The sequence below is a fragment of the Salvia miltiorrhiza genome, chromosome 8, assembly GCF_028751815.1.
Source record: "Salvia miltiorrhiza cultivar Shanhuang (shh) chromosome 8, IMPLAD_Smil_shh, whole genome shotgun sequence".
In the NCBI taxonomy this organism is placed as follows: domain Eukaryota; kingdom Viridiplantae; phylum Streptophyta; class Magnoliopsida; order Lamiales; family Lamiaceae; genus Salvia; species Salvia miltiorrhiza.
In genome coordinates this window covers 16958909-17022605 of record NC_080394.1, presented here as the reverse complement: position 1 = coordinate 17022605, position 63697 = coordinate 16958909, and the positions used below count along the sequence as shown (strand labels likewise).

General features: G+C 35.1%; 2 protein-coding genes and 3 long non-coding RNA genes across 7 annotated transcripts in view; 1 reads left to right on the top strand and 4 right to left on the bottom strand.

Annotated features, from left to right (window-relative positions):
- The first annotated feature begins 2602 nt into the window (after nucleotides 1–2602).
- LOC131001478 (classical arabinogalactan protein 4-like) lies at nucleotides 2603–3508 on the top strand. Its single transcript, XM_057927866.1, has one exon. It carries the CDS (start codon nucleotides 2839–2841, stop codon nucleotides 3211–3213), a length of 375 nt encoding a protein of 124 aa, XP_057783849.1. The 5' UTR covers nucleotides 2603–2838; the 3' UTR covers nucleotides 3214–3508.
- A 17373-nt stretch (nucleotides 3509–20881) lies between these two features.
- On the bottom strand, nucleotides 20882–21826 carry LOC131001477 (protein MIZU-KUSSEI 1). Its single transcript, XM_057927865.1, has one exon. It carries the CDS (start codon nucleotides 21649–21651, stop codon nucleotides 21037–21039), a length of 615 nt encoding a protein of 204 aa, XP_057783848.1. The 5' UTR covers nucleotides 21652–21826; the 3' UTR covers nucleotides 20882–21036.
- Nucleotides 21827–28983: 7157 nt separating this feature from the next.
- Nucleotides 28984–30060, bottom strand: LOC131001475 (uncharacterized). Its single transcript, XR_009093948.1, has 2 exons — nucleotides 29846–30060; nucleotides 28984–29248 (listed from the first exon to the last, which is right to left on the bottom strand). It is a non-coding gene; the product is annotated as an uncharacterized LOC131001475 (long non-coding RNA).
- A 3380-nt stretch (nucleotides 30061–33440) lies between these two features.
- Nucleotides 33441–34517, bottom strand: LOC131001476 (uncharacterized). Its single transcript, XR_009093949.1, has 2 exons — nucleotides 34303–34517; nucleotides 33441–33705 (listed from the first exon to the last, which is right to left on the bottom strand). It is a non-coding gene; the product is annotated as an uncharacterized LOC131001476 (long non-coding RNA).
- Nucleotides 34518–63035: 28518 nt separating this feature from the next.
- LOC131001474 (uncharacterized) overlaps nucleotides 63036–63697 on the bottom strand; it is a 2869-nt gene continuing 2207 nt past the window's right edge. For 2 of the 3 annotated variants that reach the window (XR_009093946.1, XR_009093945.1), the window contains 3 exons: nucleotides 63623–63697; nucleotides 63464–63544; nucleotides 63036–63254 (listed from right to left, as the gene is read on the bottom strand). The exon at nucleotides 63623–63697 is cut by the window's right edge and continues 11 nt beyond it. This is a non-coding gene — a long non-coding RNA (uncharacterized LOC131001474). The remainder of the gene's footprint in view (nucleotides 63255–63463; nucleotides 63545–63622) is intronic. The other variant, XR_009093947.1, reaches the window with a different exon arrangement.

Genomic DNA, 63697 nt, shown 5'->3' with positions numbered 1-63697 from the left:
TATGTTCATGCATAAGGTTATATACTCAACACACTCACTCTAAAACACTTAGGTGACGTTTACTTTGCATGATTGAGCATTTTTATCCTTAAAAGTAGGATTTCTCAAATCCCACATTTACAATGGGATGAGAATCAAACAAAACTAGCTTAAATGATCAAAGCAATGAAGGGCCTTGGAAACTCTAAAGTTTCAATCCATCAAAATAAACAAAGGATTAACCATATTATTTTTATCTATAAAGACTAATTTTTCAAAGTAAACATCCGCTTAATTTTCTCTAATTTTCTCTTTGAAAACCTTCACCACAAAATCTTGAAGCATCGGAGTGTGTTCCCGAAGAACTCCTTCGAACTTGTTTTGCATATCGTTGCGAGAAACTTGATGATCCTTGAAAATTGTTTGCCGATTCTCATTCGTTCACTCAACTTGCATCAATCTTCGACCTATTTCTTTAAAGATAGTTTGTCAGAAATCGTTGTGAAATCTTATCATGCATTTCGAAATTTCATTTGATCTATTAATAAATGATTAACCATTGTGCGACTTTGTTTCTCTAGAGAAATCACATAACGATGAAAATTATTTCCATATAAAATGTAACCGATTTATGCGTAACAACTAACAAAATATTGAAATAATAAGTAATATTAGTCGCATGGTATGTAGTGGTTGGCCATCATCTCACGGGAGAGCGTATCAAAAGCTTGAGGCTTCCAGACTGTCATCCGCTGTCCCAACCACCGCATATACATACACTATCTTGTTTTTATTTTTGAAAACACTATTAAACATTACACATTATACAAAATACTCGTGTCACATCATAATACAACTATGTTGTATGCTACAAATTACCGAGATAGTATCTCATCGTAAAAAACATGTCAGAGTTTGAATCAAAATTTAAAATTTCAATGGCACAGTATTCATAATTTATTAATGGTTTTATAAATTAATATGAATTGAAATTCAAATTTTGAAGACAAGATTAAGATTGAATTACCCTCCTTTAATTAGATGATAAGGACGTGATACCCACCAACAAAATACCAAAGGAAATAACCGCAAATTTTAGAATTTCTAGGCCTACAGAGTTTGGAATTTTTGAAATTTGTTCAACTAACTTAGGAAAAATAGCAAGAGATGCGATCAAATTTCCGAAGAAGCTTCAAGGAAATTGTGACACAGCACCAACTCAAAGTGGGCAAAGTTGCAACCCTTTTGACAAAGTTACAGCTCATTATTCATCAATTATTTTATTTTATTTTTCTTTTGCCTACTTTTTTAGATGCCTTTGGTATTTTGGGGGGGTTCATATTCTTATGATTACACGTGTTGTGCGTGTGTATGTAACGAGGGGTCTTGTAGTAAAACTGAAGACATGGAATATTACACGAAATTGAATTTAATTTTTGTGATTTTATTGATAGATTCAAGTTAGTATGTCAATTTTTCTTGATGAGACACTCTCCCGTGCAATCGATTGCACCGTGCAATTAATTTTTGAATGACACTAATATTAATTTATATGAAATGAAATAATGTCATAAGGACAGAGGTGTAAGTTGTGAGTGGACATGATTTTATTTTTAGGAGAGTGGACATGATTATTGGAATTGATTGACGATGTATTAATTAGACCTAAGTAATTATAAGAACTTAAATTTAAATTTATACATGGAAGATTTTGATTTATTGGAATTATGCGAGAATTTGGACAGCCTAATTTTGAAAGGTAAGATTTTTCTAGTCCTTTTTCGTCTCTTTTCTTTTGAATAATTTATTAAAAGTTAATTTAATATTAGAACTCGTGATTTTTTGGTCGGAAGCTAGATCTCTGTGATTTTTTCTACGATGTAAATTAAATTATACTAGTAGAATGTTTTCTAGGCAAGGCGAGTCATTTATGTGGTTTCTGAAACCTTACATAAGTATTATTGTTTCTATATGCATATATTCATATATTTATTGCAATACAAAGTTGTGCCCACTCGCGACAATAGTTCACTATATATTATAGAAGTTTCTGATAATAGTTCATAATTACTTTTCCAGCGTATTAAATTTAGGGACTATTTTGCTCCTTATATCTAATAATGAAAATTCACTATTAATAACGACTTCTTCTTCATGCGCTATGTATAAATTCTTTAATGATTTCTCAAGTCACTCTTTAGGTTTTGTTTGTTCCTTCTTTTTCTTGCAGAATTTGTCTGTATATATAGCTTATGTTTATTTTTATCTTTTTCTATGTTAATTGCAATTTTGCATTCATCCATTATTAAAACTTTCAACTTATGTGAAGTTTATGGAAACATGATTCCCCCCTCATATAACAACTACTATTGAATATGTAAACCAAGTAAGATGTATTCAACAAATGGTATGAAGCGTCGTTGAGGATTTCTAAAGACGTGCAATTGAACACATATCACCTTGATCAAGTCAATAATTCAATATATTAACCAAGTCGGCCAAAATAGTGAGTTGCTTAGCACTAAACGGTGAGCAATAGTTTTGATACTAACATGCAAACATCTTAACAAACACTAATTTAAATTACATTATATACAACCAATAAAAAATAAAAAAGAAGAAGACTTCTGGTCATTAATTTCACAGAGTGGAAACAGAGCTACACTACACATGCAATGCCTGTCCAAACTTAATTATTTAATACCTCTTCACGGAATCTCATCATTATTTTCCCACTAATCTCTCTCCCTCCTTTTTATATATATCTTCACTTTACAATATCCCTTTGTCCATCTTCAAACTTCACATAATCTCTCTCTCTAAAACACTCTTTCTCTCTCTAGCAAGTAGCAAACAGCAATGGCTTCATCAACAGGGTTCAAGCTTTTCCTAGTGATGGCACTGTTGGCCACTTCATGCATGGCCCAATCACCGGCAGGCGCACCAACGGTCTCCCCCACCGCAGCACCGATGGCGCCGCCCACCGCCACTCCTTCCCCGGCTCCAGCGACCCCCGCCCCCACCCCAGGACCGGCGGCCGGCCCCACCGCCGGGGGAGAGTCCCCCGCCCCCGCCCCGGGCACCCCCGCACCAGCCTCACCCAGCCCCGCCGGCCCCACCGCCGGCCCATCTGCCGACCAACCGCCCGCCGACGGCAGCAGCGGCTTCGTCAGCAGGGCTACCTTTGGCGGCGCCGCTCTCGCGGCGGTGCTTGTGGCGGTGGCTTTGGTTTAGATCCTCCACGTGGACGGCGTAGATCTGTTTTTGGATGAGGGATTGTTTTGTCCTTTTGTTGGGGGCTTAGTGGTCATTTTACTCCTTGTTTAATTTTCTCTTCTATTTTTGGTTATATTTGTTTGTGGTTTGTTTATTTGATTTGTAGTGGGATCATTTGTTTGATTGTTATTATTATTTGGGTGATTACACATGACTCTTGGATTATAGCTCGTGGACATATTTATTATCTAGGGGAGTCACATGTACATGATGATCATATCCATCAATAATAAAATTTCTTACTATTCTTTTATGTCATTTTTTGTTCTGTTTTTCTTCAATTTATTCTATTTGGTTTATTAATTTAAATCTATGCTGTGCAACACAGTTAACTAACAACATTGTAAGTTTTACTAAATAAAAACAAAATATATATATGTTAGATTATTATAATTGAACATTAAACGGTCTTGTAGGGACTAGGGCGTCAAAAATTACTAGACTTGAAAATTGCAAATGCAATTGAGATTCCCTTTTGTGGAGAAATATTCCTTGGAGTAAGTGGCTAAAAATTGGTAACTAAGTCAATATTTCGCGACTTCGTGAGAAGCGTTCATAAATGTAGTAAAATTATTTTTTGTGCATACAGTAATTGAACTTGAAAATTAAAGTAGTACAGTACATATAATAATAATAATAATAATAATAATAATAATAATAATAATAATAATAATAATAATAATAATAATAATAATAATAATCGTGATGTTGCACTTTCGATTTGTACATGATGATGGTACTTTCTTTTTTATTTGACCTGACGTACTTGTACTTTCTAACTAATGTTAATTATGATTGGGAGTGACTATTAAATTTTTTCTAATATTTGATTACTTAGTTTTGCGGTCGAGCTATGCGTCGTCACCTACGTCGTCCATCTCAACATTTGAGAATTGAGATGGTTTTGATATTAGAAGCAACTTACAATTTGAAAGTAATTTAGCATATAATTTTCTAATTAGGAGATCATGTTCAAGCTTGATTTCAAATTAGCAATTAAGATTTTGGTAATGTATGCAACTTGGGAAGAGAAGGAGTCTAAAAGTGTACTCCCTCCGTCCCACGAATCTTGACACGTTTGGTTTTCGCTACGGGAATTAAGGAGTTGTAGATTAGTATTTTAAGTGTGTAGTTAATAAAGTATAAAAGTGATAAAGTAGGAGAAAGAATGTAATAAAAATGATAAAGTAGAAGAAAAAATGTAATAATTTATTATCTTATTTAAAAATATGTCAAGATTCATGGGACGGTATAAAAAAAAATATGTGTCAAGATTCGTGGAACGTATGATTTTGATGTCATATCAACATCAAATATCTATTGTGTTATGATTTCCATCCAACGCCTAAGGAAACAAGTGAAAATTGTGCATTTTCCACTATTTTATCATTTATATCTCGTACTAGAGTAGTTACACTAACTATACCATAAACAAATCAATACACCCCTAACACATACAAACCAAAATCATGTACTCTCTCCGTCCCGCGAAACTTGAGCAATTTCTTTTCAGCACAGAGTTTAAAAAGTTACTCCCTCCGTCCACCAAAAATATGCCACAATTTCCTTTTTCGTCCGTCCACAAAAAATATGCCACATCTATTTTTAGTAGTAGAGTCCACACTATTCCACTCACATTTAAAGTGGGACCTACTTCACTATCAATTTCACTTGCATTTTATTAAAATCCGTGCCGAAAGTAAAGTGGCATATTTTTGATGGACGGAGGGAGTAGTATTTTGTGTGTTAAGTGTGGTAGGTGAAAAAGTAAAAAGGTGAATAAAGAGAAAAAAAATTGCCATATAAAAGAAATGCTCAAATTTCGCGGGATAACCTAAAAAAAAATACTGTTCAACCTTCACGGGACGAAAAAAGTAATATACTCTATCGCCCATCGACATTAAAACTCGTATCACTCCATCTTAAAACTATTTTTTCATAACAAAAGGAGTTTAATTCTTCAACATTTAAGAGATTAGATAAAATAGAGTTCTTTAAAGAAAGATGGACAAACCATAATACGGTTTTGTAGATTGAATCCATTTAAGAAAGATGGAAAAACCATAATACGCTCTTGTAGAATCCATTTAAAATTACTGCCAGTTTGTTAAAGATTTTGGTGATCTGCCAGAAACCCCAGCTGACAACAATCAATATTCTCTTAAATCCAATACAACGAGCTCCTATTTTTTAATAAATTAAATTTTACATATTCACTAACAATAAAAACACTTGATCATATACTGAAGATAGTTTTGTACATCGTGCTCCCTACTTTTCACGAGTCGGTTAATTACTTTCTTTTGTTAAATTTGATTGAATAAATACTTTTCTGAACTGACAGTATTATATGTTTATCTTAAATATCACGATATTAACAAATTACACAGCCCAATATCTTTGAAAATACCTAAAATTAGGGAACAATCACTATCAAAAACTAAATTCCATTATTGAATTTTAAATTGAAACTAGGATTTTTCTGATGAAATTGTGAATGTAACTTTGATCAAGCACCGACTTTTTATATAGTATGCTATTTACAAAAAAGAATGTAACGTAAAATGTTAGAAAAAGTAAATTATAATTTACTTCTTTTAAAAAAATGACTTGTCTTTAACTTTGTCGAAAAAGTTGATTTTATTTATTTGTTTATTTAATTAATTTTGTAGCGTACCAACATCGGATACCAATCAAGAAATAGTTCGGTGGTCCACTATCTCGAAACAATTATTTACCAAAATGCCATGTACTGCACTTTAAATATCAAAGCAAAATTTAGCTAATTGAAAAAAAAAATTACAATAATTTTGCGAAACATTATTTATGATAATTGAATTGGTGAGGGGTGACGTCAGCCATCAGTAGAATCTAGCACATGAGCAACCGACTATTCCGCCGCTCAAAAAGATTAATTAAGAAAAGGGGCGTAAAGAAAAAGCGCGTCTTTCGCCTTAGTTTTTTGCGACTTTTATATTCGAATATAAAAATCGTGTAACGTTCACAAAATTGGACAGCTGAATTCCTATCAACCATATAATTCAAAATTTTCTTTTTCTGGAAATAAATAATTCTACATTTCACATGGACCACTAGCTAGAAAAGAAAATTCGTAATTGATTTTGCATTTCTATAGATTTAATGGGTAGATATTGAAATGACCGTTTTACGATTTAAATATATTAAGATGAACTTAGATCGAGATTAGTTCACGTATCTGATAATTTTTACCGTTATCCAACTTCACATTTTATTTTTTATTTCTCATTGTTAGGTAGATGGATAGAAACAGAAAAAATAAAGGTGAGTTTGTTTTTTATCCCTCTAAATGGAGGGATAACAAAAATTTATGGCTTTAAATATTTATTTTTTTATTCCACATTTTACACAAACACCATTTTTTTTCCTTCCTTATTTTCACTTCAAGGAGGGATAATATTAACCCTCCATTTTTGGTGTGATAATATTATTCCTCCTTGAAGTGAAAATAAAGAAGGAAAAATGTTGTTTGTGTAAAATATAGAATAAAAATATAAATATTTAAAAGCATAAATTTTTATTATTCCTCCATTTAGAGGGATAAAAAGCAAACACACCCTAAAATTATAATCAAATTTTACCATCATCAAACGGGTATATATTGCACTTTCCCCAATTTAAATTTTAAATGATACCCTAGGACATATGTAAGTCTTGGACGAATCTTCATGCTTGGAATTAGTGCTGACACAGCTAAAATTTGATACTCCCTCCGTTCCACCATTTTAGTCCCCTCCCACTTTTCACACATATTAAGAAAATGCATTAAATTTTTATATTTTTATCTTTTATACTCTTATTTATTATTTTCACACATCCTTTTCACATTTAAGTGAAGCATTAAATAAGGTTAATTTAGTAAAAACAATATTTTTATATAGTATTTTTTATGAAAAGTGGACTATCTTTTTGGGACATCTCAAAATAGAATAAGGGACTAAAATGGTGGGACGGAGGGAGTATTAACATTCCTATATATACGGAAAGGATGGATCATAGAGTAAGTTTACCATTCTTAATATATATATATATATGGATGAAAATAAGAGGGCGATGATGGAGGTTGTGGTAGTTTCGGGCAGTTGAATTTGGCCAAATCTATATAATATATAAAACATCAGTTTTACAACTAATATTTTACCGCCAAATTAGTGTTAAATTTGTAATTATAATAATAAAATAAGGGCAATTTATAAATAAATAATTATACAGTTTTCTATCACATGCCCACTAACTCACCCACTACTAAATACTTATTTTTTAATTGTTATATAATACTAAAATATTATTAAAACAAAATTATGGCTCACGTTTCTTAATTTAAGAAGATAGCATACTATTATCTAATATTAAATGGTATATTATACTTTATTTATACATAATATATATAAAAAAAATAAGTGTAACCTTTTCCATTTAATTTCTCTTTCTTTAATTTCTTATCCTTTTTATCTCTCTTCTATTCTTTTTATTTTTTTTTAAATCTTTCCTTAAAATCATTAAATTTAATACATAAAAAATATTCAATATGCATTTTAAATTAAAGATCATAACAAGATCAAGTAAAAAAAGATATTAACATCTTTAATTTAGTGTGAAAAATACTATAAATACTTTTAAAATAAATAAGTTATAATTATTTAAAATTTTAAAATAAAATTTTCTTCTATTCCTCTCTCCTATCTTCTTAAAGTTGGAGTACATTACTTTTTCTTTTATTTATTTTTTCTATATTTATTTTATTTTATTTTCTACTCTTTTGCTAAAAATATGTTTTTGTATTTTTTATTTATAAATAGATTTTAATTTAATTAAGGAGAAAAAAAATATTGGTTAAAAATATAATTTTAATTTTAATACAATTAAGGGGAAGTAAAATATATTGGTTAAATTATATTTAATATTTATATGTAATTACTAAAAAATAGTATCAATTGATTTTATAATTATCGTGCATCGCACGAGTCGGGTGGGGTATACTAGTTTTAAGTAAGAATTAAGAGTAAGAGATTGACACAATTAGAAAAGCGCTTTGTGCATACTGGATAAGAGAGATATATATATCCGTCTATGAAAAAAAATGCAAACATTGAAATAGAAAATTGCATGATCTTATTTGAAACCTGCATAAACTAATAAAATTGCATGTAGATTTACAACATCCTACCAGCCCCGTTCCGGACTTTTCATGGGCCCTAGGTAGAATGAGAAAAAAAAGACCCCTTTAACTGCATACAATTGTGTGTTTGTGGGCCATTTTTTTCAAAGGAATAAGATTAGAGTCTTTGGGCTTGTACTGCAAATTTTTTATTGATTGGGGCCCAATATATGACTAAAAAGTCTTATTTATATAAACTAATAACAATAAAAAAAATGGGGCCCCATTTGGCCCTGGGCCCTAGGCGGTCGCACCCCTCGCCTATGCCCAGGGCGGGCCCTGCATCCTACTTGCTTTTAAGTATATACTTGTATTTGTACCATTTGCAATGTTATGTGAAATATTTTTATATTTTTATATTTATATAAAATCGATACTAACTTAATTATCATATTTATAAATATAATAAAAATTAATTTTAATTGATATATTTGAGTTGAATATTGAAAAAATAAAAAATAAAAAATAATTCACAATAATAAAAATTGATATTATGAAAAGGAAAACAAATAAGTTAAAAAATGAAAATAAAAAAATTAAAAAAAACTTGAACAAATAGATTTTATTCAAAAAAAGATAAGAGAGTAGAGAGAATTTTTAAAAATTTTAATCTAAAATAGATATGACTTTTACATTTTAAATCGAATATTTACGTAAAGAATACCAAATTAAAGCTCTTACCAAAATATGCATATAAGAAGCCGAATTTCACAATTTTAGAAAAAAAAGAGGATACAGAAAAAGAAAAAAATATAATTTATAAGTAAATCTTCAATTTTATTATAATTATAAAATTTTCACTTAATTTTAAAATCAATTTGAAATTGATTCCAAATCTTGACTTTCTAATATAAGAACACAAATATTTATGAAATAAAATAATGAAATATGCACTTTTTGTGATACTATGTGATAATATCCCTATCAAATTTAAAAAGAAAAACAAAAAAAAAATACATAATCAACGTGAAATGCATCTAGATAGTCCAAAATTTCACTATCAATAATCAAGTTTAAGTACTATATGTACTATCTTTAATAAATAAAAAAGTTTCAAATTACCATATGGCCCTAGTAATGTTGAGAAGTGGCTGAACAAGTAACTCAAATCCACACATGTATCTCTTTCTCATTTTTTTTGGTTTCATATCATCACTTTTAATTAATTTTTTTTATAGGGTAATTTTTTGTAGTGGATTTTTTATAGGGTAATTTTTTGTAGTGACTTATAAAAATATAAAATTTGAGATTAAATGTAGAATCCTTTACAAACACATTCATTATTTATTTTTGTATCTTGAATTCTCTATGATTTTTTTATATAATAGCTTGTGTGTTTGAACTTTTTCACATATTCAATTTTTATTATTGTGTGATTATTAAAATATTACTTGTTAATATAATTTAATTAGATATTCCCACCTCATATTTTATTTGTAACAACTTATTACTAAACATTTTTTTATGCGAATATTAGTACGTGTTGGGTAAATGAATCAAGTTTTATTAAATATTTATAATTTTAAACATGTAAGTTATTAGGACGTGTGATAGTCATATATAAATATTTCAAAAATTATTATAATATTTATTATAAATTTTAATTAAATAATTAATCATAATTAAAATTATTATAAATTGTCCCCCCCCCCCCCCCCCCCCAATAAAATCCTGGCTACGTCCTAGTTGAAAAGTTTATGGCTAATATTATGAGCTTTGCCCAAAATGGTCCAACCACTGAACCACACAGGGCAAGCGATTTGAAAGCTATGATAAACCATTTGGATTCATATTTGTTGGGCTAAACAATATCTAAGCCCAAAACACCAATATTTTCCACATGTTTTGCTCGCTTTATTATAAAAGGCCGTGATAAATTGGGCCAGATGTTTTAAATTAAAAGTCAACAAGAAATAAATGAGAACTAATTACACGATGATAACTTACAAAGCAAATACTGGACAACTTGAAATTATGAGTTAGAAACTTGAACATATTTTAACACACACACACACACACACACAAAATCATTATTTTATCATCAGATAAAATGACAGCGTATTTTGGCGTTGTACTTTCAAGTATTCTCATGAGTTGAGCTCTTTGCACTTCTAAAAATCAATTAATAGAATATTGAAAAAAATAGTAAAAATTGAGTCAACGCACTTTCATTTTTTAGGATCTATTTTACCCAAAAAAAAACAAAACAAGAGCTGGTCTTGGGTACAATCGGTTGTACCGTATTGATTAGATTGCACCCTAATCCGCATCCTGATTCGAACCTGCATCTTGACCCAAACCATGTAAATGATACTATTTGATTATACAAATGACATTGTCTGTAATTAACTCTATTCGGTTATACAAATGACACTGCGATACTATAACATTGTAAATGACATATGTATTATCGACACTATTCGATTATACAAATAATACTAACCGTGTAAATGACAATATTCGGTTATACAAATGACACAGCCTATAATTGACACTATTCGGTTATACAAATGATAATGTCATTTGTATAACTGAATAATGTCATTTATACGCAGTGTCATTTGTAAAACCGAATAGTGTTAATTATACACAGTGTCATTTGTATAACTGAATAGTGTCAATTATAGATTGTGTCATTTGTATAAACTAGTACGTTCTCCCGTGCGATGCACGGGGTCATGGAAACTTTTTAAATCTAACTGATCATTTCATGATCAGTTAGATTAATTAATATTGTAAGAATAGTTTTTGTTGATTAAATTATTTAAATTGTTTGAGTAATGTATTATACCAATATCTATTTTAAATATTTTTACTTGGAAAATGTATGTTAACACTATTTTCATAAAATATGAATAGATGAAAATATTACTTTAATTCATATTTCTTGTTAATTAATGTGATGCATGGTATGGTCATAGTATAATAAAATAGTGACAAATAAATCACAAAAATTAAAATGTGTAGTAGTAAAATATTTGATTTTGAGATACTCCATTTTATATAACATTCATATTGGTAAAATTATAGAAAAATGACTGAATCAATTTTGTTCATTTTCCATTAGTTCAAAAAAAGGAAAATGCTTATTTATTTGTATCATAAAGAGCATAAATATTGTTTAAAAACATGTATTTCCAAGATTACTATTATTTCATAAATTTTCATGCACCCATCGTTTCTTAAATCAATATTCACATCAAGTATTTTTACACAAATATTAATGAAGCAAGAAAAGTTTCATTCCTCAATTCCAAGCATAAATATGATTCTCATGAGAATGTAAAAGACCTAATATTTATTTGTTCTTACAGAAATGATAATCTCAATTCAAGATTTTTTTGTCAAATTTCACCACCGTTTTTGAAACTTCTCTAGAAAAGAGATTTCTAAGTTGAATCATATAGGAACCTTTATGCCATATCGATATATCATATTATTTTTCTTCTTATTAAATTGGCAAAATTGTTAAAAATACCTTTGTTCCTTACGAACCAAATTAAAGACGATATGATACAGAGAATGTAAGAAAAGGGAAAGAAAGAAACAAAGATAAAATTGAAAAAAAAAATCAAGAAACTACCTCAACAAAAACATAAGTAAACTTCTAGACTATGAAAGAACATATCATAAAAGGCAACCGAGTAACATATACACATCAAGAATATGAGATTGGACTTAAGTATTACATTCATGTTAATTTGCACCTGTGAAGCTTCAAACTGGTGATCAGTGTTTCTTAGTGCCTTACTCGTTTCATGTCAAGATTCAAGATCAATCGAAATTACTTTTAAATAAATTGAAGTTTACCAATCATCATCATACAAGCATATTATTTACATATATTGCACATTTCAAAGTAAGCAACCAAGATAGAGAACCAACATTATGAGATCATTTGATAATTCAATGAGAACGAGTGTTGCCCCCTCTTATATGTGCGAGTGTTACCTCACGGTTTATGTTAGTTCTAGATTGATCACAAATGTTAGTTTTAAAATGAATCACCATTCAAATCCCGAATGTAAACTGTCGGGATCTTACCTTCATCTTATTGCATTTGGTGACGTCATTGAAAACTTGAAGCTTGTCAATAGGCAACTCTGTTTTTCTGTCATATCGTTGGTGGAAATAGATTCTTCTCAAACTAAATTTCTTATGTGTACATTTCAAACATTTTGTTGTCTGACAAATAGCATTCAAGACAGTAGTATTTTGTGATTCTAACTTTGAATAATTACATAGGTAGTAATAAAGCATACCTGGGGAAAAGGCAGACTTGATTAGATCACCACACCAACAATATGACCACTTCATCGGAATATAGAGATCCATGTTTTACTTGTGTCCCTCCTCATTATATATGCATATTTGCTGTGTGTTTTAAGCACTCCCACAAGTACTACCAGAACACCAAGAAAAGAATCACATGGCTTTCTCTTCGCTTTTGATTCACCTCCTATTACCCATGATTTTGAGTGTGTCTTATGAAATTCCTTCTAGCTATTACTATGCATTTTCGTATGCAGTTTACACAGATTGGGAGTGGACGTGTATATGAGAGGGAGAGAGACAGAAAATGCTACTCTGTAACAAAGTTATAAGAAATAATGTGTTGAACGTGGGTTTGAGGCTTTGAGCCATTGGTGGAGCTACAACGTGATCAATAAACTGTTTTTTCAAATATAACTATCAATTTTGGCTGGAAAAGAAAACTGCTAAAAACTGTGTTTTAATATAATATATAGATGAATAGTATTGTCATTTACACGGTTCGGATCAGGATGCAAGTTCGGATCAAAATGTGGATCAAGGTGCCACCCGATTGTATGGTATAATCAATTGTACCCAAATTTTTGTGAAAAAATAAAGACTTGTGTACTCAAATGAAAATACAAAGACTAAGTCTTGACAAATGAACGATCAAGAGCCCACTTTGATATTCTCAAAAAAGAAAAAATCCCAATTTGATAAGAATACAAAAGTATAAGTATTAAGGTGGTACATTTTCTTTGGTTGTAAATTTATCATGGAAAAATGAGGCATAAACAAAATTTCACTCTTTAAATCTTTCATTTCTTTTCCCTCATTTCCTACAAAATAGAATTTGACTCTTCTTTTTCACTACAAAGGAGGGATAATATTATCCCTTTATTTTTGGTGTGATAATATTATCATTCATTTGTAGTGAAAATGAAGGATCAAATTCTATTTTGTAGAAATGAGAGGAAAGAAAGGAAGAATTTAAAAGGTGAAATATTTTTGTTTATCCCTATTTTTTCCATGATAAATTTACAACAAAAGAAAACGCACCCTTAACGTTCACTAGTAAACTAAAAAGTGCAAAAACCCAATTGAAAGAAGAAGATTTAACATGTATTTTTTTTAAAGCTAGGGACTTTATCATGTCCTATTCTTACAAGAGCATCCCCAACGCTCATCTGGAGAGCCGCATCGAGACGAGAAAATGGTGTGCCACGCACGATGGGGAGCCGCAGCGGCACGACCTCAGTTTGATGGGGAGAGTCGTGGCACGGGGAGGAGAGAGAGAAACGTGTGAATATCACGCATTGATTAAAAAAAAGTTGGAAGTTGCATAAATGGGGGAAGAAGAAGAGAAAAAGAAAAAAGGTGAGGCGCGTGGGGGAGAAAAGAGGAGAAAAAGAAGAGAGGGTTTTTGGGACGCCGGTTTGGGCCAGGGGTTTGGGTAGGGTTTTTTTATTTTTATATTTGAATTTTGATTTTTGATTTTTTTTATTATTTAAAATTCTATTTTTTTAATTCTTTTAGTTTTTTACCTAATTTTTAATTATTGTAATATTTTTAATTTTAAAATTTTATATTTTATTTTAATTATTGTAATATTGAATTTTATTTTTATTAATATAAAATAGAATAGTAGAAATAAGAGTAAATGAAAATGAGGATTTAAGGGCCTTTTATAGAGTCTTTGCATTGTTGATGAGAGGTGCTAAGATGAGGACCATCTTATAAATAGCACGTCCCACTGAAGATGCTCTAAGATTCGGTAAAAGAATTGTAATGTGATTTCTTAAAAAGAGGAAAGGAAAGAAAGAGAAAAACCCAAACAAATACAAACAAAATCGACCGGTTACATTATTTTCCTTCGGATTTCATGTCTGAATTGAAGCGACAGAATAATAGGTTTTCCAAAAATCATAATGCAAGCTGATCAATTTTACAAAATATCTAATTTAAAGTGTATTAAACTGTTTTCCCTTCGATTATTTCAAGTACTTGCATTTATTTCAAAAACAAAAGTGTGTATTTAAATATTGTTTAATTAGCCTTTGTGATGAAAAAACTGTAGTGCTCTAGCATTTAATTGATTAGCTTGCCAATAAATTAATTTAGCTACAAAAGTAGACCAAAAAAGGGAAAAGTGAGTTTTTCTTTTTGATTCTTTTTTCCTATTTTAAATAATTAATTGGGAAGTGAGATTGTGGATTTCAATCATAACACAAGTCGGTAAATTCTACCACAAACTCTAAGGGACCAAAAATATTGTATGATGCAACTCTTTATTTTATTATTTCTAAAAGTATCCAACTATTCTCAAACAAAAGCCTTTTCCTTGCAAGTTACGACGACAGAAGGAATCAACAGCTCATGCAACAAATTAATACACAATGATTCTAACATATAATACGAAAAAGTAACACCTGCTGTACATCATCAGTAGCTTCTGGCTCTCCTAGATTTTGTTCTACAATTTATTATTAATTTCTGCTAAAAATATTGTTGCTACTTGCTCATGAGGTAGTTGAGTTAGTTGATTTTGAGATATATATATATATATATATAGAGGTTAGGTTTTATCGAAAAAATTAATATTTTGTAAAATTTATAATCATTGAACATATCAATAATTTGATGAATAAGTCAAAAATTTGAATGAACAAATATTTTGGTTTGGAGTTCGAATCCTAGACTGACGAGATTTTCAACATATTAAATAAAATACGACTATTAATCAAAATTATTGATATGTTCAACGTTTCGCAAATTCGCAAAATATATATAGAAATGAATAAATTCAGAATAAATAAAAATCGTAGTATCAATCAATGTAAATGACCGAGATTTTTTCTTAATTCCCTAGATATTTTTATTTCTCTACAGATCTTTTTCATATATATATATATAGTGTATATATATATATATATAGTGGTGAGATCCTATAGTATCCACTCCCCTCATAGTACATAGGTCCAAATTAATTTGGACCACACAATAGGGCTATGTGGCTCACTAAGAGCACGCCACGTGACAGCAGCATTCAAAGACCTTCCAAAGCTTTCTATAATGCAAAAAACACGGAGGAGTAACACTACAAGAAAATGCGGCTCTAACGACCGAAATTTCGGTCGTTAAAACCCAAAAATCGGTCGTTAATATTTTTAACGACCGATTTAACGACCGTTTTTTTCGGTCGTTGTTTGCATCGTCGCTCGAGTTTTAACGACCGTTTTTTCGGTCTTTAAATTTAACGACCGATTTTTTATTTTTAACGACCGAAATTTCGGTCGTTAAAAAGAAAATAAAAAATAAAAAATATAAATAAAAAAATTATTTTTTTTTTAATTTTTTTTAAATAACGACCGAAATTTTATTTTTAACGACCGAAAATTCGGTCATTAAAAAATTAATAAAAAAAATATTTTTTTTTTCGAAAAAAATAATTTTTTTTTTTATATATCTTTGTATCCCACAAGTAATTTTAGTGTATTTCTAATGTATTTTGACCTTAATTGCATACCATTTGACGAACTTCCCAGTAGGTCACCCATCTTACTTGTGCTCTAAGTCAAGCACGCTTAACCTTGAAGTTCTTTTCGAGTAGTCACCAATAAAGAACACTCGTATTATTGATATATATAGTACCTATTAATTCATTTAAACTCTAATTCAATATAAAATATCATTAATCATTCATAACCTTATAATATGTCGAGATATTAACTAAGATTTGTAGTGTCGGCGAAACATTGACGATAAATATACGATCGAATTTAAAATAATAAAAAATTAATATTATCGTAATTAAAAAAAGAAAAGAAAATATGAGTATGAAAAATAACAATCAAATATACAACAAAATCAATATTAAATCAAATAATCAATATTAATAAAATTAATATTTGAAAAATAATTTTATTATTTTAAAATAATAAAATTATTAATATTTTGAAAATAATGAATCTAATAATTTAGAAAATCTAATAAGACTAATAATTTATTATAATAAGTCTAATAATTTATTATAATAAATCTAATAATTTATTATTATTTGCAAATAATATCACATTTTTATTAATAATCAATATTATCTATTTTTATAGAATAATATTATGAAAATAACAATCATTTTCAAAATATTCTCTATAATTTGAAAATAATAATTAAATAGAAAATTAATAAAAATAATTAAATATTTATATATATATTTATATATAATCAAAAAATAAAAATAAATAAAAATAAAAACGAAATTTAAAATTTTTAAAATTGAAAAAATAAAATTAACGACCGATTATTCGGTCGTTAATAAATAAAATAAATAAATAAAAATAAATAAAAAATAAAGAAAAAATAAATAAAAAAATAAAAAATAAATAAAAATAATTTTAACGACCGAAAAATTCGGTCTTTAAAAAAATAAAAAAAAAATATTTTTTTATTTAAAAAATATTAAAAAAATTAAAAAAAATTAAAAAATAATATTAACGACCGAATAATTCGGTCGTTAAAAAAAATTAATTTTTTAAAAAAAAAAAATATTTTTTTTTCAAAAAAAATAAAATTTTAATAAAAAAAAAATAAAAAATATATATATTAACGACCGAATTTTCGGTCGTTAAAATTAAAAAAATAATTAAAATATAAAAAAATAATTTTTACGACCGAAAATTCGGTCGTTAAGAAAAATTAAATATTAAAATATTAAAAAAATAATTAACGACCGAATTTTCGGTCGTTAAAAAATAAAAATAAATAAAAAATAAAATCGATCGTTAAACGGTCGTAAATCGGTCGTTAAGGCCGCAAAATTAACGACCGAAAATTTCGGTCGTTAATTTCGGTCGTTAAACGCGTGTTTTCTTGTAGTGTAAAATAGTCATTTCAAAAATTATAATTTTTTTAAATATTTTTTTTCCTGAAAATTTATTTTTTTCGCGGTCGTCGTCAAAATTATGCATATAATTGAACTCCAATATGCATAAACATAAATCCAAATATGCATAACGCATAACGTTGGATAAAAATATGCATGTGAAAGTATCAGTATGCAAACTCTTTGGTGCCTTTCGCTGTCGAATAATGCTATTCATATTTGTATTTTTCTTTATGCATATTCATGTTGAACTATATGCATAGTACTATGCGACACCGTCAGGTAACTCTCGCGCTGGTTACTTGACGGATCATACTTTTCCAGATGAGTCACGACGGATCATACTTTTCCAGATGAGCCACATACTGATACTTTCTCATGCATATTTCTATACAGTGTCATGCATATATATATATATATATATATATATATATATTTTAATTTTCAAAAATTTTATTCTTATTTACTCTTGTGTGTATTTTGTCTTGGAGACTCTTGAAAGGCATGCATCTGTCACGTGTTACTGTCCTAGCGTGCCACATACATAAATAATGTGGTTCTTAGTTAGGATTTATATATTATAAGGATGGGATCTACATGATCCATTCCCTGTAGATGTACATATCGAGAGAGAGAGGGGGGGGGGGAGGAGAGGGGAAAGAGAATACAATTTTCACTAATTAATAACCATTTTCATCTTTTTTGACAGGTTTTCTTTCTTGAAAAATCACATTATACTCTACTCCTATTTAAATTCACATTCACGTATATGTACATTACAATTTAACTTTTTTAAATAATCGTACCAAAAAAAAGTTAAGTCAACGGGGATGGAGGGAATATCTTTTAAACTTATAGTTATATATGTTCATTTACATCCCGTAGATTGCATGTATTAAAAAAAAAAAAAAAAGAAATACGATAGCTAGTTCTACGTGTTCAATTTCTGCAGTAAAATAAAAGAACAGTTCGGTTAAGCTTGTACTAGAGACATACTCCCTCCGTCCCATTTGTATTGACCCCCTTGTCATTTTGGGTTGTCTCAATTGTATTGGACTCTTTCTTAAAATAGCAAAAATAAAGGTTTCTAAGTGGACAAAAGTAAAGCACTCCCCAAAAGTAAGGGGTCAATACAAATAGGACGGACGGAGTAATAATTAATAACTACTAATTTAGTAACATTAGAATTAATACAATGAAATGAATCGGAACATTTAAGGATACACAAAATCTCTGATGCCGACATCTCAATGGTACAAATCATACACAGACTCTAACAGGGCGCTTACGAAGTGTCTCGTTAAAGTATGTAATAGGACACTTATAAAATATCCTATTAAAATCTAGGGTTAATGGTGTTTTTTACCCTATTTGAAAAAGGAAACATAAAATGTACCCACCCAAAATTAAACATATAAAATGTACCCATTTTGAGGTTGAAAGGACTAAGATACCCTTAAAACAAAAAGTAAATACCAAACAAATTCCCTCCCCAAAAAAAATAAAAAATCGCAGCCTCTTCCCCCCTAAAAAATTGCAGCCTCTCCCCATCTCTCTCTCTCTCAGCGCGCCTCCGCCGCCCTCCTGCGCGCCTCCGCATCCGCCGCCCTGGCGCCGTCGCCGTGGCCGCCCGGATCTGCCTCCGTCGGGCGCCATCGTTTTTCTCTCCAGCGCGCTTTCGGCGCGCCTCCGGCGCCTCCACGCATGCCTCCGCCGCAGCCTCCCGCCTCTCCTCCGCCTCTGCCTCGCAGCGACTCTTCCCCAAATCGCAGGCGCATCCTTCTTCTTCTTCTTCTTCTTCTTCTTCTTCTTCTTCTTCTTCTTCTTCTTCTTCTCTCTACCGATTCCCCCACCTGCATGATTTCCGATCTGAAGTCGCACGATTTCCGATCTGAAGTTTGATTTTTGAAATTGTGCCAAGATCTGAAGTTTGATTTTTGAAATTGTGCTAAGATCTGAAGTTTGATTTTTGAATTTGTGCCAAAAATGTTCAGTGCTCGACGGTTCACATTGCTCGACACTCAGTGCTCGACACTGAATGTCGAGCAATAGTTCAATTTGAACTATTGCTCGTCTTGCTCGACATTTAACTATTGCTCGACATGCTCGACAGTTCTTAATTGCTCGACGCTCGATGCTCGATGCTCGAGGTGTCGAGCAATAGTTCAATTTGAACTATTGCTCGACATGCTCGATGCTCGACAGTTCAATGCTCGACGCTTCAGTGTCGAGCAATGCGAGCAATGCGCGAATTACACATAGGGGTAAAAATGTCCTAAGTGGGTAGATTTTATTGTTTTAAAAAAAGTGGGTATATTTTATGTTTCATCTTTTAAAAAGGGTATATCTCATTTTGCCTCTAAAATCTATGTGTAGTTCATATTATGCGGACGTTCGCATCAGAAACCTCCTCTTAAGGATAAATTGTGCTACCGTTTACCTAATTTTTTTTTAATAAATTATATAAATAAATTTAAAGACCGCGCGACGAATGACTCGAACCTATGACCGCAGCTCTTGGACATTAACTTCCTACCGCTAGATCAACACATGAACACGCGCTTACCCTAATTAATTTGCTATTCTGTTTGAAGGTGTCAAGTTTAAACGTTCATACTATTACACCATACTTTACTTAAATATTTTCAACCTAGTTTTTGTACCCTCAATCATCATCATTTTACTAATGAACGTACAGCTTGTATTACTGAAAAATTGGGACTTGTGACTGCTGTAATTATAGAAAATTTAAAAATGGTGCATGTTTGCAGTGACAAAATTTTCAAAAAATAAGTGAACTTAGCAAATTTTAAGGGTAAAAAATGTGTTATTTTCAGCAATTAAATTTTGGATATTATAGGCCGTGTCTATATATTACTCCATTTATCTTTCATTTGATTTTTTTGAGGTATTCGTAGCGTACTTACGAAACAGATGTGGATAGTTTAGAAAAATTTTGAAACGTTGGTTATAGTTTATTGGTTGAACTGGCATCGAATTAAAACAATTTGTTGAAAAAGAAAGCATTTTTAAAGTTTTCGATGAGCATTACGCAGAGTTCCATTCATTACAGAACCATCTTTGTATATATCTTAGTATTTAATTAATTAGAACTCAAAATTAGTTAGATTCGTTCTCTTATTGTAAATAGTCCTTCACCCTAATAGTAAATGTATGCATAGTGAAAAACTTAGCTTGCCACCGCCTCCACACATCGTGACAAATTGGATAAGCTATATCCGTTTCATTTTTTAAAATATTATTCTGTCTTATCCGTAGCTCACACGAACTAATGAAAATTAAAGTCGAACCACATGATGTATAAAACGAAAAAAAGAAAAGAAAAAAGAGACATCATCCAACCCACAAGACAAGAGCATAAGCCAAAGCCATGCAATCATGCACGGCTCAAAAAGTGGGTGCCCCAAAAACAAAATATTACAATGAATCAACAATATGATCGAAGAAAATAAAAACTTAGCTCCTGGGCTGCATCAGGATCAATCAAGTGAAACGAGTCGGAATTGGCAGAGGCATGAAATCTGTGAAACATGCCTCGCAGATACATGACGTCGTCGTCCACGCCGGCGCCAACGACGACGTTTTGCATCTTCTGCAGAAGCTCCACGTCAGCCCTGGAAGGCTTCCTCTTCACCGCAAACCCTAGTTTCCTTCCGTTGCAGTACATTGTCCATGCAGGCATGGACAACAGGGGACCCGAACCCGGATCCGTTTTGCACTCGAAGGCGAACCGGATCGACCCGCCTTTCATTTCCTTGGCTAGAACGTTTGTGGGGATGGCCAGCTCCAGAAGGAGGATCGGAGATGTTGAATCAGGGTTTGTTTGGATGCAGAGGCTCACTTTGCCGCGCCGCTGCCCGTAGATCGTGCCGGAGACCGTCGACGAGGAGGATCGCTTGTGGCGGAACTCGTTTTCTTGTGTTATCATGCAGTTGCACGTGGGGAGGAGCAGCTCCGCCACGGAGCGGAGGAGCCGCCACGACCGGACTTGTTTCTCGCAGTCCACGGCGGTGCGGCCGCCAACCGGGTAGGACATGATCATGGTAGGGTTGTGCTGAGAGAGAATGTGAATATGGTAGGGTTAGTGTACACTACATGGTGTTATTTATATTGATAGAATTATTTTTGAAATCAGAGATATATAATTAAATTGGTGGGAGATTAAAATACCGCGTGTTTATGCACTTAAGCATGCGGACAAGGAAGTATAAAGTGGGAAAAAATTGATGCGACTAATAATTGTATAGCCTTTTGGGCTGGAAAAAGGGCAAAAAGATAGATAAAACAATAATGGTGGGAGCATAATGTCAATACTTGTTTCTTTTTTAATACTGAATAATTCCCAAACTGTAATTTCGAGTAAGTTTATCCTCCTCTACGACCCATAATAGAATAAATCGTTGTGTATAATGGCCATTAATTAGTTAATTTGACTTCTAATTAATTATTAGAATGATATTATATATAGTATAAAATGTAATGCATTTTCTCTTATATATGTGAAAAGTTTTGCATTGAAATGTCATTAGATAAGGAGAGAGGACGAAGAAAATGAAATGAAAAGATCAAGCATTTATTTTCTAACTTGTATCCACGAAATTAAATATGTCTACTTGTGTTAATTAATATGTACGAATACTACGAAATAGGACGTCAATCTGAATTATATATATTAAAAGTAGCAGAACTTAATATATATAGTTTAATTACACGTGGCGAGTAATTAATTAGTCAAACGTTATAAAAAGAGACAAATATTATTGGGATGGAGAAGAGAATTCCTCTCAAAACAACCAACTAAACCTCCATAGTTTTGTCTATTATGGATAATACTTTGCTTCGTCATCATGTCCCTAAACAACTCCAAATTACAACTATTCAATTAATAATATATATATATATATATATATATATATATATATATATATAGAGTGGGGCTATAATAAAAACACATCTTTTTGTAAAAACTAAAAACGGCTGAATTCTATGTAGAACACGTATGAATTAGCTGTGTAACTGTATGAATTGCGAAAGGTCCTGAGTTCGACTGAATTCTATGTAGAACACGTATGAATTTCGCAATTCATACAGTTACACAGCTAATTCATACGTGTTCTACATAGAATTCATACATTTTAGCCGTTTTTAGTTTTTACAAAAAGATGTGTTTTCACCCTAGCCCAACCCTATATATATATATTAATCCCATCTTCTTTTGCCCCGCGGGCAAAATGATAATAATGTGATGATCTGTTAATTTCTTATTTTCCGATGAATTATGAGTAAATTATAATTTTGCTATATTTAAACACCCAATTACTCATTCATTAGTCATTTTTATTTTTTATTTTGAGAACGAAAGGATGCTATTATTAACACGAATCGGAAATAGCAATAGTTAGAAGCTAAGTAGGAAAACCTGACTTTGACATCATTAGTCAATAACTCATTGATTTTTCTAATTTTTTTCTCCTGTGACAACAAGATCACTGGATTATATATATAATAATTTAACTTCATTTCAGTGCACTAATACACCTCAAATCATAGGGTGTAAATTTGAAAAAACGATAAAGCATATAATTCCAACTGAAATGACGTGAGTATTTTTCGTTTCTTTTCCCTTTTTCTTTTCCTGTATATATATGTGCGTTTTTTCTGTACTAAATTTGAGGCAAAGATTGAGTTTTGGACAGAGAAAAAATAACAAGAGAGTAAATGTGTTGTATGGCCTGGATTCGCATTTCCTGCTCTCCGCCTTTTTCTTTTTTGGTGTGTCTACTTTTGTACTAAACGACGATGCAATCAAACAATTTCTTTAGTGTGATATTTTAAACATGATGATTTTGTCGTTTTTAAGAATTAAGTCAGGTGCAGTTTATGAAACTCTTGAAGCACCTCCAGTGGGCGACTCTAGCGCCGAATCCAGCCGTGTGGCTATAGCCGTTCAAGGGCTGGCACATCGGAACGGTTTGAAGAGGGCGCGGAGCTTAGCACTCGACTTTAGCAATATTAAATAAGGCGCGTGTAGTGCACGCGCTGTAAAAATATATATAAATAAAATATCTAATTTTAAATGGCGACAACGGCTTTTTCGAAAAAAATAAATAAATAAGTCTTTCTAGAAGAGCCGACTTTTTTCTTTTTTATTCTTCTTTTCTTATATAAATACCACTCTTCCTACAAAATGTCATCATCTTCCCATTCTTTCTTCGACTCAAGCTTTGATGATGGAGGTGCTATCCAATTCATGCAACTTGTTTATGAATTTTTAGAAATCTCAAGCGCAGTTGGTCCGTCGAAAAGCCCTCGGCGGCGAAAGCGATAGACGAAGAAAGCTTACATTCGTCGGGATCGTGAAGTCGGTGCTCAACGACTTTACAAGGATTTGCTCGAAATCCTGTCTACCTCGATTCCTTGTTCGACTCCGTTTCCATATGCACCGCCTCTTATTTTTGCACATAATCAATGTCGTGCAGAATAATCCTTACTTCCAACAACGAGAGGGCGTACGTGGCAGACAAGCTTCTCACCCTTACAGAAATGCATAGTTACTATTCGACAACTCGAAAATGGAAGTGCGGTTGACCAATATGATGAGTACTTGCGGGTTGCAAAGTCTACATCGTTGGAGTGCTTTACCAAATTTTGTCGAGTCATCGTCCAACTCTTCGGCTCAGAATACTTGAGGAGGCTGATGTTTGCCAACTGTCAAAGGCTTCTTGCACTGCATGAGGCAAAGCACAAGTTCCTCGGGATGCTAGGGAGTCTGGATTGCATCCCGTAAAATACACGAAAAATATTTTTATACCTTTATATTTATATAAAATTGATATCAACTCATTTACTAAATTTATAAATATAATAAAGAAAATAATAATTTTAACTGAATATATTTGAGGTGAATATTTAAAAAATAAAAATAAAGAAGAATTCGCAATAATAAAAATTTATATTGTGAAAGGCCAAAAAAAAGTTAAAAAGGAAAATAAAAATAAAACTAAAATTAACTAAAAATAGATTTATACAAATAAATATAACTTTTACATTTTAAATCAAATATTTATATAAAATATATTAAATTAAAACTTTTATTGTAATTTTTAATTTGATATGCATATTAAATATTTTATAATTAGTTGAATTTCACAATTTTAAATGAAAATAAAATGAAACAATAAGAAGATAAAGAAAAAGAGAATATAATTTACAAATAAATTTTTAATTTATTATAACTACAAGATTGTTATTCGATTTTAAAATCAATTTGAAATTAATTTTTTTTTTTTTTAATATATAGATTTGACTCAACTATGCCACAAGAAATGGAGATGGAATGTGGTCATTTGCAACTTCTGTCTACTCTAAATATAGCCTTAAATTAACAACATATTTCTATATAAATTTTCTTAAGCGGAAAAATATGATACGTGGGCCTCTAAAGAATACAGAGGAAAGTAAAAGGATAAATTGGATCCTTAGTTGAATCCAGTATCATTGGGCCGGAAATTAATGGCTTATATTTCTTAGTATTATATATTTGGAGGCTCCCTCACCAACGGTTTGGACTTTGGAGTTTGGAGGGAAGATCTTTCACCAATGACAGAACTAATCAATCAAGTATCAATCACTAGCACTTAAATATTTATTTCCAATTATAGAGAGTATATAAAGAAAAATATAGAACAATAGTGGGTAATCCATGGAATTTTGACGAAAATCATCATATGTTAATAATTTATTAATAAAAAAATTAATAAACTATTTGGTATAAATTTGAATATCTGACGTTCCAAATTCATTCTCATCACATTTGGTCATTCTCACTGCATCAGTTCTCTCTCTCTCTAGATCCTCTATATATGGTGAGATTTTAGATTGATTTGTAAGTGTTGATTTAATGTATCTTATGATTGATATTTATATGGAGGGGGGAAATTTTTACCTGGGTTTGAATCTTGAAGGGAGCGAAAATTGAACTATTTTTTAGAATATCGTTATTCAACACTATATACTGCTTTGTTTAATACAATATATAGCCTTATTCATTAGTCTCATGATTTCACGAAAAATAGCAATCTCATTGTAATATATCCCTATATAAAATACTTCTTAACATATAAAATACGAACTAGCTAAAATATATGAATTTTATGTAGAACACGTTTGAATTTGCTATGTAAATGAATGAATTGCGAAAAATAATTTATTTTGCTACCTATGAGATTCGAACTCGGAACCATGAATTCACCCAATAAGGTGGATCAATCAACCGTAGATCTTAATGATCCAAGGGCTGAAAATAGTTTTTATTTTATATTCTAAAATGTGTTGTTATTTTAGCTCATCCCTATATTACTATATACATAAGATGTGGTTCTAGTGAGAACTACATTTTTTGTGAGAATGTGACAACCGATATAATTAATTCATTCGTTGTAAAAATTAATGCATCCGCTGTTTAAAATTAATGGACTTGAAAAAATAATATTTTTGCTCTTTTTAGGATTGATCACTACTTTATAGTAACAAAAATACCGCAACTAATACAATATAATCATATTATAAATAGAAATCAAGTATCGTATTCACATGGACTGATAATCGAAGATACTCCAAATAATCCTAATAAATACCACCGCAATATCCAGGCAAACAGAAATTCAGTGGGAATATAAACTAGACTCAAACTGAACAAATAAACTCACGAAAATAAATCAAATAATAAAGATACTGACCCTAGGGAATGTACTATCGTTAATTAAACACATGCATCTAATCTATTGACTCAATTACCAATTTTTAATCCAGCCCTGATGAAAGATCACTATCATAATTTCTCTAACGAACAACTATGAAAGTAGATTAATAAATTCTCTACCACATTCAAGTCTCAAAAGAATAAATTAACTCCAAATAGCTCACAAATAATAGCTTCATATAGTCCACCTATCACATTCAAGTCTCAAGATAAACTATAACATGCATTCTTGAATCGGCTGAACAATTATCACCTTCAAATCTCAGACTGAACAGCTAGACTTGCAAACTATTGGCCAGATAATTTATAAGAAATCAAGCATCAGAAATCATGAATCAGGAACTGGAGGACAAATTGATATCACTAAATAAAATACACATATTCAATCAACAACATACAAACCCTAAAATCAGATAACGAAACTAGCCATACATCATAAAAGAAAACAATAACATACCTTAAAAAAAGCATTTGAAAAAAAAAATCGATAAAATCCATAAAGAATTCAGGATGAACAGCTACAATCTTCAATTTTACAGAAAATAAGAGGGAAAAAAGCGGTGTATAATAGGCCAATAAAATTACCTATATATAGGCACATGGGATAGATACAATAAATAACTCGAAAATACAAATAAAAACGCGTCTGGGCCAACATTTTAGGAGCTCGTTTGCTATGCATGATTAAGTATGGGATAGATATCTATAGCACCCTAATATGTTGTTTGCTTAAAAAATCATAACCCTTTATAAATTAATGGCCCGTTATCAACTATCCATATCTTTTGGCTTTTGTTTCACGCATGAGAGGTGTGATAGTGTAACACCTTTCTTATATATATATATATATATATATATATATATATATATATATATATATTACCAAACATGATATTAATATTAATAGACACTCCTCCTTAAAAAAAATTAATAGACATTCCAGTCAAAGATATCACGCATTATTTCATACCACATAGCAAACAAGCCCTAGAGGTTTTTCGCCTTTCACCTGCAGACATGGGCCGTGGCCATTCGTAGGACTGCGGAGGCCCTCTGTCTAAATGCGTAATGTTTTTCTTTCGGTCATATCTCCCTCATCTCCCTCATCCTAACTCTGATATGTGATCCGTTTGCGCCACGAGCTCGTATTGAGATATTTCTGTAGATTTCATCAAGGTATAAGCAAGTATCATATTTCACAAGATAAAACAGTTTAAGCACAAAATAGTCATCAAACACTTAAGTCTCTATCAAATTGACATCATAAGAACATGTAAAATGATAGAAAATTAAGTCAGTGTTATCAAGGATTCGAAGTCAAATGATGCACTCATCCAACAAAATGATACATTCACTATAAATCTTGATAATCAAAGGGCTGGAACAGTGAAAGTGATTTTTTGTTCTTATTTGAACCTCTCCATATACACACACACACACACACACACATATATATATAGATATATAGCTATTTTTCGTGAGATGTGAGAATAATGAATCAGTCAGTATATAATGATGAATAAGGCAGTATATAGTGTCGAATATTAAAAAAATTAGTAAAATTTTCGTAACCCAAGTAAAAAATTTTCCCCTCCAGATAAATATCTGTGATATGACACATTAAATCCACACCTAAAAATCAATATAAGATCTAACCATATATAAGGGATCTCATTGGAACCATTGCCTATATATATATATATATATATATATGGGAGGCTACGTTATATACATTTCTTAACCTATAAAATACGAACTATCTAAAATATATGAATTCTGTGTAGAACACGTATTAATTCACTGTGTAAATGTATGAATTGAGAAAAATAAATTTTTTGCTACCTATGAAATTAAAACTCAGAACCATGAATTCATCTAACAAGGTGATGAATCGACCATAGATCTTGGCGATCTAAGGGTCTGAAAATAGTTCCTATTTTACATTCTAAAAGGTGTTTTTATTTTAACCCACCCATATATATAAGGAGAGGTTCAAGAAAGAACCACTAAATAAAAGAAGAACGGAGAACCATTTTCAGCCATTCGATCATCAAGATCTACGGTGGATGCATCATCTTGTTGGATGACTGCAAATCCTGGGTTCGAATCCTGAAGGGAGCAATTTATTTTTATTTTTTTGAGTGCATTAATTTTAACAGTGAATTCATTAATTTTTACAGTGAATGCATTAGATTTGATGGTTCTCACGTTCTCACAAATAATGTAGTTCTCTCTAAAACCACTCTCTCTCTCTCTCTCTATATATATATATATATATATATATATATATAGGGGAGGGCAAAAATAAAAACACTTCTTAAAATATAAAATATAAACAATTTACAGCCCTTAGATCATCAAGATCTACGGTTGATTCGTAACCCTTTTGGATGAATTCGTGGTCCTGAGTTCGAATCTCAAAGGTAGCAAAAATTTATTTTTCACAATTCGTAATCATGTTGGATGAATTCGTAACCATGTTGGATAAAATTCGTACATTAAAAAACGTTTATATTTATATTTTAAGAAGTGTTTTTTGTCACACCCCAATTCTTGAATGAATAAATATAATCGAGGTGCAACTAATTCATAGAAATAAACAAGGGAAATACCTTGTAAAAACCCGAAATAGGATAGAAAGTCGGGCTATGCCCCTTTGGATCACAAGTTTTGTTTCATGCTTCTGACAACCGACATTCATTGACATATATTTAGTAGTGAAGAGTCTAAGCTCGGTCAGGTATATCATTTGAAATTTAACATGAAGATCTTAAGTTGGGAAAACAAAAGACTGATATGAGTAATTGCTACAGCGGAAGTCTAACATAGGAATTTATCGCTAGCCTCAGCTCCGTCCCGTCAGCACCGGCCAGCCAACCTGAAAACATTTGAAAGTATTTTTGGGCTAAGTACTAATGTACTTAGTGGGCATGCATTTTCTGAAACATCTCATATTTTAATAAAGACAGTTTATCCAATCATACTTGACATGACTTAGAAGGTTTTAAATTGAAAGAACTTCTAAGCATGTTAAAATAATTTCTTTCATTTGTGCGCACATGTCACACTCCCTTTCCGTTACTCGCTGTGATCCCGGACCTTTTAGCCACCGACGGATCCATTACTCCTGCTTTACTTGGACTGAGGGCGTAACCCAGCCAAGTTCCCATTTGGGACCCAATGCTCCGGAACACATCCCGTCGAGCACCCTTATAACGCCTCATACATGATTAGTGCCCGATGGAGATCAACCCACCAGGTCAGCTAATAGGTGTACACAATTCTCAAATAACGTGTTAGGTCAAGAGAGAACCTCGATCGATTCATTGTTGCGAGCCTTAAACGGAGCAGAGTGCACAAAATATTTTATTGGATAAACAGTTTGCATTTTATTGAATAAATAGTTTGCATTTCATTGAAACATTTAGAGCTTAATAACTCAATCATACTTTATACATTTGGAAAGTAAGCCCACCTGGTTAGGCAAAGCCTGAAGATCATAATCACATATAAACCTGTCTTGGGAAAGCAGCGCTAATTCCCCTGGTCACAAAGCCTACAAGAAATTCTATTCTTAATAGGTCTCATGAAACTAATCTTAATGTATTTATGGATGTACTAAACATACTTGATTCATCACGCCGGGTTTTCAAATTTAATGAATAAATACTTGAAAACTAAATTTCTTGAGTTAAGAACACCAACAATATTCTTACTCGACTTTCTTTTGAAAATTTGATTTAATGAAAACCAATTTAAATCATGAGTACTTTTATTTGCAAAAAATGCATATGCAAATACATGTAATAAGTAATCACTTAAAATATGCACATAATAATAATATAATATTATTATGCAAATCATCTTTAAAATAATTAATCAAACTAATTATAGTCAAATTAATTAAATTATGGACTACCCAAAATAATTAAATGTAGGCCTAGTTTTTAAAATTTCGCAGCCCAAGCAATTAAAATAAAGGCCCAAACTATTAAAAGAAATCGGCCCACTTGATTGTATAAGGGACAGCCCATGCTATTAATAATTAAGTCGGGCCCAATCAAAAATAATCTCAGCCCAACTCCTTTACAAAATTCGGCCCAGCTCTCTAAGGCCCAAACTTCCCTAAATCCCTTCTTCAACACACCCACACACACAAACACACGCAAACACACACACCTCAGCGGCGCAGCAGCAGCCTTTCCCCCTCCCCCCTTCTTCCTTCTCCGGCGGCGGTAGAGTCGCCGGCCGCCGGCCGCCGGCCGCTCGATCCTTAAACCCCCCCTTGTCTCTCTCTCTCTCTCTCTCTCTCACGACAGAACACACACACTGAAACATGCCATCACCATCTCTCTCTTTCTCCCGAACTCACGGCCGCCGAGGCCCATCTCCGGCGAAAAGCGCCGTCTCCGGTCACCCTCACCGTCACCTTCTTCTCTCTCTCCGTCCGTTCACAGATCGCCCGACGACAGCCGAAGAAGTGGACTGCCGCCGCTGACCTCCCTCGCGATCTCTCTCTCGGCCTTCCGGCAACAGCAGCCGAGCCACCGTCGCCGACACCCTCAGCAATACCCAGCCCAGACCACCTCTCTCTCTCCAGCCGTGGCCGGGCAGCAGCGGCACCGCCGCCGTGACCTGCCCCTGCCTCTCTTCCTCTCACTCTGTGTCGGACGGACGACAGCAACCAGCCATCGCCGACCGCCTCTAGTCGATGAAGGACGCCGCCTTCATTTCTACCCAAACCCGGCTCAGAGCGGCGACAAAGCCCTTGCCTCACCGCCTCTCCCTCAGATCTCCGGCCGACAGCAGCAGATGAAGCAAGCTGCCATCGCCGTCTCAGCACCCTACCCTCTGCTCCCTCCGGCGGACAGCAGCGAGGACCGCCGCATCCCTAATCTCGACTCATACAGCCAACAACCACATCAAGGTTCGAAATCAAAGCAAGACAAAGCTTCAAGACTATTTTTCTTCTTCTTTTTATTCATTTTCGATTTTCATCATTGTAAAACATTTGATATGTTTGCTTAAACACATATATGAGTATGTATATATATATATAAATGAATGTATGCATATGTGTTTCTCTGTGAATGAACGAAAGGAAACATTACAATTTATAGAGTAGAATTTGGAAGTGAAACCTTTATAAGGATTCTGCTGGATCAGTTTCTGTATATGCTTAGTTGCTGAAATTCTTGAGCTTCGGATTTTCTTGTGAGAGAGATGCAATATGTTGGATGATTGTGTAGGATGGAAGATGGAAGCTCGGATCAACCCAGCTATATTAAGTTTGCAAAAATGAGGGAGTAGGTGGGTGTGGGAAATGTCAAACTAATATGGCGCATTTGATTTGGTAGAAAAGTTGGGATCTGCATTTGATTTGGTAGAAAAGTTGGGATCTACACAGCCTGACTTTTGGTGCTGGAATTGGGCTGTAGAGTGGGCGGCTATGAGGCATAGGGTGGGCGGCTATGATTGGACAATTTAAATTCCTCAGGATAAAATTGTCGTAACTGTAATACTACTTCAGGGTTGCTAATTAAAAGCTCGTGAAAATGCTTGAATGTTAAATTAAATAAATATGCAATGCATATAAATTTAATAACTAAATTTACAAATGCTTTTGTAAATCATTTTCGTTGGAATTAAAATAAATTCTTTTTCTCAATCCGGCGTGAATCTTCTTAAATTTAAGTTAAAAAATACTCTAAATATAGCTACGAGGAAACGGGGTGTTACATTCCTCCCTCCTTATAAAAATTCCGTCCTCGGAATTGCATATTTGGTATTCTAGTTTGGGATACTAGACTTTCATTATCAGTGCGGCTACATAGCTTGATTGTTATCGCATCTTTCTAATTGTGAGAACACCATGTCTATAGTCTCGAGAACTAGTGACAAACGAACTCATTCTAATCATATTATGCTTATCGTGATGGAAGAAAAATCTTATTGTGGCAACTACATAGTGAGAGGCTATACATTGGGATGACGCTCTACTCAAGGTCAAAATCCTAATTGACAATCACCGAGATCTTAGTCATGTGGGCTGGCCAGACCCAACAAAACGAATCACTCAGTCAAATGAGAGCTTCGCCCTCAATCATGTCAACTTCTTATTCATGTAAGGTTCTGGTCAAACTTCTAACTTAAAACACTTACTAACAAGTACTTCATCATCAGTTACTGATACCATGAAAGTCCATTCTATGCCGTTCTAGCAAAGCTATCACGACTAACATCATAATCATAAGCAACATAAGTTCTTATGTGAAAAACTTAATCTCACTGATATTGAAATAGCTCAAGTGAATCCTTAGTCTTAAGGCATTGCCTCTATGTTGTAACATATCTATGTTAAACATTTCTATCTTACTAGTCCTTACTTAAATCGATCAAGCGGTGCTATCACGATTAACATTCTCAAGCATTCTTGGGTGGTACTCAAACAGTTTGTAAGAGGACCCATCATTCTAATCATATAGGCAGTGAACCTAAAATGATAACATAAAGCTTTCTCATCATTCATTCATACATACATACATACATATATTTGCTTTCTTTGAAATTTTGAGTCATATGGACATTAAATGTCCCTTTCATGAAAAACTTTGCTTATGCCGGAAAGATTCAAGGAATCTAACTCGACCATACATACATACATACATTGATTCGTTAAGGGCTCGGGTTGTCCCAAACACGACATTGAGCTTAGTTATATGAGTCGAAGACCCAAAATAACAACATGAAGAATAATTTGCAGTTCACATAACATCATAAACATAAGGCGCACATTTTCTTGAAAACTTTCATAACATCTGAAATACATATATGTATATTTTTGAAACTATTATCGTACCTTGGTTGCGGCAGTGTGACGGTGAGCTGAGGGCTATTGAAATTCTTAGAAATCTCGAGATACTATTCTAGACTCGACATCAAAAGCTTATGGTTATCAGAATCATGAAAGAAAACTCATGCTCTGATACCATTCTGTCACACCCCAATTCTTGAATGAATAAATATAATCGAGGTGCAACTAATTCATAGAAATAAACAAGGGAAATACCTTGTAAAAACCCGAAATAGGATAGAAAGTCGGGCTATGCCCCTTTGGATCACAAGTTTTGTTTCATGCTTCTGACAACCGACATTCATTGACATATATTTAGTAGTGAAGAGTCTAAGCTCGGTCAGGTATATCATTTGAAATTTAACATGAAGATCTTAAGTTGGGAAAACAAAAGACTGATATGAGTAATTGCTACAGCGGAAGTCTAACATAGGAATTTATCGCTAGCCTCAGCTCCGTCCCGTCAGCACCGGCCAGCCAACCTGAAAACATTTGAAAGTATTTTTGGGCTTAGTACTAATGTACTTAGTGGGCATGCATTTTCTGAAACATCTCATATTTTAATAAAGACAGTTTATCCAATCATACTTGACATGACTTAGAAGGTTTTAAATTGAAAGAACTTCTAAGCATGTTAAAATAATTTCTTTCATTTGTGCGCACATGTCACACTCCCTTTCCGTTACTCGCTGTGATCCCGGACCTTTTAGCCACCGACGGATCCATTACTCCTGCTTTACTTGGACTGAGGGCGTAACCCAGCCAAGTTCCCATTTGGGACCCAATGCTCCGGAACACATCCCGTCGAGCACCCTTATAACGCCTCATACATGATTAGTGCCCGATGGAGATCAACCCACCAGGTCAGCTAATAGGTGTACACAATTCTCAAATAACGTGTTAGGTCAAGAGAGAACCTCGATCGATTCATTGTTGCGAGCCTTAAACGGAGCAGAGTGCACAAAATATTTTATTGGATAAACAGTTTGCATTTTATTGAATAAATAGTTTGCATTTCATTGAAACATTTAGAGCTTAATAACTCAATCATACTTTATACATTTGGAAAGTAAGCCCACCTGGTTAGGCAAAGCCTGAAGATCATAATCACATATAAACCTGTCTTGGGAAAGCAGCGCTAATTCCCCTGGTCACAAAGCCTACAAGAAATTCTATTCTTAATAGGTCTCATGAAACTAATCTTAATGTATTTATGGATGTACTAAACATACTTGATTCATCACGCCGGGTTTTCAAATTTAATGAATAAATACTTGAAAACTAAATTTCTTGAGTTAAGAACACCAACAATATTCTTACTCGACTTTCTTTTGAAAATTTGATTTAATGAAAACCAATTTAAATCATGAGTACTTTTATTTGCAAAAAATGCATATGCAAATACATGTCATGCTTAGCATATAATAAGTAATCACTTAAAATATGCACATAATAATAATATAATATTATTATGCAAATCATCTTTAAAATAATTAATCAAACTAATTATAGTCAAATTAATTAAATTATGGACTACCCAAAATAATTAAATGTAGGGCTAGTTTTTAAAATTTCGCAGCCCAAGCAATTAAAATAAAGGCCCAAACTATTAAAAGAAATCGGCCCACTTGATTGTATAAGGGACAGCCCATGCTATTAATAATTAAGTCGGGCCCAATCAAAAATAATCTCAGCCCAACTCCTTTACAAAATTCGGCCCAGCTCTCTAAGGCCCAAACTTCCCTAAATCCCTTCTTCAACACACCCACACACACAAACACACGCAAACACACACACCTCAGCGGCGCAGCAGCAGCCTTTCCCCCTCCCCCCTTCTTCCTTCTCCGGCGGCGGTAGAGTCGCCGGCCGCCGGCCGCTCGATCCTGAAACCCCCCCTTGTCTCTCTCTCTCTCTCTCTCTCTCTCTCTCTCTCTCTCACGACAGCACACACACACTGAAACATGCCATCACCATCTCTCTCTTTCTCCCGAACTCACGGCCGCCGAGGCCCATCTCCGGCGAAGAGCGCCGTCTCCGGTCACCCTCACCGTCACCTTCTTCTCTCTCTCCGTCTGTTCACAGATCGCCCGACGACAGTCGAAGAAGTGGACTGCCGCCGCTGACCTCCCTCGCGATCTCTCTCTCGGCCTTCCGGCAACAGCAGCCGAGCCACCGTCGCCGACACCCTCAGCAATACCCAGCCCAGACCACCTCTCTCTCTCCAGCCGTGGCCGGGCAGCAGCGGCACCGCCGCCGTGACCTGCCCCTGCCTCTATTCCTCTCACTCTGTGTCGGACGGACGACAGCAACCAGCCATCGCCGACCGCCTCTAGTCGATGAAGGACGCCGCCTTCATTTCTACCCTAACCCGGCTCAGAGCGGCGACAAAGCCCTTGCCTCGCCGCCTCTCCCTCAGATCTCCGGCCGACAGCAGCAGATGAAGCAAGCTGCCATCGCCGTCTCAGCACCCTACCCTCTGCTCCCTCCGGCCGACAGCAGCGAGGACCGCCGCATCCCTCATCTCGACTCATACAGCCATCAACCACATCAAGGTTCGAAATCAAAGCAAGACAAAGCTTCAAGACTATTTTTCTTCTTCTTTTTATTCATTTTCGATTTTCATCATTGTAAAACATTTGATATGTTTGCTTAAACACATATATGAGTATGTATTGTTAGTCAAAAAACAACAATTGTCAAAAAGTTGCAGCTGCTTTATTTTGTCAAATAAAGGCAGCCCCAATTCTCCAACTTGGCGTGCACCTACCGCCACCAACCACCCTCATTTTGCCTATAAATAGAAGGCATGGCAGCAGCTTGTAACCACCCCAAAACCCCAGAACAACACCACCAAGCAGAAGGAAAATTTTGCTAGAGAGAGAGAAAAAATCTTGTGAGAGAAAACTTCAGTGTGGAAGTTATACACGAGTGATAAAAGTGAGTTGAGAGATAGCCTCTGCGTAGGCAGATACAAAATACAGTGTGGTATTTTTGTTGTACTCCTCCTTTTGAGATTCTCTAATATATTGGTGTGGGTCCGTGGACGTAGGCAGTTTGGCCGAACCACGTTAAAAATATCGGTGTCATTTTTCTTCTCGTTTCATATCGGTCGATATCCACAATATTGAGTCACACTTGATCCCGGGTGGAATTAGTTGTGTCTAATTTCCCAACAACAATCCTGGGCGGAATTATTGGCGTCTATAATTCCCAACAACTGGTATCAGAGCCACGGTGGTGGCAGATATTTTTTGATGTTTTTTCGCTGTTACTATTCACGTGAATAGTGAATAGTGAAATTTCGTGAATAGTGAATAGTGAAATTTGTCGGCGGTTCCGGTTTGTCGACAAAAAGGTGTTCTAAACACGGTGGTTAGCTGAAAAATCAGAAACGATCCAAGGAGTCCAGATCGAGTGGGAGCAATGTCGACAGACGATAAAATTTCCAAAATTGATAAATTCAACGGTGTGAATTTTGAATTTTTTGGAAAATGCAAATGGAGGATTACTTGTACCAGAAGGACCTGTATAAGCCCTTGAAGAAAAATCTAGAAGTCAAGGACGCGGACGGAGCAAGTCAAGGAATGGCAGGCAGAGCTCCAGGATCCACAAGAATTCCAACAAATCAAAGTCTATTGAATGTTGGAACTGTGGTCAGGTCGGGCACTACAGAACGCAGTGTAAAGTACCTTCAAAGGGAAACGAGAAAAAGACCGAAGCCAATGTTGTGGCTGAAGGAGAAGGACGTGAGACATATTCCAGAGTTGAGGAATAACTTGATCTCCGTCAAGCAATTGTCGAGAGAATGATGTGATACACACCTCTCAGGTGATTGTTGGAAAATCACTAGGGGCGCAATGATTCTTGCACGTGGCAAGGATACTGGCAGCCTATACACAGCGATGAATGCGTGTGTGACAATTGCAGTTGCTGATAGCAAGAAGAATGCAAATTTGTGGCACCAAAGACTTGGGCACATGAGCCAGAAAGGACTCAAGTATATGCATTCGAAAGGGAAACTACCAGAGCTTCAGTCAGTTGATATAGACTTTTGCGAAAGTTGTATCTTCGGGAAGCAGAAGAGGGTGAGTTTCAACACAAGTGGTAGAACTCTGAAGCAAGTAAAGCTTGAGTTAGTCCACACAGATGTTTGGGGTCCAGCAAGAGTTTCATCCATTGGCGGAAAGTCTTACCTTTGTGACTTTCATCGATGACCACTCGAGAAAGGTGTGGGTTTACTTCTTGAGACAAAAGTCAGAGGTGTTTGAGGCGTTCAAGAAGTGGAAGGCCATGGTGGAAAATGAAACTGGCTTACGGATAAAGAGATCCGATAATGGCGGAGAATACGAAGATATGGCGTTCAAGAAATTTTATTACCAGAATGGCATCAAGTTGGAAATGCCAGAGACCCCACAACAAAATAGAGTCGCAGAACGCATGAACCGGACGTTGACAGAAAGAGCTAGGAGCATGAGGATACATGCAGGATTGCCAACACAATTTTGGGCAGAAGCTGTCAACACAACGGCATATCTCGTTAACCATGGGACATCTGTACCATTGGAGTACAGAATACCGGAGAAAGTTTTGAGTGGCAAAGAAATTAAACTTTCTCACTTAAAAGTATTTGGCTGTGTCGCGTATGTACACATTAGTGATATTGCCAGGAGTAAGCTCGACTCCAAATCACTAAAATGTACTTTCATTGTATATGGTGGAGATGAGTTCGGGTACCGTTTTTGAGATGACAAAAACAGGAAGGTCATCCGAAGCAGGGACGTAATATTCAATGAAAATGTGCTGTAAAAGGACAGGAATGCAGTGCAGTTCACCGACACAACAACGGAGGATCCAACATATGTTGATCCAGATGATACTGCAGAGTGCAGTACATCGAAGCAAACAGATGAAAGTTTGCAGACGGAGGAGCCCAACTCTGAGGCTGATTCACCACAGTCTCCAGTTCCAGCTCTAACTCCTATTCCTAGGAGGTCATCTCGACCTCGGGTTCCTTGTATCGAAAGTCTTCCTGATAGTGTGGTCAGGCAGCGAGTTCCGTTGAGTGGTAACGGCGGTGCAAGATATACGGAGGTGTACCCCCAGTGAACTCACGATTGAATACGGTGGTTCCTTGTATCGAAAGTCTTCCTGATACTGTGGTCAGGCAGCGAGTCCCGTTGAGTGGTAACGGCGGTGCAAGATGTACGGATTATCGTTCGAGGGAGGACATGATGTGGTCCTTGGTTTGAGGGGAGGATTTAGGAGAAGCAAAGCGAATTCTCGGGATGAGAATTTACAGAGACAAGCAAAAAGTGTTTTGCAGTTGTCTCAGGCCAAATACGTTGATCGAATCTTGCAAAGATTCAACATGAGCAGTGCTAAGCCGGTTAGCTCAGTGTTAGCTAACCATTTCCGCTTATGCAAAGAGCACTCTCAAAAGACAAAGGAGAAAAGAGACTTCATGGCTAAAATTCCTTACGCCTCAGCCGTTGGAAGTCTGATGTATGCCATGGTCTGTACTAGACCAGATATCGCTCATGCAGTGGGAGTTGTGAGCAGAATTATGGCAAATCCAGGAAAGCAGCATTGGGAAGCAGTAAGGTGGATATTGAGATATCTACGTGGATCTACTGATAGATGCTTGTGCTTTCGATGAGGTGATGTAGCACTACAAGGTTTTGTAGATGCAAATTTTGGCGGTGCGGTAGATCGCAGGAGAAGCACTACCGGTTATGTCTTTACAGTTAAGACAGAAAGACTGCTGCGTTGATCAAGGTGTGAAGACAGATTGAAATCAGTCTTCAAGTGGGAGATTGTTAGTCAAAAAGCAACAATTGTCAAAAAGTTGCAGCTGCTTTATTTTGTCAAATAAAGGCAGCCCCAATTCTCCAACTTGGCGTGCACCTACCGCCACCAACCACCCTTATTTTGCCTATAAATAGAAGGCATGGCAGCAGCTTGTAACCACCCCAAAACCCCATAACAACACCACCAAGCAGAAGGAAAATTTTGCTAGAGAGAGAGAAAAAATCTTGTGAGAGAAAACTTCAGTGTGGAAGTTATACACGAGTGATAAAAGTGAGTTGAGAGATAGCCTCTGCGTAGGCAGATACAAAATACAGTGTGGTATTTTTGTTGTACTCCTCCTTTTGAGATTCTCTAATATATTGGTGTGGGTCCGTGGACGTAGGCAGTTTGGCCGAACCACGTTAAAAATATCGGTGTCATTTTTCTTCTCGTTTCATATCGGTCGATATCCACAATATTGAGTCACACTTGATCCCGGGCGGAATTAGTTGTGTCTAATTTCCCAACAACAATCCTGGGCGGAATTATTGGCGTCTATAATTCCCAACATGTATATATATATATATATATATATATATATATATATATAAATGAATGTATGCATATGTGTTTCTCTGTGAATGAACGAAAGGAAACATTACAATTTATAGAGTAGAATTTGGAAGTGAAACCTTTATAAGGATTCTGCTGGATCAGTTTCTGTATATGCTTAGTTGCTGAAATTCTTGAGCTTCGGATTTTCTTGTGAGAGAGATGCAATATGTTGGATGATTGTGTAGGATGGAAGATGGAAGCTCGGATCAACCCAGCTATATTAAGTTTGCAAAAATGAGGGAGTAGGTGGGTGTGGGAAATGTCAAACTAATATGGCGCATTTGATTTGGTAGAAAAGTTGGGATCTGCATTTGATTTGGTAGAAAAGTTGGGATCTACACAGCCTGACTTTTGGGGCTGGAATTGGGCTGTAGAGTGGGCGGCTATGAGGCATAGGGTGGGCGGCTATGATTGGACAATTTAAATTCCTCAGGATAAAATTGTCGTAACTGTAATACTACTTCAGGGTTTGCTAATTAAAAGCTCGTGAAAATGCTTGAATGTTAAATTAAATAAATATGCAATGCATATAAATTTAATAACTAAATTTACAAATGCTTTTGTAAATCATTTTCGTTGAAATTAAAATAAATTCTTTTTCTCAATCCGGCGTGAATCTTCTTAAATTTAAGTTAAAAAATACTCTAAATATAGCTACGAGGAAACGGGGTGTTACATTTTTACTGTAGTCCTCCCCTATATATATATATATATATATATATATGTGTGTGGAGAGGTTCAAGAAAGAACCATAAATAAAAGAAGACCGGAGAACCATTTTCAGCCATTCGATCATCAAGATCTACGGTGGATGCATCATCTTGTTGGATGAATGCAGATCTTGGGTTCGAATCCTGAAGGGAGCATTTTTTTTAAAATTTTTTTAGTGCATTAATTTTAACAGCGAATGCATTAATTTTTACAGTGGATGCATTAGATTTGATGGTTCTCCGGTTCTCATATAGTTCTCTCTAGAACCACACCCTATATATATATATATATATATATATATATATATATATATATATATGGTGTGGTTATAATGAGAACCACACTTATCGTGAGAACATAAGAGCCATTAAAATCAATGCATCTGCTATATAAATTAATGCATTCGCTATTAAATTTAATGCATCCGAAAATAATAAAAATTTTGCTCCCTTCAGGATTCGAACCCAGGATCTGCATTCATCCACCAAGATGATGCATTCACCGTAGATCTTGATAATCGAATGGCTTAAAATGGTTCTCCGTTCTAATTTTATTTAGTGGTTCTTATTTGAACCTCTCCATATATATATATATATATATATATATATATATATATATAGGGAGAGGTTCAAATAAGAACCACTAAATAAAATAAGAACGGAGAACCATTTTAAGTCATTCGATCATCAAGATCTATGGTGGATGCACCATCTTGATGTGTGAATGCAGAACTCGGGTTTGAATCCTGAAGGGAGCAATTTTATTTTTTTCGAATGCAGTAAATTTAATAGCGGATGCATTAATTTGTATAGCAGATACAGTAATTTTAAGTGGTTCTCATGTTCTCACGAAAATTGTGGTTCTCACTAGAACCGCACCCTATATATATATATATATATATATACTCCCTCCGTCCCACGAATCTTTACACGTTTTTCTTTTTGGGTCGTCCCACGAATCTTGACACGTTTCCATTTTGGGTAATAATTATTACATTTTCTCTTCTATTTTATCACCTTTATTACCTTCTCTCTCCTACTTTATCACTTTTATTACTTTCTCTCTCCTACTTTATCACTTTTATACTTTATTAATTACACATTTAAAACACTAATCTACAACTCCTTAATTTCTGTGCCGAAACCAAACGTGTCAAGATTCGTGGGACGGAGGGAGTATATTTATATATAGGGGGAGAGCTACAATATAAACACTTTTTAACATATAAATTACGAACTACTTGAAATGTATGAATTTTGTGTAGAACACGTATGAATTCGCTGTGTAAATATATGAATTGCGTAAAATAATTTTTTTTGTTATCTATGATATTGGAACTCGGAATCATGAATTCATCTAATAAGGTGATGAATCAACCGTAAATCTTGATGATCTAAGGACTGAAAATAATTTCTATTTTATATTTTAAAAAGTATTTTTATATATATAAGAAAACTTCACTAAAAAAAATCAGTGAAAAAAATCCAATAATTTTGCTTCATAAAACTAAAAGTAAATCTTTTTTACTTTTAACTTTTTATTTTGAAATTAATGCCCCATTCATCTTATTCATTAGGACCAATTATTCTAATACGAACTTGATTAATCTTGTATTATAGTAATAGTTAACTGCTTCTTTCAATGAAACTAGTTAAAATTATACTTATGCGGTCGTTGTGGATTACGTTGAATAGTCTATTGCATTTTCTGTAGCAACTTGACGTTTTCTAAGAACAAATTGGACATATTAATTAGTTTTGTTGTTATTTGGTGGCCCAAGAGGTGGACATTACTCGTTTTCTTAATTATTATAATTACAAGCCGAAAGTCTACGCAAGATTTTCAATTTCATCCAACTAAAACAATGTACTATAATCTTATTCGTGTTATAAACTAGAGAGAAACGAGAGAATAGAGAAGATAATACGGATGAAGTCTATTCAATATAGAGGCTAAAGGCCTCTATTTATACAAGTAGGAAGCTAGGGTTTTAGGGAGATTTCTTGGTCAACACACATAAGATATATCTTATAGATATATTTACAACACTTCCCCTTGATTGACCAATCCCTAAAAACAAAAAATGTTGCCTCATTAAAACCTTGCTAGGAAAATCCAATAGGACAAAACCTAGTCAAAGGAAAAAGAGTACAACTTCTTCCCCTGAACTTGAGATCATAGAAGATCTTTGAGTCGACGCATGCCGATCTCGTGTACCAACTTTCTGAATGTCTATGTTGGTAATGTCTTGGTGAATAAGTCCACCAGATTATCACTTGAGCGAATTTGTTGAACGTCGATATCGCCATCCTTTTTGAAAGTCGTGTGTGTAGAAGATCTTGGGAGAAATATGCTTCGTCCTATCGCCTTTGATGTATCCTTACTTGAGTTGTGCGGTGCAAGCAACATTGTCTTCATATAAAATAGTTGGTTTGGCCTTTGATGAAGCAAACCCGCACGACTTTTGGATATGACTCGTCACATTTCTCAACCATACACATTCTCGACTTGTTTCGTGGATTGCAATGATTTCAGAATGATTTGAGGATGTTGCAGTCAAGGTTTGCTTCACAGATTCCCATGATGTAGCAGTTCCACCACATGTGAAAACGTATCTAGTTTGTGACTTAGCTTCATGTGGATCGGATAAAAATCCTGCATTCGAGTACCCCACTAGTGTATTATCAGATTTTTCTTGATAATATAATTCAAGATCAATGGTACTCTTTAGATAATGTAGAATGTGCTTAACACCATTCCAATGTCTCAAAGTGGGTGCATCGCTAAATCTTGCTAGAAGATTGACAGAAAAAACTATATCCAGTCTAGTATTATTAGCCAGATAAGTCAACGCTCCAATGCACTTAGATATGGTACTTCTAGACCAAGTATTGTTTCACCCTCTTCAATTGGTCGAAATGGATATTTCTTAGTATCAATAGATCTAACGACCATTGGTGATGCTAATGAATGTGCATTATCCATGTAGAAGCGTTTTAACACTTTTTCTGTATATGTGGATTGATGGATAAACGTTCTTCCACGGATACGTTCCATTTGCAAGCCAAGACAAAACTTTGTCTTTCCCAAATCTTTCATTTCAATTCTTTCTTCAAATATTCAGCAGTTTTATTGAGCTCTTCAGGAGTCCCAATTAAATTTAAATCATCAACATAAATTGCTATGATTGCAAATCCACTTTCGATTTTCTTAATGAAAATACAAGGGCAGATATCTTTATTCTTGTATCCTCTTTAAAAAGATACTCGCTCAGTCTATTGTACCACATACGACTAGACTGTTTCAACCCATACAACGATTTTTGCAGTTTAATTGAATACATGCTTTTGGGTTTTGACTGCAATCCTTTAGGCATTTTAAATCCTTTGGGAATTTTCATATATACGTCATTGTCTAATGAGCCATATAGATAAGCAGTTACTACATCCATAAGGCGCATATCAAGCCTTTGTGACACAGCCAAACTAATCAAAATCTGAAAGTAATAGCGTTCATTACGGGAGAGTATATTTTCTCATAATCAATTCCTGGTTTTTGTGAGAAACCTTGTGCTACGAGTTTTGCTCTAAATCTCGTAACTTCATTTTTCTTGGTTCTCTTTCTAACAAAGATCCACTTGTTTTCAACATGGATTTTAGATTCCGGAGGTAGGGCTATATATTCAAATACTTTCCGGTTATCACAGGAATTTAATTCCCTTTCTATAGCTTCTTTTCACTTTGGCCAATCAAGTCTCTGTTTGCATTCTGCAACAGATTTTAGTTGAGGATCCTCATTTAAAATATGAAGAGCTATATGAAAGGCAAATATATCATCAACAATGATATTTTCTCTCTCTAGTATCTGATGTAAATAATTTATTGAGATCTCATGATTTTCAGATACTTGTAATTTTTTAGGAATTACATCCCTTTCATTGGTTGATTAATCATTTTCGTCATTGTTTGGTTTCCATCTTGCCCCTTTCTGTTTCTAGGCATAGAATCTTTGGAACCAACTGGTCGACCATGTTTTTGACGAATTTTAGACTCATTTGCTGTCAAAGCTATATGTCCTTCAGGGACATCAATTTTAGTTGGAGTATTTGCAGCATGTATGTGAGATTATGTCACTTTTCTTGTAACTACAAAAGCATCAGAAATTTGATTTGCAATCTTTTGCAAATGAATGATCTTTTCAATTTCTTATTCACATTGATTTGTTCTAGAATCAAAATGTGATAAGTTTTTCTCATTCTGGATGTAGATTTGTTACTCATAATGTTGGAAATGTCATTTCGTCAAAATGACAATCTGCAAAACTTGCAGTAAATAAATCACCTGTTAAAGGTTCTATATACCTTATAACCGAAGGTAAATCAAATCCAACATATATCCCAAGTCTTTGTTGGGGACCCATTTTTGTTCGTTGTGGGGGGGGGGGGGTGCAATTGGGACTTAAAACCGCGCAACCAAAAGTTCGTAAGTGAGAAATATCAGGTTCTCAGCAAAAAATAATTTGCATTGGGAAGTATTCATGATTGGCTTATGTCGAACTAATGTTGCAGTATGTAATATGGCATGACCCCAAACAATAGTTTGGAGTTTTGATTTCATAAGTAATGGTCTAGCAATAATTTGAAGACGTTTAATAAACGATTCTGCTAAACCATTTTGAGTATGGACATGAGCTACTGGATGTTCAATCTCAATTCCAATAGCCATACAATAGTTATCAAATGCTTGAGATGTAAACTCACCAGCATTATCAAGACGAATTCTTTTAATTGAATTGTCTGGGAATTGAGCTCTTAATTTTATGATTTGAGCAAGTAATCTAGCAAATGCTGCATTTCTAGTAGAAAGCAAGCATACATGTGACCATCTAGAAGAAGTATCAATCAATACCATAAAGTATCGAAAAGGTCCACAAGGTGGATGTATAAGTCCACAAATGTCTCCTTGAATTCTTTCTAAGAAAGATGGAGATTCAGTATTATCCTTCGTATATGAAGGTCTAATGACTAACTTGCCTTGCGCACAAGCATCACATGTCATTCATTGTAGAAAGAATCTTTTGATTCTTTATGTTGTGCCCATATAAATTATTGATTATTGGCGTATTATAGTTGCTCCAGGATGTCCAAACCTATCATGCCAAAGCTTAAAGCTTTTGTGTCATTGAACTTCACGTTCATGACATGGTTTGTCTCAATTGCTTATATAAATGTGTAATACGTTCCAGAAGGTAGTATTGCTAATTTTTCTTTTTGTCAGCTTATAGCCTGAAACAAATGAATTTATGCAAAGATATTCATTTTTACCTTCCACACAATTGTCTCGATGTGGTATCCATTATTACGGACATTCTTGAAACTTAGTAAGTTCTTTTTGAACTTACTAGAGTACAAGGCATTTTCAATATCTAATTTAGTATCATTTGACAAAATGATACAAGCTCTTCCAGAGCCTTCAATGATGTTTGATGCACCTGATATTGTGTTAACATTATCCTTAGCTAATGTCAACTTAAGAAAATACTTCTTCTTTTGAAGAATAATTTGTGTATTGTCACTATCACCAAGACAAACATCATAAGATTCCATATGATGTTAGGGCCTGTTTGATATGGGTTTAAAAGCAGGATAAGTTAAATTAATATGGATTTATGTAGTGTTTGATATTATGTGTTACTAATATGGTCAACTCTAGGTTTATCCCAAGACCCTAGCTTATTTTGTGGGATTAACCCACACTAATTATCCCACCTCCCCCATGGGATTAACCCACACTAATTATTCCACCCCCTCCATAGGCTACTAATTTAGGTATTTGATATATTAATCCAACCTATTTCAATGGATACCAAACACTTTTTGGGATTAATTACAAATGATATCAAACACCCATCTGATATTACAAATCATGACTAATCCACACTAAATTATCGGGATAATTTATATCCTGATTAATCCAATACTGAAAATCAAACGGACCCTTAGTGTATAGATGTTTATGCCTTGTTAAAAACCTCTCCATAAAAACCCCATGGGAAAAATTCGGTAGAGGAAAAGAGTACAAGACATATATTTACTCATATATTACACTAGTTGCCTCGTTAAAAACCTTAACTAAGAAAACCTCATAGGAAAAAAACTTAGTAAGGGAAAAAGAGTACAACCATTCGGCCTTTAGGGCCATTTGACCTTCACGGTCTAATTTTCAAGAGCATGTAATATATATTTTTTTTCAAGAGCATGTAATATTCTTCAGGAATATTACTTGTGATACTTTAATAGCATCAATTTAAGATCTTGAATATAATATTATTCAAAAATGCTACTTGTGCTCAAGGTCTAATTTTCAAGAGCATGTAATATAAATTGCTTTTCAAAAGCATGTAATATTCTTTATGAATATTACTTGTGCTATTTAATAGCATTAATTTAAGATCTTGAATGTAATATTCTTCAGGAATATTACTTGTGCTATTTAAATAGCATCAATTAATTTTCAAGATCATTTCGGATAAATAGACCGTATATATATAGTATATTTCAAAATATAACATGTCAAAATCTTGAAATAAGAGTATAAGAATCATAGAATTTGGCATGGAAAGTGATAACAATAAACTTCACATTAAATAATTTATATGTATAAGCATTCGAGAAATTGAGCAATTCATAAGCAATTGAAATCTAGCTCGACCGGTTAATCAATTGAGATTCCAAATAATTATATTCAGTTACTGAATTCTTGAAAACCAGATCAACATGCTATTGTAAAACGAAATGAATTATTTGAAGAAGAAGAAGAAAATAAAAATCAATCTCTTATAAACTGGTTACCTCTATTTTGATCGACATCATCATATATAAACAAATTATCACTTATAGTTGACCTTTGTTTTTCAAGGAAGAAAGAAGTAATTGAACAACAATGGCATAAAATATTCATTATCAGTTGCAACATAAAAATAATTGACTAATTGCAAAATAATATACATGATATGAAGGAAAAACAATCGAACCAAGAGAAAAACAATTGACTCGAGACTATACTTAATTAAACAATCAAAATAATTAAATAAATTTTGATTTGATTTGATTGGATATTTTAATCCATCCATTTTGTACTCACTCGTGCATATCAATCAAAATTTTTGAATATGTTGTGATAGACGAATTCATAACCATTTTGATTCATCTTTCATCAATTTCCAAAGCTATATATCCCCAATATACCAACGTATATATGACGAAATTAAATAAATGAATAAACATGTGCAAAGCAATCACATAATCTATTAGTTTGCAACAATTTAAAACACCAACGTCAAGAACAGAATAAAAAGCATTCGAAATGTATACATATTGATTGGATGTAGTTGAACATTGTATATATTAATTGAATATATACATATTTTCAATAATTCACAAACTAACTCATAAATTTAACATATATATCACAAACTAATTCATAATATACATTCAAATAAGAAAAGATACGATCTTTTCCAAGGCAAGCCAAATAAATTTAAAACTAATTCATCCCAAAGTAATTCATAGATCAAAAACGAAAGATTTAATATAATGGAGTAAGAAATTGAAGCAATCTAATAAAAATAATTTTAATAAATTCAATTGCAAATATCAAAATCAAATTTAACAAATTTACAATAGTACCTTGCAGGAAAGACACGATTCTTTCCTAGGGCATACCATCAATAATAAATGTAGAACAATCTTGTAGAACAATCGTGCTGATAACGTGTTATAAACTAGAGAGAAACGAGAGAATAGAGAAGATAATACGGATGAAGTCTATTCAATATAGAGGCTAAAGGCCTCTATTTATACAAGTAGGAAGCTAGGGTTTTAGGGAGATTTCTTGGTCAACACACATAAGATATATCTTATAGATATATTTACAACAATTCGTGAAATATATGTATGGAAATATCGACTAAATTTACTTGTAAAATAAAATACTGTATCGAATGAAATTTTATAAATTTAGTTGACCGTTGTAATTAACCTATCAAAAGACGTGTATTCTTTATAGCCCAAAAAAGAGAAAGTAAAAGTTGCGTTCAATTATTATGCGTCTTTGCCCAACCAGGGGGCTTAGCCCACTGGCCACCGGGTCCTCACTTAAGTGAAGTGACCCGGGTTCGATCCCTCTTGGGAACGAATTGGTGATTGGAGATATAAGGTGGAGTTTGGTGAATGGAGAGATAAGGTGGTTCTTGGAGTGGATGGGGAACTAACTACTAACATCTAACATGACTTTGACCGATCAAAAAAAAAAAAAAAAAAAAATTATGCGTCTTTGCCCTCTAGATAAATTTCTTGGCCGTTGAAGAGTAAATAAAGTAGCTAATCTATATTATTTTCTAATACGTGTCATTGGTATATCTACTTTAAGTACATAGGATAAATTCGCAGTGCAACCAAAATTTAACAGTTTTTAAAATTCCCTCAATTTTTAAAATTTATTCATTTTATCTCAATATTTTTCACATAAATCAATTGTATTATCGAAGTAATTTAGAGACTTTTAAAACTTAAAATTATTTGAGGACATTTGAAACCTATGATCTGAATTGTTCTCTCATCTCTTCAAATAGGATTGATGCGTTTCTTCAAATAAAAAAGATACACTCCATTCGTCCCTGATAAATGTATCATTTGATGGACGATACAAGTTTTAAAAAATATTTAATAAAAAATATGTTTAGTGGAAAAATGAATCCACTATTTTTTATAGGTGTGTTGCTTTTAAGGGACAAAAATATAAAGATTTGTGACACATTTTTAAGGAACGGAAAAAATGAACCAAGTGATACATTTTTCAGGAACAAAAAAAGTATATATATATATATATATATATATATATATATATATATATATAGGGAGAGGTTCAGGAAAGAACCATAAATAAAAAAAGAACGGAGAACTATTTTCAGTCATTCGATCATCTAGATCTACGGTGGATGCATCATCTTGCTGGATGAATGCAGATCCTGGGTTCGAATCCTGAAGGGAGCAATTTTTTTATTTTTTTGAGTGCATTAATTTTAACAGCGAATGCATTAATTTTTACAGTGAATGCATTAGATTTTATGGTTCTCACGTTCTCACAAATAATGTAGTTCTCTCTAGAACCACACCCTATATATATATATATATATATGGAGAGGTTCAAATAAGAACCACTAAATAAAATTAGAACGGAGAACCATTTTAAGCCATTCGATCATCAAGATCTACGGTGGATGCATCATCTTGGTGGATGAATGCAGATCCTGGGTTCGAATCCTGAAGGGAGCAAAATTTTTATTATTTTCGGATGCATTAAATTTAATAACGAATGCATTAATTTGTATAGCACATGCATTGATTTTAATGGTTCTTATGTTCTCACGATAAGTGTGGTTCTCACTATAACCGCACCCTATATATTAAATTAATTTTTATTAAAAAGAGAAAGAGAAAAAACGAACTAAGAACCCTTGAGTGCACAAACAACAAACTAAGGGCCGAGCCTCATTAAAACCCTTTTTAAGGCAAACCTGGTCGGAAAATCCTTAAAAGGGAAAAAGAGTACTCGTCTAAACAAGGAGCTGTGTGGGAACGGAAGTGAGACAACTTCAGAGATTCCGGCCGAACCATCACCCCTAAGCAGCTCGGTTCCCGAACACATCAAAGCAAACCAACAAAGGAGAACAAGCAAAGAACAAGCAAAAACACAACCAACCAAAAAGGAACCAAAATGAAAACCAGAAATAGCACGACACCAGCCACAACTAGCGAAGCTAAAAGGAAAATCAGCAGACCAAGAAAAACTATGTAAACGGAAGAAGTAGGAACCATCCCAACACCAACAGACAACCGAAACCCCAACGAAGCAACCGCACCTGTCGCGAGAAGCATCCAACCTATTCGAAACAAACACTAACACCTTAAAGCACCATTCTAACAAAGCTATGGGTAGAAAAATCACGAGCCACCGCATGTTTAATATCGTCAATCGCATAAGGCCACCATCCCTCTTGTCTATCATCATTGGCCATTATGTCCGCGGGGTGATTTCCTTCCCGAAAGATGTGAGTAACAATCAAAGAAAAACCATGAAGACGACGAAGAACCTGCTTCCAGGAAGCTAAGAAACGCCAGGGAACATTCGTGGAGCGATTCTCCAACAACCGCACCACATACATCGAATCGGACTCAACCCAAAGATGAAGCCAGCTACGATCATGAGCAATATTAATAGCAGTAATAACCGCGAGAAGCTCAGCTTCAAAAGCAAACCCACTACCACCCTTGATGTGAAAACAGCCACGGACATAAGCAAAATTATCCCTAAAAACTCCTCCCGCGGCAATACGACCAGGAGCCCCTTTAGCAGAGCCATCGGTGTTGACCTTAATCCAATGAGTCACCAGAGGCCACCAATAAACCTCCACCATGCGAGGGGGAGGAGCAGCTCGACTGCCAATTCCAAGACTTCTAACAATCACGTAGTCAGTCCAATTATTCTTGATGGTACCAAGCCGTGAAAAATTAGAATCCATCTCTTTAAAATAAGCTTTAACAAAAGTAAGAATCGACCGAGCCTCAAAACGGAGATCATCGAAAACAATCGCATTCCTACAGTCCCATATCTTCCACAGGATCGAAATAATGCCTCCTTTCCAAAAAGCCAAAATTTGGGGGCTGAAGCAAGCATTCCAAGCCAGCACTAAAAAAGTGTGAATATCCAAGCAACTTAACAGATCCGTTTTATGAAACCAGACCAGAAACGTTTCCCAAATGTAACTAATCCGAGGACAGCTCCACATGATATGCTCAATGGTTTCAGCATCCATATAACAAAAGGGACAACCATTAGGAGTGACCATACCTTGTCTAACGAGAGTATCCAAGGTTGGAAGACGCCCATGAAGAATCCTCCAGCATAAGATCGAACGACGAATCGGAATGTACGGTTCCCAAATCCATGTCCCCCATTTCACCATAGTGTAACGATGACAATTCTTGGAGAAGGCTAAAGCCGCCGAGACATCCCCCTTGAGCGAATGCTTCCAATATCTAGAATCTTTTTCCTCGCTCATAGGAATCAATAAAATATCAGCCACCACCTCAGGAAAATAATTCACAAACGAAGGCGAGAAATGCCACAGACCATCGTAGTAGTAATCTTTCACAGAGAAATGGAGAAAATCATGCATGTAGTGAGGAATTTTGAGCTTATCCACCAAAATGTAACCCAGCCAATCATCCTTCCAAAAATAAGTATTAGCACCATTATTGATGCAAGAGTAAGAATCAACCACCAAGGGATCAATCTCATGTTTCACGCCGAGCCAAATAGTCGAATTAGCAATATTTTGCTTAGCATAGCTGAAGGTCGTGAGGTATCTGGACCTCATAATCCGATGAGCCCAATCATCACCTTTTATCATCTTCCATGCCAGCTTCATCAAAAAAGATTTATTCATTAAGGTAAAGGAACGAATGCCAAGACCACCTTCCTCTTTAGGAGCGCACACCCGTCTCCAACTAACAGAACAACGCGGTTGCTGATCAATGCTGCCCGTCCAAATGAAATTACGACATTTACGGTCAAGCGAATGCAATAACGATTTAGGCCATTTATAAACCATCATCGAATGCACAATCGAACTCTGAATCACAGACCTCACCAAACATAAACGGTCTGCGATAGACAGTTGAAGACCTTTCCACCTTGCAAACTTTTGGACAATTTTATCAAAGATCGGCATGAGATACGAGGCCCGCGGACGACCAACAAATATAGGAACTCCCAAATACGTCATCGGAAGATTCCCCACAGAGAAACCCATGACACGCTGAATAGCCCTTCTCCTATCCGTAGTCACGCCCCTAGCGAAGTAGAGATTCGATTTCTCCTGACTGTAAACCTGACCAGAAATCGAACCATAATAATTCAGAATTTCCTTGATCTTTCGAGCATTACGAACCGTAGCAGTGCTAAAAAGGATAATATCATCAGCATAAAATAAGTGTGTTGGAAAATTAGTGGCCCGGCTGAAACCCATCGGACTAAGGTGTCTCGATTCCACACAACTGCTGATAAGGTGACTCAGGACGTCTTCCGCAATCCCAAATAAAATCGGCGACAACGGATCACCCTGCCTAACCCCACGAGAACAAGAGAAGTACCCCGAAAGCTGACCATTGTAAAGAATGGAGAGCCGGGCAGAGCTAAAAATGATCCAAATCCAATTGACGAACTTCTCATGATATCCATTCGCTCTCAAAACTTGCATAATGAACTCCCAGCGAATGGTGTCAAAAGCCTTACGAATGTCAATTTTGCAAGCCATATTCGAACCCCGATTCGTACGTTGCATCGAGTTGAATCCCTCAGAGCTGAGCATAATGCAATCATGGATGTTGCGACCACTAATGAAACCAAATTGGTTATTAGAGATATGAGTGGACGCAATCCTGCTAAGCCTTGACGCCAAGATTTTGGAAATGATTTTAAAGAAGAAGTTCGACAGAACGATGGGCCTCAAATCAGCAACAGTTGAAACATCCTTCTCCTTTGGGATAAGAATCATTGTACTGGAATTGCAACCAGTAGGTAAATAAGAAGACCGGAAAAAAGTTTGAACAGCACTGACAACATCCGTCTTAATAATTTCCCAGCAAGTCTGAAAGAAGGAACCAGAGAAACCATCAGGTCCAGGGGCACTATTAGCGTCCATTCCAAAGACCTCCGCCGCAATCTCACTCTCCGCAGGTATACTGACCAAAAAATTATTCTGAGCATCCGAAACCGCCAGATCAAAAAGCGCCTCAATCTCCAAAGGGTCAGCGCTCGGGCTTCCATCATCCATGAAAAGAGCCGAGAAGTGCCCGATGATATGTTGCTCAATAATACTCGGATCATAGACATCCACACCATCAATATTCAAGCGAGTAATCAAAGTATTCCTCCGTTTGAATTTTATCATTCTGTGAAAGAAAGTCGTATTTCTATCCCCATCTTGCAACCACGAGGCACGGCTTTTCTGTTGAAGAAGATTATTTTTTCTAGAAAGCGCAACATTAAGCTCAGCTTGCAAACGAATCTCCTCATCGAAGAGCTCATCAGTATATCCAGTTTCAGAAATCTGGTTCTGGGTGACCGCCAAATGATTCTGAAATAGACCAATCGAATTATCTACGTTGCCAAAAACATCTTTATTCCAGACCTTAATATCATAACGCAGCCTCTTGAGTTTCAACATAACACACAGAATAGGGCAGCTAGTGTTAACAGCAACCGTCCACGAATTCTTCACCATATCTAAGAACGAAGGATGAAGGGTCCACATATTCAGAAATCTGAAGTGTCTTATGCCAGATGGAGAAACCTGACGGCACTGCAGAACTAACGGAGAATGATCAGAGGTGAGCCTCGGAAGCGCCGTGGTAACAATCGAATCGCATAAATCAGCAAAACCCTTGGAAAAAAATGCTCTATCAAGGATAGATTCAACATGACGGGGAAAAAACCGACGTCCAGACCAGGTAAAGCGAATCCCTTCAGTCGGAGATTCAATGAATTGAGAATCATCAATGAAAGCGCAGAAGTCCAAGCTTGAGCTTCTTGAAGGGGACCTAGAACTGATCCTCTCATTAGAGCCTTTGACTGCGTTAAAATCACCAATAAAGACAGTATTACCTGACGTGAAATGTAGAAGATCATGCCAAAGTTGACGGCGGAGGATCTGGTCATTGGCTCCGTGTATAATAGCTACACGGAAGTTGAAAGTTTGCCAAATACAATCAACGATCACAGATTGGTCAGAGGAAAAAACCATGGTTGCAATCACATCAGGATGAGCAAGAACCCAAATGTTCGAACTTTTAGATGCTCGACAATTTTGATGAATAGGCACCATATTTAAAGAATTCCAGTAGCTCTGCCTCACCTTACGAAACGCCTTCTTAGGTTCAATCAAACCCAAGATAATAGGAGAAAATGAGCTACAGTGCTCCTTAAGTAACCGCTTGGATTCGTCCGTCAAACCACGGACATTCCAGGCGATGATATTCATGAAGATTGATTGAAATGGGCGGAGGAGCCTCCGCATCTTTCCACCTCAGCCGACCAGCTTTCACGGGCAACATTCTCCATCGCCTGAATACAGTCTTTCTTGCTATTGTCAATAACAAAAGCTTCCGGATTATTGCCAGCATCTCCAGCTTTTCGAAGACGATGTTTAATACTCTCCTCTGCCTGTTTTGAGATTTGTTCCGCTGCACGATCTGTGAGCTGTTTTTTTGAAGGCCGACCGCGCCGCTTAGCTGCCATACCCGAAGTAATTGGCTCCTTAGCCAATGCCAGAATTTGTTCCAATCTCTGAGCCTTCATAGCATTCTCAAAAGCAACCGCATCAGTTGGTTGCTGTCGGGAATGAATTTCCTCACTTATAACATCCGCTTCAATTGTTTCCTCCTCTTCTGAACTTTCAGAAACATAAACTTCAAGCGGCCTATCGTACACCGATGTCTCCACAATGTTGGTGATAGCGTCCAACATATCCGGCCCTCTGATATCCTCATTATTCCTCAACTGAAATCTAACATTCTCACCACTGATTCTGTTCTTAGCATTTTCCTCCTGCTCCAACAGATGAGGCGAAGAGCCTCGATGCGAAGGCTGCGCAACCTTCTGAGGTGTAGATCTTGGTTCATTGTCCTCACCGGAACCTTGCTGCTGTACGCGCGCGGATTTATCAGTTATCTGCTCAGCCTCCAAGATTTGTAACCCAGTTTCTTCACCTCTCAGGTTTTCCAACACAGCAAAAGTGTTTCCAATCGTAGTCCCCGAGCACTGCTTATCTTTAACCGAATGTTGCTGAATCTGTTGATCGCCGACAGGTTGATTTCTATGCTCATGCAAGGCGGCTTCATGTTCGTTGTTCGTAGTCTGAATATGCTGAATTTCTTGCCATTGTTTTCCCCTTGGCTGTTGCGTGGCAATGTTGACGTGAGTAGTTGTCTCGTCAGTTTCCTTTTGAATAGCTTTGAAACATCTATCAGGAGAGTGTCCTGTTATTTTGCACCTGTTGCAGTAAAGTGGGAGCTTTTCATAAGTGAACTCAATATAAAAAGCGAAATCTCCTTCATCAAAAAGAAGAGTAGTAGGAAGAGGTTTAGACATATCTAACTCGACCAAGACCCTCGCAAACTGTCCAAAATCCTTCTTCACTGAAGCTGCATCGATTCTAATGGGATGCCCAATATATCTCGCAACTCCAGCCAGCACTTCCGCGTGCCAATATTCTATCGGCAAATAGTGTATTCTCACCCACACATTAGCCAACGAAGAATGCTCCTTGAAGGGATCGAAATTCCTTGACCATTCCCTGAGTCGAAGATGACCATTAAAAAGTTCCCAAGTGTTTTTAACCTTGGCACAGGTTTTGTCCGCCTCACTTTGAAAAACCAAAGTGTAGTAGCCTTTTCCAAGGGGAATAAGTTGCCAAGAAGAAGCAATTCCCCATAAATCATTCAACTCCTTTTTTAACATCATTGCCGGCTTCGGTTTTTCACCTTTACGAAGCAAAAGTCTTCCTGTCAAAGCATATTGAAACTCCGAAACTTGTTTGATAAGAAGATCTTTGGGCATTTTGAAACAGAACTGATCACCCTCCTTCATGGGACATAGTGCATGAAAGTTATGAGCAGCTACGTCAGAGCGTCGTTGCCCCCTGTTAGAAGCCATCTCCGCATAGGATTTGTGGGCATCAATCTTGTCTCCCATATCAATAACTTGTTGACGAACCGAATTCGTGGGAATAGTTGTCGAAGAGAAAGCCTCCGCCCCATTAGGGTTAGGATTGGGATTCCCTTGTGCTTGCGTAAGGGAAGTACCATCCGGAACCACAAGCGTACGTTGAGGTCCCTTTGAGCCATGAGAAAAGACCATCATTCCAGACTGTTCGTTGGCGTTGTTCAAAGCCAAATTCGGATTAGCAGAAGTAGCAGGCGAAACCAAACTAGGGTGTTTCCTTGGGGAAGAAACATGACGAGCATACGGGTTAAAATTGTTAGAAACGAGTGGAAGGTTCAGGCCCCCTTTGCCCGACATGATTCAGCAAGAGAGGACGCCGGAATGCGAAAAAGAAACCACAAAGCTTTCACTGGCATTTCATCAAACACCTTATAGGAAAACACAAAAAAACCCAGAAATTGATTTCACCTACCAGAGTAGCATCGATCCAGGCGAGCAGCAGCTCCAGCGGCTTGTGGCAGCTGCACGTCGGCGTGGATCAGGCGTCGAGCTCGCGAACTTTGCTCGACATGCTCGACTAATGTACGTCGAGCATGTCTAGCATCAGTAGTAAATACACTAATGCTCGACATGCATTAGTCGAGCATGTCGAGCATTGCGTATGTGTGATAAATATATTAATGCTCGACTTCTGCGAGTCGATCAATAGTGATAAATACTACAATGCTCGACATGCTCAACCATTGCGAGTCGAGCATTCTTAGAAAATACATTAATGCTCGGCATTTATCGTTTACAAGTCGAGCATCAGTGCAAAATACACTAATGCTCGACATAAGGGCAAAAATGTCCTAAATGAGATGAGTATTTTTTATGTTTTGTCTTTCAGAATGGGTATATATCATTTTGCCCCTAAAATCTAATGTAGTGAAAATTATTATTTTAAGATAAGGAACGACTTTGAATTATAGGTTTAATGTATATCAAATAATATTTCAGGTCTCTATTATTTACTGGAAATTGCCTAACAATTCCAAATTAATTACTAATTGCAATGTGATGAGGATATAATCTGGCGCGTTGCGTATTCAGATAAGATCTTGAGTGATCAAATCAAATATCTCTCATTTAGCAAAAATTATATCAGAACAGGACGAAGAGATCATGAGAAAGGATACCAGAAGGGAGTAGAAAGGCCAACAAAAGGAATCAAATCCAAAATGTATCTCATTGAACAATAAAATCCATTGTCAAAGCCGAAGGTCAGAGAAGCTTATTCGTATATTGAGTTACAAGAGAATGAATCAAAGGCAAAAGAAGGATGCAGAACTGTGAGTAGGGGTGTAAACGAACCAAGCCTCACGCGAACTATTCGGGGCTCGGCTCGAAAAAAGCTCGTTCAAAATTTGTTCGTTTTCTAAACGAGCCGAACTCGAGCCCGAATCCGAGCTCGATAAAATTATCGATCCTAACTCGAGCCTGTGCATGTTCGGCTCATGAGCTCGCGAACATGTTCGGTTTGAACCTATTCCCGAATAGGCTCGTGAATATGTTTGCGAATAGGCTCACGAATAGGTTCACGAATAGGTTCATTAAATAATAACTTTATATATTTTATTTGTTAAATATATTTTAAATAATAAAAATAATACTCATAATTAAAAAAATTACTACTAACTAGATAAATTATCTATTTGTTAAAAATAAATTATAAATTATGATTCATAAATAGTCTAGTAATACATGAACAAATATATATATTTTTTTATTTTAATGAAACCTTAATATATAAATAATTCGAACTGAGCTTGAAATTCGAGCCGAGCTTGAGATAAACGAATAATTAACGAGCCGAGCTCGAGCTCGAGATAAACGAATAATTAACGAGCCGAATTCGAACCAAACTCGAGCTTGGTATTATATAAGCGAGCCGAGCTCGAGCTCATTTTTAGGCTCGAATTCGAATTCGAGCTCGAGCCGAACCAAATCTTCACGAACCGAGCCCGAGCCTGCAGGTATTCGACTCGGCTCGGTTCGTATACAGCCCTAACTTTGAGACATCTGAAGCGCTCAACAAACAACATCGACTCTAAAGAACACTTCACAAGACAACAAATAAGTCGGTTTCAACAACACGTGGCAATTATGAGTTGCACTTCAAAGAATATGATACTCAATCCGTTTCATTGATAACTAGTGTATTACCCGTCGAAATTCGACGGGTACATATTTTCTTGTAATTTATATATTTTATGTTATTCTTATGATAATTATATAAAATAATTTTTTATGTAAATTATTTATATAATTAATTAAATTAAATTAAATTAGTAATACATTTTAAATTATATTAATGTCAACAACTTTTAGCAATTGAATTATTAATTTTGTTGAGATCATAAAAATACCCATTAGTTTTCATATGAAATTTTATAAAAAGTTGACGCGTAAGAAAAAAAAAGAGTAGAAATACATATAAGTTTGACATAGGTATCATATAATTCCGAACTTCTAAAAGCATAACTAATTATGAAAATAATATCGCTTGATATTTAAATGACCATAACTGATTTATTGAACATCGTATTATTTGGAGTTTTAAGACCAACCATGTTGTGGGCATCAGCTCGTCGCAAACTTGACAGAACACCTCTAACTTCTGAGCATCATCTTGTTTGAAACTTGAAAGAGAATCATCTCGTCTAAAACTTGAAAGAGCATCATCTCGCCTGGAGTTTTGAGCATCATCTCATCTAGAGTTTGAGAGACCATCATCAAATATGAAATTATATTCAACCATGACTCCAATTGTCAACTATCTAACAAACATAACTCTAACAATTTAGATATTTTATTTATATATGTAATTTTTTTTAGTTCAAACTCTAGAGAGAAAAGAAAGAGAAGAGTTCTTAAAGCAGTAAAAGAGAGAGCGTGTGCTTTATTTCATCATCGTAGGTATTTATAGGCATTACAGTTGGGGTAAAATAGTAAATTCGTCTGGTCATATATTCCGCATGCTCGCCATTAAACTAATTAAGGCTATTATTAGATTATAACTTGTCAGGTCGTTGTCCCCTAATTACTGAGCTAGATTCTGTCCTCATCATCCCGCTCTGACTTTGGATCTGGCGACTTGGCTCTGGCTCTGACTTTAATGACTTAGCTCTGGAATCTCTGCTCTGGCAACTTGGCTCTGGCCCTTTGCTTTGGAACCTCTGCTCTGGTTAGCTCTGGCTCTGTCAGCTCTGCTCTGGTTAGCACTGGCTCTGGCATCTCTGCTCTGGCAACGTGGCTCTGACCCTCTGCTCTGGAAGCTCTGCTCTGGAAGCTCTGCTATGGCAACTCTGCTCTGGAAGCTCTCCTCTGGAAGCTTTACTCTGGCAACTCAAAATGGTATTATATGGACCCAATCAACTGTAATTTACATATTCCGTCGAAAGGCTTATAACATATCTTTCACAAGTCAGAAACAAATTTTATTCAAATACGAAGCACTAAAATTACACAGCAAAAGGTTTGCTTTGCTCCCTAAACACAGCAAAAGAAGAACAAAAGTACCTTGTGTTGGCTGAAAAAACACGATGAAGCGTAAATCATTATTAACTAAGGAATTTATAGCTAAAAATCTAGGTATGCAATTAAAACTTATAAATATCAGAAAAGCGAGGATTAAAAATGTAGGTATGCAATTAACTAAGGCCTAATCTGGCGATTTGGCTCTGACTCTGACTCTAATGACTTAGCTCTGACTCTGGATCTGGCGACTTAGCTCTGGCTCTGACTTTAATGACTTAGCTCTGGAATCTCTGCTCTGGCTCTGGCAGCTCTGCTCTGGAAGCTCTACTCTGTCAACTTTGCTCTGGCCGCTCTCCTCTGGAAGCTTTGCTCTGGCAACTCTGCTCTAGTTAGCTCTGGCCCTGGCATCTCTGCTCTGGCAACGTGGCTCTGGCCCTCTGCTCTGGAAGCTCCGCTCTGGTTAGCTCTGGCTCTGGCAACTCTACTCTGGAAGCTCTGCTATTGCAACTCTGCTCTAGAAGCTTTACTCTAGCAACTCAAAATGGTATATATGGACTCAATCAACTGTAATTTACATATTCTGTCGAAAGGCTTATAACATATCTTTCACAAGTCAGAAACAAATTTTATTCAAATACGAAGCACTAAAATTACACAGCAAAAGGTTTGCTTTGCTCCCTAAACACAGCAAAAGAAGAACAAAAGTACCTTGTGTTGGCTGAAAAAACACGATGCAGCGTAAATCATTATTAACAAAGGAATTTATAGCTAAAAATCTAGGTATTCAATTAAAACTTATAAATATCGGAAAAGCGAGGATTAAGAATGTAGGTATGCCATTAACTAAGGCCTAATCTGGTGATTTGGCTCTGGCTCTGACTCTAACGACTTAGCTCTGACTCTAGATCTGGCGACTTGGCTCTGGCTCTGACTTTAATGACTTAGCTCTGGAATCTCTGCTCTGGAAGCTCTGCTCTGGCAACTTGGCTCTGGCCCTCTGCTCTGGTTTGATCTGGCTCTGGCAGCTCTGCTATGTCAACTCTGCTATGACAGCTCTCCTCTGGAAGCTTTGCTCTGGCAACTCTGCTCTGGTAACTCTGCTCTGGCTAGCTCTGGCTCTGGCATCTCTACTCTGGCAACTTGGCTCTGGCCCTCTGCTCTGGCAACTCTGCTAAAAATCTAGGTTATAAGTTTTCATTGTTAAAATTCTTTCCATAATTTGTTCTTTCTAAAATAATAATCATTCTATATTTAGAATAGTGAAACATGTTATTAAATTAGGAAACATCTCTGTTCTTTTTTATTTGTTCCACTAATAATGGCATGTTCAAAAATTGGAAACCATCTCTTCTCACAAAAAGTTGTGGACTCCACTACTTTTTTTTTTATCACTTTTATTCTTTATTCACACTTCTTAACAATCGTGTCAAACCATAATGGGTCATTATCAATAGGATGGAGGAAATAATTAATTACGCACAATTATAAAAGATCTCCATATGTCGGTGTCAGGCCACATCATCATCTCACAAAGACGGTCAGACATGAAATGATGAAAATGCCCTTATGTGTGCAGAGCGGAAAAGAATGTTTTACCTTTGGCCTTGTAATAATATCAATAAATAGCGCTTCAATTTATTTGTAAACTCACGTGTCCTTATATTTTTTTTTTACCAAAACTCTCTTGCAATTTGAGTTCTCAGTAATAGAAAAACGACATTTAAGTGTGTTCTTTAGTGTTTCTTCAACAAGTCTCCTCATTTTCACCTTTTCAATCACGTTTTTGAGAAGTAGTTGTTAGTTTCAATGTTGAGAATTGAGATTGAAACCCAACTCCATACAATATTTAATCAATTAACATATCAGTTTTACCTTTTTTTTTTTTGAAGGGGAAGAGAGATTTTTTTTTTTAGCAAGATGTCATAGAAAGATGGTGATAAATTAACATAATATGTATATACGTAATTGGGGTAATTATGTCAATTTTATAATATGGTTAAAAAAATCTATAATTATTACTCCCTCCGTCCCGTTAATAATGGCACGTTTTCCTTTTTGGGTTGTCCCGTTATTGATGGCACGTTTCCTTTTTTGGAAAAAATAAGGGAGTGATTAATGTTAATTAAAACCTAATTAAAAGCCTAATTAAAACAACTTTCAAACCTACCCTCACTCTACCTCTCTCTCTCTCTCTCGATTACTCTCACTTTCTCACCCTCGCCGCCTCACCCTCCTCCACGGCGACGGCGCGGCGACTCCGCGTCCACCCAACCTCCTCCGCCGCCTCCACCCTGTTTCAGGTAACCCCATTCTTTCTCTCTCTTTCGAGATCTATTTCTCCCTGCCCTCTCTCTGCTCTCCCTCTCGATCTCCGTTTATCTCTTGTCTGCGGCGGTCGCTGCGAGCCGGGGCGGCGCATGCAGCACCGTCCGCCGCCGCCGCCGCCTCTGCTCCCTCTTTCTTCTTCGCTCACTCTGCCTCCATGTCCGTCTCAGATCTATCTCCTAGCGCACATCGACTTCACCACCTCCTAGCGCTCGTAGCAGCGGCGACGGCGGAGTGCTCCACAGACTCCAGCGACTTCACAGACTTCACACCCCTCTCTGTAGAAGAACCGAGCCCTAGATCCCCAATGTTCCCACTCGATTTCAGGTGACGATAGCCGCTCCCCTGCCTCTCTCTCTCTTTCACTCCCTCATCATGCCGGATGGATAGCAGCTAGTGAATATGGTTCTTGAATTTCGATTTTTAGTTTTGGAATTTGTTGATTTTTGGTTATAGAAATTGTTGGAATTTTTAGTTTTGAGTAATTTGAATTTTTCAAATTATCTTGCTGTGATCTTGTTGCAGAAGAAAGAAAAGTCGAAAATGTTACTAAATCTTGTTTCAGATTTTTTGAAATTTTTGGCTGTGATCTTGCTGTGGTCTTGCTGCAATCTTGTTGTGGTCACTACGCCAGATTCGCTCATAGATAACGGATTTTATCCGTTATCTATGTGCGAAAACATCCGTAATATATAATGGTGTAATGTATGTGGATTTCATACATAACGGAGATTTAAGCGTTATCTATTCTATTATACATAACGGATTATATCCGTTATCTATAGTATTATATCCGTTATCTATTCTATTATACATAACGATTGTTTATATATACGTAACGGATTATATCCGTTATCTATAGTATTATACATAACGTTTCAAACCGTCATGAAAGTTTAATATTCACTGTTATGTACACACCTATACATAACGGTTTTTTGATATTAATAACGTTTGGTAATCCGTTATGTATAACGTTTTTTACCGTAATTAGATTTCTATTTCTCCGTTATCTATTAATTTATACATAACGGTATAAATGATAAAACCAACAATAATAATATTATATATCATCCAAAATATTTAATTTTATATTATTATCATAAAAAAGAATTCATACAAGATTTGAATATAGTCAAAATTCAACAACTGCTTTATCTATACTATTATTCCTTACAAAAATACTAAACATATTAAATATGCAACTAGCTAGCCATCCGGTACAACTTTTCTTGTTAATTCACAAGACTCTTCAGCTCAACGTACGGCTCATTTAATCCACCACAAACCTGCCACAAAATCATACAAAGAGCCAACCACGAATCACAATGTAGAGCATCATGATAAACACTTAAAAAGCATATTAAAGTAATAACAGTAATCAAACTTAATCAGATAAACGTGACTAAACATGCTTCTGAACATGATTAAACATTATACAAAAAAAAAACCGGCTACCTACACATATATGCATTAACTACTAGATGAAAATCCATACCTGAAGTAACAGCCTCAGATTAAATGATGTGTTTCTCTACTCAACATCTTTTAGAATAAATTTGACCGTAACAGCAAGAACCTTAAGAAACCATGGTACAGTACATTAGAAATGCAGACCCACTACATGAAACAATCAAGCTTCTATTCTGACGCATACCTTGGTGCTGAGTCAACGTCTCCCAACAGCCATTCACTTGTTTTCTTCAATTTCAGAAATCCGCCTTCACTTTCC

What these genes read in the sequence shown, in the direction of transcription:
- LOC131001478 (XM_057927866.1), top strand. Translation starts at nt 2,839, where the DNA reads ATGGCTTCATCAACAGGGTTCAAGCTTTTCCTAGTGATGGCACTGTTG.
- LOC131001477 (XM_057927865.1), bottom strand. Translation starts at nt 21,651, where the DNA reads ATGATCATGTCCTACCCGGTTGGCGGCCGCACCGCCGTGGACTGCGAG.